General features: G+C 44.8%; 5 protein-coding genes, 1 long non-coding RNA gene and 1 other non-coding gene across 9 annotated transcripts; 4 read left to right on the forward strand and 3 right to left on the reverse strand.

Annotated features, from left to right (window-relative positions):
• Positions 306-1,987, reverse strand: LOC110436759. Its single transcript, XM_021464222.1, has one exon. The coding sequence runs from the start codon at positions 1,741-1,743 to the stop codon at positions 739-741; it is 1,005 nt and encodes a 334-aa protein (XP_021319897.1). The 5' UTR covers positions 1,744-1,987; the 3' UTR covers positions 306-738.
• On the forward strand, positions 7,402-11,285 carry LOC8064349 (probable polygalacturonase). The gene is made up of 5 exons (XM_002443673.2): positions 7,402-7,985; positions 9,530-9,650; positions 9,859-10,033; positions 10,138-10,208; positions 10,398-11,285. Exons 1-5 carry the CDS (start codon positions 7,494-7,496, stop codon positions 11,030-11,032), a joined length of 1,494 nt encoding a protein of 497 aa, XP_002443718.2. The 5' UTR covers positions 7,402-7,493; the 3' UTR covers positions 11,033-11,285.
• TRNAF-GAA lies at positions 11,408-11,480 on the forward strand. Its single transcript has one exon. It is a non-coding gene; the product is annotated as a tRNA-Phe (tRNA).
• On the reverse strand, positions 13,130-17,183 carry LOC8068518 (pentatricopeptide repeat-containing protein At2g33760). Of its 2 annotated transcripts, none has more exons than XM_002444830.2 (3): positions 15,258-17,183; positions 14,703-14,806; positions 13,130-14,587 (listed from the first exon to the last, which is right to left on the reverse strand). In XM_002444830.2, exon 1 carries the CDS (start codon positions 17,016-17,018, stop codon positions 15,267-15,269), a length of 1,752 nt encoding a protein of 583 aa, XP_002444875.1. In that variant the 5' UTR covers positions 17,019-17,183; the 3' UTR covers positions 13,130-14,587; positions 14,703-14,806; positions 15,258-15,266. The 2 variants fall into 2 exon arrangements, with proteins under 2 accessions (XP_002444875.1, XP_021320159.1); XM_021464484.1 differs by having other exon boundaries at positions 15,241-17,183.
• Positions 18,639-22,362, reverse strand: LOC8068519 (ribosome maturation protein SBDS). Its single transcript, XM_002444831.2, has 5 exons — positions 21,897-22,362; positions 21,604-21,804; positions 19,871-20,038; positions 19,072-19,510; positions 18,639-18,982 (listed from the first exon to the last, which is right to left on the reverse strand). Exons 1-4 carry the CDS (start codon positions 22,158-22,160, stop codon positions 19,076-19,078), a joined length of 1,068 nt encoding a protein of 355 aa, XP_002444876.1. The 5' UTR covers positions 22,161-22,362; the 3' UTR covers positions 18,639-18,982; positions 19,072-19,075.
• LOC8068520 (GDP-mannose transporter GONST1) lies at positions 25,259-30,739 on the forward strand. Of its 2 annotated transcripts, XM_002443674.2 has the most exons (10): positions 25,259-25,487; positions 26,972-27,136; positions 27,396-27,621; positions 27,710-27,849; positions 28,451-28,580; positions 28,802-28,900; positions 29,096-29,250; positions 29,701-29,817; positions 30,004-30,101; positions 30,198-30,739. In XM_002443674.2, the coding sequence occupies exons 1-10, from the start codon at positions 25,477-25,479 to the stop codon at positions 30,254-30,256; spliced, it is 1,200 nt and encodes a 399-aa protein (XP_002443719.2). In that variant the 5' UTR covers positions 25,259-25,476; the 3' UTR covers positions 30,257-30,739. The 2 variants fall into 2 exon arrangements, with proteins under 2 accessions (XP_002443719.2, XP_021319938.1); XM_021464263.1 differs by lacking the exons at positions 25,259-25,487; positions 26,972-27,136; positions 27,710-27,849 and having other exon boundaries at positions 27,483-27,621.
• Positions 42,053-44,090, forward strand: LOC110437079. The gene is made up of 2 exons (XR_002455162.1): positions 42,053-42,309; positions 43,930-44,090. It is a non-coding gene; the product is annotated as an uncharacterized LOC110437079 (long non-coding RNA).

Genomic DNA, 56,221 nt, shown 5'->3' on the forward strand with positions numbered 1-56,221 from the left:
AAAAGGTTTTTAGATTCATTAGAGAAATACTCTTATAATATATATAGTTGACATAATGAATCCAAAACTTGTATTGTTAACCTACATAATTTTTTTAAAATTGATAGTCAAAAATAGAAATTTTTAACTTGGGATAATAACCTACCCGCATTTCGTAATAATATTTCATAATGTGAGACCCAAACAGAGTTTATGAACCAGAATGACACACTTTGTGAGTTCGGAACCAGGATGACACCTCCGCAAGTTTCGAGAACCGAGCATAAACTTTACTCTATAGTGAACCATCATCCATTTGCTGATAGTAAAGTTTGTAATTTCAGCATATCCATTCATCTTTGTAACCGGTCTAAATAAGGAAAGGAACCACATGTCCCTGAGAGAGAAATTAACCTACCCTCATTTCATAATAATAGTTCATAGTATGTTCATTCTTCCCACAATTTAAAAAGGAGGAGAAGCAAATCCTACATCAACTCCACCGTTACAAGTACAGATTCCAATTATTCTTGTCCCCAACCCAAATTCCCAATTCTCTCTAGAAAGGTACTAGTGCTAAAGTATGTTCATCACATGTTGCTGCTGTCCGTATGTAAAATTACAGATTGCCTGACTGCCGATGGTAGGAAGGATTTGTAACAAATCCAGCAGCAAAGCAGAGGATGGAATGGATTTGCTCTTGCAGGCAGTGAGAAAGAAAGAAAGAAGCAGAGGAGGAGGAAGAAGCCGTCATGAGATTCAGACCTGGAACTGCTCCATCTGCACGTCGGAGGCCTTGAGCGGGACGTAGTCGCCGAGGTAGACCTCGAGGTGATCGGAGATGTTGGCCTTGTCGAGGCTCTCATGGTGGTAGCTCTTGCAGACGAGGTAGACGACGGTCTGGGAGACGAGCGCGAACATGACGACGCAGCAGAGCGCGGCGAGCATGAGGAGGCCAAGTAAAATCCTCGAGGCCGCTCCGGATCCCTTGACAACCCAAGCACGGAACCCGAGCTCGACGACGGCGAAGACGAGGTTGAGCGTGAAGAAGATGACTCCCGCGGTGACGACCTTCCCTTTAATGAGGTCCTTGCTCTTGCGCATGGCAGCGAATCCCTTGAAGTCCTCGAGCACGGAGACGACGCTGGCGAGGTGCCACACGACGCTGAGGTAGACGAGACCCGCGAGGTAGGCGAAGGCGACGAGGAACGCGACGAGGCCCGCGAGGCCTGACCCGTTGTCAGCGGCGACGAGGAGCGCGACGAAGACGAGGACGGCGACGGCGTGGTAGGCGAAGAGGAGCGCGAAGGCGGCGAGGAAGGTGGCGGCGAGCCTCCGCCAGACGCGTGGCACGACGGAGAGCACCCTGGGGAAGGCGAGCGCGTCGCGCTTGGCGGAGTAGACGGAGGCGACGGAGAAGACGGAGGCGGCGACGGAGAGGAGCGAGAGGAGGAGGAGCGCGAGGAGGTAGGCGGACTTGAAGAGGAGGAGGGCGAGCCAGTCGGAGGCGAGGCGGGACAGCAGCGCGCGCTGCGTGTCGGTGCCCGGGGAGGAGGCGTCGAGCGCGGTGTCGTCGGAGTCGATGTGGGTGAAGAGCGCGTGCGAGATGGCGATGTGGAGGAGGAAGAGCGCGGAGAGGGGCAGGACGAAGGCCCCCGCGATGCGCGCGAAGAGCGGGCGGTGCTGGCCGCCGAGGATCTCCGCGGAGAAGCGGTAGATGCCTATGACGCCCAGGAACTGCAGCTCCTCCGGCTCGCAATCCATGGCTGGGATGGGATTTGGTGGTGGGTGGATGGATGGATTGGATCCTCCTCCCGGCGGGTGGGGTGGGATTGGGTGATTGGAGACGATTGGATGGAGATGGGGAGGCGGTGGCGTAGGAGGTAGGCGGATTGGGGAATTTCTCGATCGGCTCTGGCTGGAGGAAGAAGGCTCGAGGAGGAAGAAGAGGCTGGAGCAAGACGACCAAGCAAGGAGAAGGAGAAGGAGAAGGAGACGTGGGGAGACTTGTTGCTTAGAATAATGGCGTGTGTTTGTGTGTGTGGTTGAACGGGTCAATTCCGTGTGGTGACGTCAGCGTTGACGCGGACACAACGCCGGCCGGCCGTCCGTCCTGACTTTTGTGACTTGTTTCCTTGCTTGCTTCCTTCTGTCCTGTCTTTGCGAGTTGCCGTCTCTAGATTTCATGTTTACCTGACCTTGTTTAGTTCTAAAATTTTTCTAGAAATAACATTATAATACTTTTGTTTGTATATAATAAATATTATCAAATCATAGACTAAATAGGCTCAAAAGATTCGTCTCGTAAATTATCATAAACTGTGTAGTTAGTTATTTTTTATCTACATTTTAATGTTCCAGACATATGTCGTAAAATTTGATGTGATGGAATATATAAGAAATTTTGCAAAATTTTCTCAGAACTAAACAAAGCCCTGCTGTCCGGATCCAATTGTTTGTTTTCACGAATGGGTTAATATACCTGTATTTTACTAAGACAAAAGGATTTGTTTTAAAACATCGACTAACTAGGCTCAGTTTGGCCGCCACTAGGCTCCGCCCGTGGGTATATATAAAAATACACCTACATATGCCGAGCCCCATATATTCTTCACTGATCGTTGACCGCCAAATTGACTTGCACATTTCTATGTCATCTACTGTTTCACATATAGTACGTATGACGACTCTGTTCACAATCCTAGCTACATACTCCATTTGTTCTAGATTATAAGTTGTCTAATTTTTTTTACATCGAATTTGCTATATATTCAGATCAACTTTATATCTACATATCGACTTTTGATACTAACCTTTAGTCCCGCTCTAAACTGAGCTCGGGATTAATAGAGATTTAGTTCCGGTTAGAACCACCGATCGGGACTAGAATCTTCTGTCCAAGGGAAAGTGCAACAAACTTTTGCAGCAGAGATTCTTTAGTCTCAGTTGGTAACACTAACTGGGACTAAAGACCACCCTTCAGTCCCGGTTGGTAACACCAACTGAGACTAAAGAGTGATCTTTCAATTTAATCCCAGTTGAACTCACCAACCCAGATTAAAAGTCTCTGATCCGGGACTAAAGGTCCCCCACGAGTGATTCAAAGGGAGAGCGTCTAAAACATAACATTGTTGCATGTGGTGTGCAGTTGAGTTGGTAAGGAAGATACGCGCGAGATAAGAGGTTTTGGGTACACGCAAGAGGGAGGTCTACCTCTCTCTTCCGGCTGCATGTGCTTGTGCTCCTGCCGAAAAAAGATGGGGCTCGTCGCCCACAGGACTTTAGGCCCATAGCCCTTCAGAACACAATTGTCAAAAGCATCTCTAGGGTCCTCATGAACCGACTGCAACTGGTCATCCCGTCCCTCATCAGCTTTGATCAGTCCGGCTTTGTTCAAGGACGGTGCATTGCTGACAACTTTGTTTACACTGTGGATCTACTCAACTGTTGCCATAGAAGATGCTGCCCCACCATTGTTCTCAAACTCGACTTTCGCAAGGCTTTTGACGGTGTGGATTGGAATAGCCTAACAAGAATCATGAGACACCACGGTTTCTCTGAAAAATGGTGTGGTTGGATTACTAAATACTGGTAAAATGGCGGTTCTCCTCAATGGTGAACCTGGCAAGTGGATTAACTGCAAAAAAGGCCTACGCCAGGGAGACCCTTTCTCCCCATACCTTTTCATCATTGTTGCAGATGTTCTCCGTCGACTGATTCAGAACCACCCTCTCGCTGCTGAAATACAACACCCAATTCTCCCTAACAACCCCTGCCCCGTTCTCTAGTATGCCGACGACACTCTTATCTTCCTTCGATGCTCTCCTGCTGCAATTACTGCCACTAAACATATACTCCATCTGTTTGAAATGGCCACCAGCCTGGCCATCAACTATCACAAGACTACGTTCCTGCATGATGATGATGCTCAAGCCCTCGCCTCTTCCTTTGGTACCTCCATCTCCTCCTTCCCCCAAACTTATCTTGGTCTCCCACTAACTCCCCATAAGGTGTTTGTTGCTGACTATCTTCCCCTAATCTCGTCCACTGTGTTTGTTCACTTTCTAGTTGTGTCCCGGATGAAAAAATATAGGATTCATGAAAAGAAACAGACGTTCCAAACATGCTACGTATAGTTTGTCATAGTTTTTTAGGTGTCAAAACGATTCTCTTATTTGTAACTCACCGTTGACACATACAAGTTGAGCTGCTGAGACTACTAGAGAACATATATATATACGCAGGTAGAGACACAACTCATTGTGTTGCTAAAGTGAAGCAATCACGAGGAACTCCTGATAAAGCAATTGTCTACCAGCATGAACTGACGTACTGCAGGGAGCACACTAGTGAAAACAAATAAAACACCATCGTCGCGACATCCTCTTTGCTGATCAAATCAGTTAGGGTAGGGGTTTGGTTGGTAGAGACTTTTGCCAAGGTTTCTGATACTTTCATTTCACCAATTCGCCTTGTCATTGCTCGTCAAGAAAAACATCACATGTTATTAATGTTAAGGGCATATTTGACTACTCGCGACCATGTTTTCTGCTTCTTTTTTTTTTCTAGATAAACAACGCTGAAACGGTGTTGGTGTGTGATTCTACTTGAGCTTGTAAATGTTTCAATAAGGATCTAGACTCAAATGTTTCTCCATTATTCTGGATCCCTAACAAATGCACCTAAAAGATCCAGTAATGGGCCCCTGATATCCATCTAGCTTATTTGTCTATATACTAGATTTCAATCTCTAGCAAATAAATGGAGGTTGAAAGACCTAAAGAGGCAAGTTCACTATGATGATGATATCTCTCACTCAATTTCTCCCTTGATTACAGGTAGCGCCTTTGATTATGGTGATTTTTTATGGCAAACTAATTATTGTATGTTTAAACTATAGTAGAAGTTTCATACTCATTGGATCATGGGCAACTTAGTTGTAAATAAAGCATCGATTTAACAAGCATAAACCTAAATAAATCTATAACTAAGTTATACATGATCCAATAAGTATGAAATTTAATACAGTTCAAGCATACAATAATTAGCTTACTATAAAAATTTCACCATAATTGGACCATAGAAGCTAGACTTATAAAATATTCTAATTAATTATAGAAAATCATATATCTAAAATTAGAGCAAAAGCTTTATAATAAAGCATATAATTTTATATGTTCATTGTGTAGATATATTTATGTAGAGTTCAAAAAAAATTAGATATTCTATTTTATAATGTTTTTCTATAATTTATTATAATTTTTCAAAGATTGAACCCGAAATAAATTAAAAAAACAAAACCGCTTTACTATAGCAAAACCTAAGCGGGGTTATTTAGCCGGTTTTGTAAAGCTCAAGAAGCAAAATATCTAATTTTATAGTTTTAGATGAAAGTAGTTCATTCTACGTGGTTGAGAGGTTATATAAACTTTTAAATAAATTAATTAATTAATGAAGTACGATTTTAATTTGGAAGAAGACACAAGAGCGCACGTGCCTCCCCAAAATTGTCTTGTTGCTTAAGCCTTAAGCTGGTGGACAGGACAGCGGCCAGCGGGGCTACGATAGAATCAATGAATCCTACGCGACGGTGTCACTGCAGGAGAGCCGGCGGTACCTCTGCATCGGACCGTCCTCAAAACGGCTCTTGTTTAGGCTTTGTTTACTTGTATCTAAAATTTAAAAACTTTTTAAGATTTTTTTGTCATATCAAATTTTACAACACATACAGAGTATTAAATATAAGTAAAAAATAACTAATTATATAGTTTATGAGATAGATCTTTTAATTCTAGCTAGTATATAAGTAGACAATAATTACCAAAGATAAACAAAAGTACTATAATGTCTAAATTTTTTTGGATTCCTTAGATTTCCACGCGTATATACCATGGGCTTGTTCACTTGATCCGTCTATATCTACGAATTGAAACGTTCTTCTGTTTCCTATATACAACTGTAATAAAAATATTATAATAACAAGATTATATATGTTGAAAATATATAATCCATATATGTACAATTTTCCAAGTTTTTTCTAGTATAGCTACACTAAAGGATTAACACATGCATGTACGGTTACTACTCGTGGAATCAGTCTACAGCTGCCATTAATTCCTCAATCCATGATTGGAGTTTTCTGGGCCCAAAACCTAGCTTTGGGCCTTCGTCCTCTGTATAGTAGTAATATACGGTATAGCCCAGTAAAATCAATCTCTCTTTCTCTCGCTCGCTCTCACACAATGACGTAGTTGTATTTCTCTATCTATATCGCTTTCACTGATGCATACACGCGTGGTTCACGTCCTACCATAATGCCACCAGCAATCGGTTTGCCGGTCCACATCTTGTAGTCGCATTCCTCTTTGATTTAATAATATATAAATGTATATACAATGATTTTGAAAATGGGTGATTGTCCTTAAATATAAACTTGTGTAACCGGATCACCATCTGCAGTTAAAATCATTGTATATATATACATTTAGGAATCAGGTAATGGTAGGTAGAATCTATACACGTGTAACCGTGCATCTGCAGTTAAATACTTCCTGAAAGCTTCAATTTCTATAGCTTAAATCAAAAATTTTAAACTTTGACCGAATTTCTATAAAAAAAAACGCTAAGATTTATAGTACCATTAAATTTATTATAAAATAAATTTTCATAAGATACTTATTTTATATCATAGATAATAATACTCTATAAAGTTAATTAAACTTAAAAAGTTTGACTAATACAGATTATCAGAATCGAAGCTTTCAAGGAGAAAGTAAGTACAACTTGTCACTAACCATGAGTCTAGTAGTATTCTAAGGCTTGCCGAGTTCAGGACCATGACAAACGTCACTCCCTGTTTCTTATATCTCATTTTTTTGGAGAAATGTACTAGATGGCATGTGTCGTTTTGCCTTCACCGTACAGTACGAAAACTGGATTTAGCCACTCATACAACTTTAGCCTGTTTTATTTTCACATATCCTCTCACGACTTATTTCTTTATAATAATCTACTAAAGGGGCTCGTACAAATTACTCCCTCCATCCCAAATTGCAAGTCATTCCAAGAATCTTGGAGAGTCAAAGCATTTTCACGTTTGACCAAAATTATAGAGAAAAATACTAAGATTTGTAACGTAAAGTGAATATACTATGAAAATATAATTAAGAAAGAATTTAATGATACTTAGTTAGTATCATAATAATTATTATTTTATAATATAAATTTGGTCAAACTTAAAAGAGTTTGACTCTCCAAGATTCTTGAAATGACTTACAATTTGGGATAGAGGGACATAATTAGGACATCTGAAATAAAAAGGCCTGACGAGGGCCAGGCCCAAAAAGAGCTCATTTCATCTCGGGCCTGACCAGCCATTCGTTGGAATATTTTTGAGAGTACGGTACGCGACCACCTGGCCGGGCCGGCCCGGCCATTTGTTTCGGACACGTCTCTTTTTCTCTCCTTGTTTCGGCGTCCAAAAAGCAAGCAAAGGCGATGCGCGTCGCCCCGCCATGGCCGCCGCGCACGCCACCAAGGCCGCCCACGCCGCCGACGACCACGACGCCTCGCCTCTCCCGCTCCCATGGCCACGCCCGGCGCCGCTCCTCGTCATCCTATCCCTGCTCGCCGGGGCCTCCTACCTAGCCCTCACGCGCGTCCCCGCCTTCGCGTCTTCGGGCCGCCTAGTACCCGCCGCGCTCCTCCCGATCGCGCCTCCTCGCCCCCACGACTCGCGATCCAGGGACAGCTGCGCGGGGTTCTACGCGGGCGCGGGGCCATCACGCGCGGTCACGGCGTCCGTGGAGGAGTTCGGGGCCGTGGGCGACGGCGCCACGCCCAACACCGCCGCGTTCCGGCGCGCCGTCGCGGAGCTGGAGGCCAGAGCCGGTGCGGGAGGGGCTAGGCTCGAGGTTCCACCCGGGCGATGGCTCACGGGCAGCTTCAACCTCACCAGCCGCTTCACCCTCTTCCTGCACCGCGGCGCCGTCATCCTCGGCTCCCAGGTCACGGATTCGTTCGTTCGTTCGTTGCTTCCGCGATTCTTCTTCTTCTTCTGTTCGATTCACTTCAATTCGTGTTCTTCCTTATACGATAACAGTGCGACGTGCTGCGTCGGCTGCACGACTGGTTTGAAATTTTGCTTTGCATTTCTGCTCGAGCACGCACACAAATGCGTGATTCTGCTCAGTTGCCATGCATGGACAGCAAATTTCGTTACATTGGACGGTTCAGAATTAAGCTTTCGTTTTCATTTCTGTGTGCTCCAAAACCTGAACATGAGATAGTTCTAAGTTCTATCATAACCTCGTAATTAGGAGTATAGTACATTGGGATTTCGCTCCTATTCTGCGCGTCGTCAAACTAGGAAGATTCGGCGCTTGTGCTGTCACATGCCATGGTCCGTGGCGGCAATAAACAAGAGATACAGCCAGTGGAGGTGATGTATTGGAGTCACATGCTTGGACGGCCTGGTTCTCTCTCACAGTGGTTCCTTGTGAACTCTGCCACCGCATTTGATGTTTATTCTAAGCCACTGTGTCTGTGTGCCTTTGCTTTGTCCCCACTGCTGCTTCGACCTGGACTGGTGTTGGGCTGTTGGCCCCCAGTTGATGCCTCCTTTGCACTTTAGTACATTGCTTCCACCCCCGTCTTATCTGTTTGTGCTAAAGCCAGATAGAGGGTCAGAAAAATCTCTGATTTGGAGCTTTGTGCAGGAACCAATAATCCCCTGTTTTTGGTCCATCCGGTAGAGATAGACATGTCATGCCAGTGTGACAACATGTACGGACTAGGAAGGATAATATGTGTCGACTATTCAGGATTGGGCAGATTAATTTGCTAGACTAGAAATTGAGGGACTGTGGTAGTACTGTGTATTCATGATTCATGTGAGGTGGTTCAGTAGGAATTGGTTGCAAAGGAACTAGCATAATTGATGTCGTAGCTGTTCACTTCTCCTGCTACAGGTACTTTCCAACAAAACAAAGAAATACTACTACTAGATGGGAATGAAACCACAATCAAAAGGTTTAATTTGGGGCTACACCTTTCACATGTCCATAGTGCAATCACCTTTTTTATATTATTAGAGAAATCATGTCGATTTTCCAACTATAAAGTGGAGGTATAATTGAGAGGAAGTTGCTGGGAACTGGTGAGCTGAACACACTGATAATTGTAAGCCAGCTTGCATCTTTTACAACTAATGCTAGTTCCAAAATATTGTGCACGCCAATCTATATGCCCATTTTGTTATTTCATTTGTGTCAACCAAGGCAAGCAACATTCATAGAAAGACACAGCTGCATGATCTGTACAGTACTGTAGACTCAACAGGTCACTATAATGCCAACATATGATGGCTTTATAATACCGACATGATAGCATGGGGAAACAGTCTTCAAGGGGACCATGCACTGGATTCCAGATTGAATATTTTTGTATTCACATTTAAGTAGGCGAATGTCCAGCACTTCATATAGTTGTGTATGCTCATTACAAAACTGTGCCTAGAGTATTGATTAGCAGGTTGGACTATGATATGCAGGATCCAGAAGAGTGGCCTCTCATTGCCCCTTTGCCATCTTATGGGCGTGGAAGGGAACGGTTAGGACCACGCCATATCAGCCTCATTCATGGAGAGGGCTTAAATGATGTTGTGATTACTGGTATGGCGAATGGTTAGCTATGTCTACTCTCATGATTGATTAATAAATCAGAATTTGCCTCATTAAGTTAATAAATCAATATTTGAGTAAAACAAAATTTACTCTTTTTTTAGTAATAATGACATAGGCTTGAACTTAGGTTGTGGGCTATATCTCAACAAGAATCACTATTCATGTATGACATGAAAATGCCTTTCACAAATATCAGGTAGCAATGGGACCATAGATGGCCAAGGAAATATGTGGTGGGAGCTATGGTGGAACCGAACTTTGAATCACACAAGAGGCCATCTCATTGAGCTTGTGAACTCGACCAACATCCTTATATCCAGTATCACACTGCGCAACTCGCCTTTCTGGACAGTACACCCGGTCTACTGCAGGTCAGTTTACCAAGCTGATTCCGCTGCATTTCCTAGTAGGAACATTTTCATTCTGTAATGCAGTACTGGGAAAGTGAACCTTTGCTACTTTTTTTTTTTGCCAGCAACGTGGTGATGAAGGATTTGACCATACTGGCTCCCCTGAATGCTCCAAACACAGATGGCATTGATCCAGGTCTGTGCTGTTATTTTCATTAGCGTCCTACTGTTTTTGTCTTTTTAAGGTCAAATACAGTTTTATCATCATGGTTTTCTATATATTTGGGATTTTTAACAGCTATATATATTTAAAATTCACCAGTAGTGAATCTGTTTTTCAAAGGATGGACTCTTTGCTGACAGCTCTGTTGCTTAACAATGGCAGACTCGAGCTCAGAAGTTTGCATTGAAGACTGCTACATCGAAAGCGGAGATGATCTTGTTGCTGTCAAGAGTGGTTGGGATCAGTACGGGATCTCTCTTGGCAAACCAAGTACAAACATCGTCATTCAGAGGGTTTCAGGCACAACTCCGACATGCTCAGGTGTAGGTTTTGGTAGCGAGATGTCAGGTGGCATATCTAATGTGCTTGTCCGTGACCTGCACGTATGGAATTCTGCGCAAGCTGTGAGGCTCAAGACTGATGTAGGGCGAGGTGGGTACATAACCAACATCACCATATCCAATGTGACGATGGAGAAGGTCAAAGTACCAATAAGATTCAGTCGAGGTGCAGATGACCATTCTGATGACAACTATGACCGAACCGCACTGCCAAGGATAAGCAATGTACTTATCAGTGACGTTGTCGGTGTAGACCTGCAGCGAGCACCAATGCTGGAGGCAGTGCCTGGTGCAGTTTATGAAGAGATCTGCTTCAGAAACTTTAGCTTAAGAGGCATACGGCGGCAGGACAGGTGGCATTGCGAGTCCGTGTATGGAGAGGCGCATGAAGTTTTCCCTGCACCTTGTGAAGAGTTCAGGAAAAACGGATCTTCGTCATGGTGTGGATTTATTTGAGCAATTGTACAGATTACAGTAGTCAGAAGTTTTGCGAGTGGATGATACAGGAATACTTGAAATAGAGGGTGTTCATATTGTTGTTCCATGAAGCATGTGACATAGGTTTTTGAGATTATACAGACAAACTCGGGATTATAACTTTAGTCTTCTGTTTTTGGAGTGGGGTTAGAAACACCATGTATGTGCACAGCAAAAGTATTAATAAATCAATTAATACATTAAAGAAATTTCATGTATCCCTTTTACTACATGTCATTTAGATATTCAGTACTTATATGTACACCAGGGGTGTAATGTACAGAGTATTAGAAACTGCACTGACTTAAAAGGTAGACGACACTTTTGTATATCATGTTTAACTTTACCACTGAAGCGGGGATAGCTCAGTTGGGAGAGCGTCAGACTGAAGATCTGAAGGTCGCGTGTTCGATCCACGCTCACCGCATTTTTTCATCAGTTTTTTTTTGGATCCTGAGAGTTGGTTCCTGCTGATATGTTCTCCAGTTATTGCTGACTAAGCTGATCATGCATTTTTTCATCAGTTTTTTTGGATGCTGAGAGTTGGTTCCTGCTGATATGTTCTCCAGTTATTGCTGACTAAGCTGATCATAATTTTTCAAACGTTTACTCCTATGCTGAATTGCTGGTTACATCTTTCCAAAGTTTGCTCACCACAAATTTATTTAATTTTTTTGTTTCTCGGAATTTTTTTTTATTCTTGGAGTTGGTTCCCGCTGATTTGTTCTCCAGTTTTTGCTTACTAAGCTGATCAACATTTACTCCTATGTTGAATTGCTGATTACATCTTTCCAAAGTTTGCTCAGTGAACTCCTGTTTTCTTTCAAAAAAGTTTGCTCAGTGGAATGATCACCGTAGGATCTTGGGGGCATTTCTTAGGAAAGAAATCCAGGAATCTGGCTCTGGCCATGCTCAAGTGGAGTCAGATGGAACCAAAAACAACAATCATCTTTGCTGGGCTTGTTGCACGCGGAAATGTACATTCACGCTTCGATCTAGCTACCGTGATTTTACAAGCTACATAAAATACCTCGACTCAATGAGCCTTTCATCACAAACTACAATGCATCTACACGAATTTCCAAGAGAGGTAACCCTGGGAGTGTTTGAGTTGATGATCACCCATTTCTCATGCTTGCCACAAGCTACAAAGCTTATATATATGGAGCAGGCAGAAGTCATAATACTTGTTTGTAGTCTATTTGTTATGCTTAGCTGCTTAGTTAGGGATTAAGATTTGCCAAAAGTTCAGGGTGTTACAATAGCAAAGCTAGAAAAGTTTATATGGAAACTTCACATGTGTCTATTTGGTTCCATTCCATGCAACATGTCCAAGGCAGAGCAAAGCCAAATTCCCGTCAAGACTAGCTTCTTGTCTTTTGTACAGTATATATATACTCCCTCCATACTGGAAAAAAATGACGTTTAGGACATCATCAGGGCCGGTCCTGAGAAATTCTGGACCTGGAGCCCAACCAAAACTTAGGGCCCTCTAGAAACATTATAAAAAATATCAATATGTTATATGTATATATTTTTTTTGATACTCAACATGTATCAAAGCAAAATTCATACAAAATAATTTTACAAATTAAATTTACCTTAAAAAATTTATCCATATTCCCTCTTTGTTCTATACATTTGTCCAAAGATTCGATGGGATAGATGAAAAATTTTGGGCCTTATTCTCAACTTACGTGTTGCAGTTGCCTTCTTGATCTTTGGATTTTGGGCTAAACTAAATATACTAAATATACTAGTACTCCTAATACTAATACAGCATACTCGTGGTCGTGGGAAGGGGCCCCAGCAGCTTCGAGGGCCTAGAACGGCCGCCCCGTTTGCCCCCCGTCAGGGCCGGCACTGGACATCATTTAGCATACCAAGAAGAGGGTAGAATTTTCCATATCTACCCCTATTAAATACGAGGCGGGTGCATTTGATATGAGAACATTCATCAGCTCTACTGGCTAGTGTAGCGAGGTTGAGTGTTGAGGTGCCGCGTTCAAAGTGAACATAACCATGCAGCCATGCTAACTGGATAGGGTATGGATATTGCACATTTAGATTTTGGTATGGGTAGCGTATAACCGGTTCTATTCTGGAGAAATACTATTTTCAGCTGAAACATTCAAGCTATCGGGCTTGTCTGCTGCACAACTGCAACGACAGACTGAATCTGTTCTACAGCTTGCTCCAACAAATTTACCACTGCAAAAGTGCAAACAAGTTATTCGACTGGAAAGGACACTTCTATACAATGGACATGATGCCAAATCTCCATATAAGATGGACATCAAGAGATATGATGTGCCATCAGAAAAATCAACATCCACATGACCTTTTGAATCATCTGTCTCCTTGTCAGTTCCTGATCGGATGGACAAAAAAATTGCATTCAGAAAAGAGCTTCATTACAGACTTCACATAATGCATGAGGCACAATTCCCTTCTTCTGTAGATTGGATCGGCACTGAATCCATTTCTGGCATAACAACCACATGAAGAACTGGATTTGTGGTGGGGCTGCACTCTTCCAGATGAAGTTTGATTTTTCATCAGAAGCATGTCCTTGTGCCTTCAGCAGCTTGTATATGCTAGCAGTGTCCAGTTTTCCATCTGTTGCGATGACGGGGGAGAGCCGGCGATCAGGTTGGTCCGTGTAAGTGACCTGTGCTAGCAAGTCTTGTAGGGACTGTAGCTGTTCAGATGCCGCATTTGCCAGTCACGGCACCAGTGTCCTTGGAAGTCCTGCATCTCTGATCTCCTGCACCGAAGCCTCGTTATGCGTGCTGTGAGTGAACAAGACTGGGAAGCGGTCTGCCAACACATCATCTCAAGCAAGACATCCATTCAGAAGGATGTATTTCTACCATCCCTAATGGTTACAGTTGTGATGGCTTGATACAACGGCAGAATGGAGCGCAATGTGCCCATGCTGATGATTCTGCGAAGTGAAGTTTATGCACGAGCTTGAGTAGCAGGCAAATATTCTGTGTTCCAATATCCTTGATTCCCAGGCCGCCGAGCTCCTTTGAGTTGCAGACCTTTTGCCAGGCAACAAGGCATCTAGCTGATGAAACATTACCATTTTCAGATCCTGACCACATAAAACCTCGCCGTCTTTTGTCCTGTTGGTGGCAGCGGCAAGGAGATCATGGAATACACCAGCTGGCTGTCCATGACTGCATTCACCAAGACCACATGGCCCATTGTATTCAGTAGATGAGTTTGCCAGTCTGCCAGATATCTGTCAGACTTCTGAATATATGGTGTGTATGCTGAAATTGGCAACTTGTGTATTGAAAGTGGCAACCCCAGGTAGGTTTGTGGAAAACCTTCTCTCCTACATCCCAGGGCTTCTACACAAGCTTGAGTTGTTGCTTCAGCTATTATTTAGACAAAGTTATAAGATCAATTGTTGCTTTGTACGGAAGCAAACCTTCCAAATGTTCACACTGAAATATTTGACATTCTTCTAGCAGTAGCCACTGGTGACGGATCTTCAATAGGGCCGCAGAAAATAATCAATTTCTGGATCAGCATTTGTCAGCATAAAGTCACTATGCAGCCCATCACTTTTGAGGATGACACAGTACAAACAGCTGTAAAGAATATTTTTCTGTAAAAGGACAAAGTATAGTCTTACCAGCATTTCAGCAACTTCAACACTAGCAGAAATAAGAAATGGAACTCCATCGGTAGAAACTTTTTATCAGCCTGCATATTGGTAATCACTTTGACCACTGCAGACTGCAAAACAACCAAGAAACTTTTATCAGCCTGCATATTGGTAATCACTTAGACTGCAAAAAACCAAGAACTTCACATCATCTGCAAAACAATATGCTAAGACTGAATACAAAGATTAGTCGGTTCGGGGTTACATGGGGAGGGGACTTCATAAAAACGGAAACAAACATATGTAGCCAGAGATTGGTACTGTAATTTAACTTTACTACTTTCCTCCGCATATAAAGTATTACCACCAACATGACTACTATCAAGGATTATTATCGATACATGTATTACTGTAGGCCATACCCTGTGGGGGAAAAAATGACTAACTAAAAACTTTCAAACACTTTGAAATCCACATGCCTTATATAGCTTATAAAGGTTCTTGACAATTGTCAGCTGTAACGCATCATCCATATACATTGAAAACTCAATACTATAATCATAACTGCAAATTTTAGCTTACGAGCGCTCGTCACCAATATTCCTGACAGGAACACTTTCCAGCTTTGAAATGGTGAAACCGGTGCATATCTCTGACAATTATCTCTCGATTCTCCACGGCTGACATATATTTGATAGCTAGATGACAATCCCCACATATACGCAGGTTTTTTATTATCCTGATTGGAGCGGTGCACCCAGAGGTCATCATGAGTCCAAAGGCTACGGCCAGTTTTTCGCCATGGTATCTTAATGCAAACTCCCTTTCCTCTTCTTCCAACTCATGCAGCACCGAGTCAGTTTCAGGCATGTAACCAGCATCAGTAATCCTATGGATCAGTTTCTCCAGATACTGGTAAATCTCTGGAGTTTTGGGGTGAGACTTCTCCCCCATGCGAAACACATGAGCAACACCACCGATCTCAATCAAGCTATATCCTATTGGCTTCTTCAATCTTCTCTTGATCATTGTATTCCTCACCTTCTCGACATGGTTCATTTTACCAGATAAAGCGTATATATTAGAAAGCAGCACACGGTGTGATGGATTCTCAGGCTCGAGGGCAATCAGTCGCTCAGCAACCTCCACTCCAAGACTGAAATTCTTGTGCATCTTGCATGCACCAAGCATAGCTGTCCAAACTTCAGGCCCAGGCTCTCCGGGTATAGAGTCGTGTATAAACTGCATCGCGTCATCAAGAAGTCCCGCCCTTCCATACATATCAACCATAGAGCAATAGTGCTCAGCACGAGGGACCAATCCATAGACACTCTTCATCGAAGCAAAAGCATCCCGACCATCACTGACCAATCCAGCATGCGCGCACGCAGATAGAACCGCAACAAAAGTGACATCATTGGGTGGTGGCCCTTGCTGTCTCATCAAATCGAATAGCTTGACTGCCTCACCGCCATGTCCGTGCATGCCATATCCTGCGATCATGGAGGTCCACGTAACCACATTGCGTTCCTGGAGCATGTCGAACCACTCACGAGCCTTGTTCACAAGCCCACACCTGGCGTACATGTTCACAAGCGCAGCACCAAGAACCACATTCATCTCCATCCTTTCAGAGACAATGAGCCTCTCCACTTCATGTCCCAAGTCCAGAGCACCAGCCTGCGCACAGGCAGAGAGCGTGGCCACAAACGTCGCGGAATCGGGAGCCTCCCCAGCCACCCGCATCTCTCTATACACCTCAATCGCCCGACCAGCGAGCCCATTCTGCTCGTACCCTGAAATCATCGCGTTCCAAGCGACGACGCTCCTGTCACGAATCGCGTCGAACAGCTTGCGCGCGACATCCAGCTTGCCGCACTTGGAGTACAGCACGACGAGCGCCGTCTGCACGAACCGGTCGGAGCCGAAGCCGAGGAGGACGGCGTGGGCGTGGACGCCCATCCCGGCGCGGAGCGCGGACAGGTCCGCGCAGGCCTTGGCGACGGAGGTGAAGGCGAAGCTGGAGAAAGGGAGGGCGGCGGCGAGAAGGCGGCGGTAGAAGGCGAGGGCGGCGGCGGGGAGGCCCCGGCGCGCGGCGGCGCGCGTGAGCGAGCAGAAGAGGAAGGAGTCCGGTGATGGGTGGGAGGCGGCGAGGAGGCCGGCGTAGGAGGCGGCGCCCGCCGCAACCGCGAGCGTGGCTAGCTTGGTGGTGAGAGGTAAGGAATGGGCGTGGCCGGAGACGACGAGGCGCGCGTGGGCTTGCTTCAGAGGGCCCAGGCGCGCGCCGGCGAGGAGGAGGGAGTTGTATTCCGGCGAGCGGCGGTGGTGGTGGTGGGGATCCATGCTGCAAACGGAGGCGGAAGGCTCGAATCCGATGGATACATTGGCCTTTTTCTCTTGGCGGGATTTAGCTTTAGCTCTGACGAATTATTTATTTATTTATTTTTGTTTGAAAATTGATGAGAACAGTATGCGGACTTGAGCTCTGAAACTCGAGTTTGCTTCTCCAGTCAAGTGCTTTGAAACTTGAGAGACTTTATAAAAAATTGCACATAAGATTTACAAGCAGGCTTTCGAGTTTAATTAAGGTCTTGTTTAGTTCCAAAATTTTTTGCAAAATCGACACTGTAGAATTTTTGTTTGTATTTGACAAATATTGTCAACTAACTAGGCTCAAAAGATTCGTCTTGTCAATTCCGACCAAACTGTGCAATTAATTTTAATTTGCGTCTATATTTAATACTCCATGCATGCGTCTAAAGATTCGATGTGATTGAGGATCTGAAAAATTTTGCAAAAACTTTTGGAAACTAAACAAGGCCTAAGTTCTGGTCTGAATATTAGATATACATACTTCACAAAATGTTCATGTTATTAAAGCAGGCATCGCCAGCCAGTCTGGACCTTGCTTGCCCTTCTCTATAGCAAGGGTGGCATCACATTAGCTGACACTGCAGTTTGCATTTCTTGGCTCCGAATTACGCGTTTGCGTTAGCGTAACAATTGTGAGTAGTCAGTTCGCTTCTCAAAAGTCATGACTAAAAGTATTATTCGCTAATTTGTTGTAAAAGAAAAACACTGTTGAACGACTGACATATTCGACGAACAAGCTTTAGTGAACAGACTCCGTTGTGTTGTGTCATCACATTAGCAAGTGTTTCAACGGCCGGCTAATCTGCTCACAAGAGGCTTAGTATGACTGTATGAGCATGAGACTAGAAATAAATAAATGTAGTACATCTGCTCCCCTTGTTATTTGCTTACTTCCTCTATCCACAAATAAATATGCATCTCATTTTTTAATGAGTCAATTTTTTTAAAATTTAACTAAAAATATATCAAATAATAATAACATTGTATATGCAAATAAGTATATTATGAAGGTATATTTTATGCTCAACCTAATAATATATATTATATATGATAAAATATTAGTATATTTTTTTATATAATATTTGATCTAACTTAAAAATATTTAACTCCTCAGAAAACGAGACGTTCATTTATTTATGGACGGAGTAAGTATCATTTTTCTAACTTTTAATGCTTTTATTCATGGACATAGTTTGATTTACCGTTATTGTCGTCACTGAATTCATATTGAATTGAATAGAATAAAATAAATATATGAATTGAACACTGTGCATGGCTACGTTTTTTTTTAGCAAACAGGCATCCATATAGCCCATAGGGGTGTATGGAACCCTTTTTTTTTTTTGCCAGTTACCGAACGCATTGCATTTAGCTGTGTCACCAGCAGCTAGAGAACTACATCACACGTCCAACCAATGTAAAAATTTCCTTTCGCAACCCCAAACGGCAAACCATGCCACAGGTTTTCTTCTAGTCTAGGTATAAAAGAGCGACCTGGCCGCCACATGTTAGATTCGCCCATCTCAAATGAACTGAACGTGTAGCAACAAGCCAACAACAAAAGGTAGGCAATGCTATAACAAAGCCAAAAACAAACAGAAAGGATGCGGATAGGTCGTATTAGCTTGATCCATCATAACAAGCAAAGTTTCTGGCGGCATAGGATGTAGTTAAAGAACAACCAACGCCCAACGAGCACCCAAGTGCCACTACCAAGTTCACCGGCTACTATACAAAGCCATCCAAGTTGGTTGCAGTTCAACAATGTGGCTAAACCATCTCATTCTAGCAATTCCTTGCATCTCACAAAACTAGGTTCACTGCTTCACTATACAGCATCAGAAAACGATCATGTGTCCTCACTACTCGCTTCCTCAGAAACAAAAACCGACTGGCAACACCTTCATGCCCTGTGCACCCATTTGTTAATCATCCTGGATAAGATGGGTAATAAGGAAAGCATTAGACAGACAGCATTATTGCCCAAACACAAGATCACATGTCAGAGGAACTTCTAACCAACCTCATCAAAAATCGTAGTCTTTAAGGTCCTTCTTGGAGTCAGCCAATTCCATCTCCACCATGCACTCCTCTTGGCTGAGAGGCGGGAGCCCATTCTTGTGGCGTGTGTAGTTGTGCTTGTGCCATCCACTCTTGCAGTGCTCTCTGTATAGCTTGTCCTCCACGAGTACATCACACTCCTTGCACCTTCTCTGCTGCTTGCCTTGTACGTTGCCCTGGCTTTCAGTAGAAATGCTCTGTTTCTGCATTGTCTCACTTATCTGAGCAACAGCATCAGGTTCCTTCACAAGAGCTGCTTGTGGCACTTCGACTCTGTCATGCTGCTCCACAGATGGGCCACTTTCTGCATGCGCTGAGACAGACAGCACTTCAACCCTCCCTTGCACATCCTTCAACCGCTCCTCACACGAGTGCAAAAGAGATGGCTCGATCTCACATACCTGTAAAACATTATCCACAGTTACATGTACTACAACAACGATAATAAGGTTCAGCCCTGAGAAGAATTTTGGTTTCAGCAAATGATTAAATCAGCACCACCAAAAAATAGAAACACTAAAATAGGTTAAGTAGACTTCAATGCTAAGTGCATCATGCAAGGAACAGTGTATTACGATCAGGCTCCTGCTTCTAATATCCACCTATTCTTCCTACAATCAGGTAGCAGACACATCCCACACAAACTGGAGCCCATGAAATTTTTTACACACTTGACTAGGCATCAAATTACATATCAAATTACCAATTCACAATCATGCGATGTAGGAATAACCACAGAAAACAAGAACCAGTACACTTACAATAGAAGGCTGAGTGCTCAATTCATCCTTTGAAATGACGGTAGCATTCCATTCGCCAATCCTCTCCATAAGGCCTGGAAAATTGGGTTTTGGTGCAGTGAACCGCACCCTCAGTGGTGCACGCTTTATGGGGAAGTGCTCTGTCAGCTTCTTGATAACTTTTAGAGCCTACAAGACCAAAGTAGCTTTAACTTACACAGCGTGCCACAAAGTAGATACCCAAAGCAGAGGACTTAAATCAATCCACAGTCAGTGTGCCACATCAGCGTACAGAGTGAGTTAGGATTACAATCGAACTAAGGCGAAAGTAGGCCAAAAGGAGGCTTCCAAGTTGTACTACTTCAAAGCTGAGTCAAAGAAAATCAGTGAGAAAAAAATAACTCAGTTGTTATCAAATGACTACTTCCGCCTTAGTTTGATTGCATATTCAACTGACATAGTAATGTCAACACATGATCTATCTGTTCCTAATCTTCGGGGTAATACTAGTCTAATAATCGCATTTGATTTGAGAAAAAATAACTAAGGTCCATCAGATTTGAGAAGATGTTTACAATCCGTAGAACAGCTTTCGGAAAACATGGCATAGGTGAAAGATACATTGTACCAGAAATAAATAGCCATGGCCTTTTGGATCCACCAATGACATCTCTAAAACTCTATATGCTCTATGAGGTTCTTGGTAACTTTTAGAAAAGAAACTTTTTTAACTAGCCAAAGTAGCATTACAAGTTTACAACAATCATCATGTTCCATATGCAGGTAATGATGACAAGTTTTTAACTACTATGCTATATAAACATACAGCCAATAATCATTCATTGAAATATACAAAATCAAAATCAAGATGTATTAGCTTGTTAGGTACAGAATTAATGACCATGTAAACCATAGCTATGATATCCTCTATGCTGTGCATGATGATGAATTCAGTGTTGTAAACCTAAAACAAAAACTCAATCGGCCACCCATCCTATTAGCAATATTGCAGCATTCCAAATTCCATAAAAAAATTTGCATCCAGCCAATTGTTAGGCCTAAACACTGAAGTGAAAATTCTATACAGAATTGTGCTACACAAACTGCTACTACTAACAGACAGTATCACCAGAAAACATTACCACCAGAAATCAGGAGTTCAGGACATATATCAAGGTAAAGGTTATAAGTTGCAACTCCACTGAGAAAAATGTGAAACGAATTCACAGCATCATTTCCTTGTTTTAATCTTAGTAATTTAGTGTAAAAAACAGAAAACTGGCTAGTTAGTGCAAAAAAAAAAGATAGATAAGAGTAACGCCTACGTATGTATGATGATGAATTCAGTGTTCTATAGTACTAAACAGCCAAACTCAATCAGTAGCCGGACCTATTAGCAATATCGCAGTGTCACCAATACTTAAAAAAAAGGAAGACACCTACCTTTTAAGGCCTAGCCAATTGTCAGGCCTAAACACTAAACAAGAAATTTTCTATAAAATTGTGCTACACAAACCGCTAAAAATAATAATCAGTAGCCCAGCCTATTAGCAATTTCAGAGCATTACCTATTCTATAGAAAATAGTAAGTCACCTATCTTTTTTACATCCAACGAATATGCTACACCCCACAGATGATGGGAACAGATTCTAGCACAAAGGAGAATAAACAAACAGCCAGCAGAATGTTCTACTCCAGTAGTGGTCATTATCTCTGAAGAAGGTAGGCATCAGGTGTCCTCTTAGGTACGTACCTGTTCCTTGGAGGTGAGGTTTGGGTCGACGGCGAAGTGTATCTCGTGCATGAGGCGCTCGATCATGGTGATGGTGTAGGGGCGGCGGGTCTCCGGGTTGATGGTCTTCTCCATGACGATGGTGGCGATGTCGCGGAACTGGCTGGAGAGCTGCGCCTCCCTCTCCTTGCCGGAGACCTGGAGCTCCCCTTTCTCCAGAATCTGCAGAAGCATCAACGAGGAGCGTCTAGTCTAGCGCGGGGGGATCGCGGATTGAATGGGGATTGGGAAAAGGGGATGGATAGGTACCCTACCTCGATGCAGATTTGGGTGAGGTCATCGGTGCCGAAGGCCTTGGTGAGGTCCTTGGACTTGGCGAGGACGCCCTTGGAGACGTTGGAGTAGACGGTGTGGGACTGGAGCACCTCGTCGATGTCCTTCTCGACGCGGGAGCGCCAGGAGAGCACCTTGTTGGGGAAGCAGGCGATCTCGAACCGCTGGCCGTGCTTCCGCAGCCGCACCACCGCCACGTTGGTGAGGCGCTTCTGCCCCACCGGCTGCACCAGCGTCCGCGACATCTCTTCCGGCGGCCGCGATGCCCCCTGCCTGACACGAACCAAGCGACCCTAACCCTAGGCAGGCAGCTGGGCTTGGGAGTTGGAAGTTCCTAGCGCGGCGGAGACGGGAGCGTGGGGGAGGAAGAAGGAGGAGGAGGAGGATTGGGGACTCGCCCGGTCCCGACGGAATGGGATTAGGGGGCTAGGGCCGGCGGCGGGGCGTCTAGACGGTTCGATTGGAACAGGCTGGGACGTACTGCCCTCTGTTGCTGATCGGCCCATGTACGCGATGTGGCCCAAGTAGCATTGAGAAGCACTCCTATAAACGGTAAATAAATTTGGTAAATTCTCTGGTCAGCACAGACTATTTCACTAGTTAAAATTTTAAATTGACAGCCTAAATTTTATAATCTTATTAAAGGTCGGATTCCATGATATTATCACACACGAATTTATCACATCGTGTTTCATTTTTTTTTTTGAGGAAAGCCACCTGGCTCATACCAGCCGCTCCTTTTACCCTAGGTTCGCTTTCGAGTTGAAGGAAGTAAATCTATTTTTATACTACTTCTGTCAAAAAAAATACAACAATAATATCTGTGTCTATTAAAATAGTTTAAGTTAGACAAAGTTTATAATAAATATGTCTTAGATCGGTTTAGGGCTTGTTTAGATTTGAAATTTTTAGCCCAAAGAGGAAAATTTTTGTGGAATTGGAGCCTGAGAACTAAATAGGGCTAAAATTTTGGGCTGCAGGGCCTGCTACTGTGCACGCACTCCCATGGAAGTCCACCAATGACGAGTGCAACTGCAACCCAAGTTGTATCAGAAAAAAATTTGTCAAACTAAACACCTAATTTTTTTCGCGTGCGTCAGACTTCTGAGCTAAAGTTCTGACCACAAAAAAAATTTACCACTTTGGCCAAAAAATTTCAAATAAGAACATAGCCTCTATGAAATATTTTATAACGAATTTTTAATATTTATTTTGTAGCATAAATGTTAGTATTTTCGTATAAAGTCAGCCAAACTTAAAAGTGTTTAATTCCTACAAAAAGAAACAATTCAAAGATAGAAGATAGAAAAAAAATACATAGTCAAATTGCGTCTCGCAAAGAGTGTCATGTTAGGTTGTTGTTTCGTGGCCAAACTAATGGATTTCCTTTAAAGCCCAATGGACAAGTATGTCTGCCAATCCGACTCTTTTCTCATAATTCCATCAATGCCACGTGGGCAAAATACTTTTTATAAATCTACAACTAAGAGAACTACAAGATACTCCCTCCGTTCCAAATTACAAGTCATTCAAAGAATCTTAGAGAGTTAAAGCATTTTTAAGTTTGACCAAAAATATAGAGAGAAATATAAAGATTGAATCTAATGATATTTGGTTGGTACCAAAAATATTATTATTTTGCTATATAAATTTGATCAAACTTGAAAAACTTTAACTCTCCAAGATTCTTAGAATGACTTATAATTTGGGACAGAGGAAGTATAAGCTAGAGTGGAGCCTTGATAGGTGAACCTAAGTGTTGGAGTCTTTCTCTCGGTCCTTGATCTTAATAGTAGCATTTCTAGACATATGGAACAAATTATATACATGTACTTAAAAGATACTCCCTCCGTTCCAAATTATAAGTCATTCCAAAAATCTTGGAGAGTCAAAGTATTTTCAAGTTTGACAAAAAATATAGAGAGAAATATAAAAATTTATGTCATAAAATGGGTACACTATGAAAATATAACTAACAAAAAATCTAATGATACTTGGTTGGTACCAAAAATGTTATTATTTTGCTATATAAATTTGGTCAAACTTAAAAAACTTTGACTCTCTATTCTTGGAATGACTTATAATTTGAGACGGATGGAGTATATTCTTATGATGAATCAAATCATGTTTATATTAAATGTAACAAATACTAAACTATTTTTGATAAAAAAGATTGTTGTAGAGTAAAAGGTGGTTTAACATAGCACTGTACTAGTTAGAAATACACTTCTTCCAAAATGAGCATTTCTTCTGTTACGGATATTTTCCGGGGTGATCTCATCTCCTCGGATTCCCTTTACGGGAGATCTATCCTAACTACGACTTCCCCCACGACGGCCTACGGGATATCACCCACGACTACGCACGTATCCGTGGAGACCGGTTCCACCTCCGTGATATCACCCACGACTCATCGTGGGCACGAGTTTACTTGGGGCGAGAGTTTCCTCTCCCCCCCCGACTGTATAAATACCCGTGATCAATGAATAAACAAACACCCCCGAGTTCATTCTATTCCTCTCTGTTCTCGTACTCTCGCATTCTACTCGTAACATCTTCTTGGAAGTACTCTGTACTGCATTATGTACACACCTCCAAATTCCACAGCGTACCTGGTGTCCGAAAACAAAAACCACATTAGGGCCTTGTTTAGTTCCAAAATATTTTGCAAAATAGATACTGTAGCTTTTTCGTTTGTATTTGACAAATATTGTCCAATCATGGACTAACTAGGCTCAAAAGATTCGTCTTGTCAATTCCGACCAAACTGTGCAATTAGTTTTTATTTTTGTCTATATTTAGTACTTCATGCATGTGTCTAAAGATTCGATGTGACGGGGTGCAAAATTTTTTTGAAGTAAACAAGGCCTAGATTGGACGAAAACGAAGCACGGACGCAACGAGGCAACAGTACCATCCGTACAAAATGTATGGAAGAACGGTTCAAATTCAAAGAGCAAAGGGAAGGAAGCATGGTCAAACTAAGGTCACGCAAAGGCTGCTCGGCAATGGCCATGTTGGATTACTCCTACTATTTGTTGGTTGTGGTCAAACCGATGGATTTTTTCGTACGAAGCCCAGCAGCTGAAGCAGGGCTACGCCGATCCGACCCTTCTCCGCCTCAATGCCACGTGGGCCAGCACACTTGTTGGCCCCACGACTCAGCGGCTGGACTGCTCTCCACCCCCGAGTTGACCCCGACAACAGGCCTGGGCGCGGGCGGGACCAGTAGTCAGCCAGCGAGTTGAGCGCTGAGCTGGAGACGGAGCCCCCGCCAGGTGGAGCCAGCGTCGCAGTCGCAGAGCCGTCCTCTCGAAGAGTACAACCAAATAGGTGAAGGGAGGCGAAGGGAACAGGTGAAGCGGGTCCGTTAGTTCCGAGTCGTCGCCCCCGCGTGCTGCTGCTGCCCGTTCCGACTTCCGGGCGCCTCCGCGGCTCCGTTCCCGGCCCGCCGCGACATTTCGTCGACCACCTCCCCGGCGGCGCCGTCCTGAGCCGTCGCCACGCGCCACGGGGGCGCCTCCCGCTTGCGCTCCCCACGCCGGCTCGGCCACCGCCGCCATGAGCTCCAGGTCAGCACCCGATCGACCTCCCTCCTTCCCTCCCTTCCCTCCCCTCACCACCCACGCGGCCCCGGCCCTTCCTTCCGCGCCAGCTTGCTAGGCCAGCTAGCCTCCAGCTCAACCACTCGCTGGCGCCCGGCCGTGCCTCGTCTCGTCTGGTAGCCGTAGCCCCCCGTGCCCGCGGTCGGCCGGCTGCTGGTTCCGTTACAGCTGGGGGAGCCTGCTGCAGCCAGCAGAAAGCCTGCAGGGCGCAGGCTGTATGTGTTTGGCCTCTCGATCGCCTCGGCTTGCTTCCGCTTGGGAATCGGACCGCTCGTGTCCTGTGTTTAACGGTTGATAGCTGCGGGTCAAATTTAGTTCCGTCTTCCGTGTGTGTGAACCCCTCAGGTCAGGTGGTGCAAATGGATTCTACCTCCCCCCACAGAAAACGACAATTGATTGCAGCTGAGCTGAGCAGTGGCCTCTCACAAGTTGCACGTTCTGTTGCTTGCTCTTGCACGTTTCAGTTTTTTTGTTTCATGGCACCGTACAGTCCCGTACCCCTCGTACTCTGATAGTAGTAACTGAAAACAAATGGAGCTAATGGCTTCGATTTTTGGTACACTTGGAGTAACTGTAGTCAAATTGGACTGTGGGACATATGGAATCAGCTTACTACTGACTAACTGTTTGCTAACTGCTCTGAACTCAAGGTTACTGCTACAGTAATTGTCTGCATCTTTATGCTGCTACCGAATGTTTTGCTTGAGGTTACTACTAACTGTTTTGGTAATGGATTACCACTAATTGTTGACAACTTGAGGTTGATGACTGCAGTTAAGAATGTTTTAGCCATGTTTGCTTAGTGAGAGTGACATCGGAGTCATCATCCAATCCAAAAATCTGGTAAATTAGTGGATTGGAAGTCAGTGACTAGCAAAATGGAAATGGATCATGCTCATGCCTCCTTTTAGTTTCAGCTATAAACAGCTTGAACCGCCCATGTACATGGAAATCGTGTGCACACCTATTCCTTTTGTATAAATAACCCAGTTTTAGAAATAGCTTGGTGATTCAGAGTTGAAGCAATGTTAGACAATTTCTGGGATCATAGTCAGCTGTTTCATTATTTTGCTTGATCCTTATGTTCAAATTTTGGTTTGACTTGATCCTTATGTTCAAAATTTAGTTTCAATATCATAACCAATGTTTTCCTAAACGCTAAACAGTAAACAGTCGGTCACCTGCCGTTTAGCCATTATTCGGGCTAAACAGTCCATTAAACGGGCTAAACGGTCAATTAAACGGACTAAACAGATGATTAAACGGAAACGGTGTACCATTGTGTAGCGTTTACACGGCGTTTAAACGGTCTAAAAGGCCGTTTAGGCGAACAGTGATCATAACTAATATAGTTCAATGTTAACAAAACACTGTGTGATGATACAGGCTTCCTGCAAACAATTCCGATTACTATTTGTTGCAACTTACAACCATTCTTTTTTGTCCTGTAGAGTCCTTCAGTTAGACGTTCCTGCAGATTCTGAAGCCTCTCCTAGGAGAAATGTACCAGGGAGTGTAAGTAGCCCACTCATGAATGGTGAAAAGGGTCTCTTACGGAATCAGAATGCAGGGTTCACTGCACTTGCAAGTCCTGTGAGGAGAGAAATTGGAAACAGGCATGTATGCGACCCTTGATTCGTGTGATTTGTTCTTTTTTTTTCTCCTTTTTCTTTCTCATATAATTTCACTGTTTACTTCACCATAGATAATTGGCTAAAACTTAGACGAAAATGTCTCCACCGATAGTTATAACTGAAAAAAAACATTCACAAACATGATCTCATCTATCTGATGAAATGTCTCCACAGCAACTGCTCTGCAAGTTAACACAATCTGCTATGTTTCTGGATACTAATGAAGTATCATGTTCTCCAGATCGTTGACAAGGTCCTTCTGTGTTGATGACAATGACTTGGAAGATGGTAAGGCCTCAAAAGAAAGGGAGAGCTCTGCACAGTCACTCAAGCTCCCAAAGATTCAGAATCAGGCTTTCCTATCTGGTCTGGCTTACTGCATATCATCATGCAGCATGATCTTAGTGAACAAATTTGTTCTATCTGGCTATGGTTTCAATGCTCCAGTATTTTTGATGCTATACCAGGTATACTACTAGTGCTTACTTTCCAATTATCATGCAACACAGTTGTGTTCCTGCCTTAAAGCATCTTTTCCATGTTCTGTTACTGCAGAACATTGTATCAGTGACCATAGTTTCTACACTATCCCTGTCCGGTGCTGTTCCAACTGAACCATTGACATGGAATCTAATCAAAGTTTGGTTGCCTGTGAATATCATCTTTGTTGGAATGCTGATCACAAGCATGTTTAGGTATGTAGCAGATCTTCAGCGTCAGTTTGGTCTGAGTACTGTTTGCTGTGCTATTTTTAGATCTTTACACCTGATTTATTATTTGTTAATGGAGTACGAAATTGTTTCTTGGCTTTAAGCAGTCATTTTATTTTTCTATGCACCTGAGTTTACCCTCTTCAGGGTAATGACTATGTATGCATCTAGTGTTTTTTCACCTTCCAGTCTAGAAATACATATCACACAAGTAGTAATGGCGGTTTTTAGAATCACTATTGAAGTTCGATATATTCTGGGTTAAAATGCTTAGGCTATTTCTCTTTTACAAAAATACCAAGGAATTTCAATTGGCTGACGGTTGATTTTGAATTTTGAAAAATGTGTTGCCTGTCTCATGAACCTACTCTATTCAGGGTCATTTATTGCCTTGTACAATGATGAACCTGAACCTTTTTGGTAGTTTTGTTGAACATTTTGTATTGATGTTTTCCATATTAGCTGTGAACGATTCTCAGTTTCTCACTCAACCTTGTACTTGTAGCAAGGAAGTTCAGACTGAAATTGGAAGCCTTTTATTAACTTATTATTTACTCCATTTCTTAACATTTTCTTTACTTTTCAGTTTGAAGTACATTAATGTTGCAATGCTGACTATACTGAAGAATGTCGCCAATGTCCTGACTGCTTCTGGGGAAACTTATTTTTTCAAGAAGCAGCATGGTACTCAAGTCTGGATTGCTCTTTTGTTGATGGTATGTCATATTCATATCGTCATATGTTAGAAAAGCATGAGGAACGAGGAGTTGATTTCCATCACAAGTGTTTTCCACCAGATAACTTTTAGTACACATGCTACTAGTTGATTGTCTGATTCACCTGCTCACTGCCAAATATCTAGTCATCTGTGAAATTTTGACTTACAATAAGTATGTGTTGACCCTTCAACACCTGAGCCATTGATATGTTTGTGCAGATAATCTCTGCAGTTGCGGGAGGAATAACAGATCTTTCATTCCATGCTGTTGGATATATCTGGCAGACCTTGAACTGTTTTCTGACGGCGTCATATTCGGTATTGCTTTCCAAGTACAAACGACAAGCTGATTAATAGTTTAGTACATGCAGTAAAATATTGAAATTTCAGTCCAACCAAATGTTTTTAGTTATTATGTCCAGCCCCTTAGATTGACACTTCAGTTTACAGGACTAGTGCATTTAGTTGCAAAGGTATTAAACCTTTATTTCAACTAATTATCTTTCCTTTCAGCTTACATTGCGGCATGTAATGGACAGTGCTAAGCAAGCCACCAAGTCTGGGAATTTGAATGAGCTTTCAATGGTGTTGCTGAATAATGTTCTTTCACTGCCATTGGGAATTATCCTTGTTCTTGGTTTGAATGAAGTGGAGTACCTTTTGGAGACGTAAGCTATTGATTCAACCTTCACTATTTTTTTTCTATCATAAACCTATGAGACTACATGCAAACTGCTGAGATCTCCATTTATTTATCAATAATCATTTTTCAATGACTTATCATTTAGTCTTCTCTGCCCTTCCTGCTTTTGTAATCCACTTTTAGGCATGTAAACATGACATGAGTCTGGTGGGACATGTATTGTTACAATTTCTGAAAACTTGATAGTAAAGCATATCCAGAGATAAGGAACAGAAACTGTACATAAACTTTTCATTCCCTTCTTAAATGAAAGGCAGAGCTCCTGCTCCATTCAAAAGATAAGAAATGGAAACTTTAACCACTAATTGATGTATCTTCTATGGTTGAACCTTTACTCCATTAGTTAGTCTCCTTCTGAATATTTACACGTTCACTCCTCCATTTTGTGGTTATGTATTTGCACCTGAATCTGCAGACCTCTCTTAAAGATGCCTGAGTTTTGGCTGGTCATCACTGCCAGTGGAGTTTTGGGGCTTGGAATCAGCTTTACTTCCATGTGGTTTCTTCATCAGACAAGTGCAACAACATATAGGTACCTAATGCATTTGATATTTGAAATATACATGTGAACACAGATAAGTTTCCATATAAAACTTTTCCAGCTCAAACTGCGAATCCATAAAGGGCCACCATTGGACTCGTCTAAAACATTGCTGCTTGTCCTCTCTATCATCATCTGTTTTCTACTTTTCTGATGCCAATATTGCTTTTAATACAGCCTTGTGGGCTCGTTAAACAAGATCCCTCTTTCCATTGCTGGAATCGTTCTCTTCAACGTTCGTACAAGCATACAGAATTCTTTGAGCATTCTGTTTGGTATGTTACATTTACAACGAGGCTAAATATATTGTTACCATTTCTCTTTTATACCATATATGACTAACGATCTCGAACACTTCACCATGCATGCAGGTCTATTAGCAGGAGTGTTTTTTGCCAGGGCCAAATTGCGAGATAACTCGCCGACCTAGTGATCATCAGGCAGGCTTTATAGTTTGTAGCAGGCAAGGCTGATAGACATCGGTGATGATCATCAGCTCAGAAACACTCCATAGAGCTAGAATTACCTCTGTGGGAAATTTGTGCAGATGCAGTGGTTGTTTCCCACCTGACTAGGCAAAGACCAAAGAGACAACACAAGCACGCAGATTGGCCTGGGACTCTACGGTTCTCCTTTTTTTCCCAACAAGTTGAGCTGGACCCCAGTCGTTGGTCTGCTGGTGGTATACGTCTTCGTTCTTGCTGTAAGATAGTACAAAACATGGATGCAACTGAATTTGAGGCACTTTGGGATGGAAAGGATGGTTAAGTCGATGTATTGTAGTTTGTAAAGTCACGGTGGCTGGATTGAAGGGGGATGTAAATTTCTGCGTGCAGCAAATTGATTGTTGTGGTTTGGTTCCATATGATTCCACCTGAGCAAGGCCAGATTTCTGGTTTTATTTTACAAGAAATGCTCTATTTCCAAGTTTTTTTGGAAGGAGGGGACCTTTTACGGTTTTTATATATACCAAAAGAAAAGTACTCTAAAAAATGCAATTCTTGCTTTTTGATAAGTCAAACAGTTTGTATTTTGACCAAAATTATATGAAAAAGTATTTTTTTTGAAAGATCCGGAAATCCAGCTTTGGATTATCATAATAAAGAGTCAGCACAACAGTAGATTACATGCGCGAGGGGCGCGACCAGCCATGGCCTAGGCCATGGAGGTTTCAATTGGTACCTAATAATGGACTATTACATAAAAGGAACAGTAGCAACTGACAAAGGTTTAAGGGCATGCCCGCCTGAAATCGACCAGAGGTAACAATCCTCTTTTATCTTGAAGAAAATGCCCCGCTCATTCCTCCTGCTATTTCTGAAAATAATTGCATTTCTTTCATTCCATAAGGTCCAAAGAGTTAGAATTGCCAAGGAGTGACCCATTTTGTTACCATTCTCTACTAGCTGCGAGAAGCAACCTTATTAACATTGACAATACCAAATTAGTATCATTAGATTAGTTATAGCATTGTCTTATGAGCCATATTGTTTTAGCAAAGAAACAATATTTTTTTTTCACAATAAATCAGCGAATAGTACTTTCAAACATGGCTTTTCAGCAAAGCAAAATTTATTTGGAAACATAAATGCTAATAATGTTTACTATAAATTTGGTTAAACTTGAGTAAACTTGACCAGCATGATTATTATAATTGTATTTTCTTTTTGTAGATGGAGGAAATACATTATGTGCCCAAAGTCCAAAAGAATCAGAAATAATACAAATGCGATTCCTTACAATGCAAGGCCTTGTTTAGTTCCAAAATTTTTTGCAAAATAAGAATAGTAGCACTTTCGTTTGTATTTGACAAATATTGTCCAATCATAAACTAACTAGGCTCAAAAGATTCGTCTCGTCAATTCCGACCAAACTGTGCAATTAGTTTTTATTTTCGTCTATATTTAATACTCCATGCATGCGTCTAAAGATTTGATGTGACGGAGAATCTGAAAAATTTTGTAAAACTTTTTAGAACTAAACAAGGCCCAAGAGAAGAGATCTACCCGATTCCAAAAGGTCCAAAACAAGAGGGAAAAATTATTGTCAGAGTAGTCATCCAACATTATTATTATGACTACTTCAGCATTACTTCAGCAATACTTTTGTCAGAGTAGAAATAACACCAAGCAGCCGGATCCTCCTTTGTGTTCTGTGTTTTTTTCCACAGGTATATTGTTCATCCCCTTTCGTGAATGCAAATCGTTTTTTTAATAATATATAATCCGACTCGTCCTCTGCATTCTGCTCCGATTCAGATGCGCCAAGGATCCGGCTGCTTGGTGTTGGTGCTTGCTATAAATCCAACTCTTCCATGATTGATTCGCGAACAAAACACAGAACGCAAAGGATGTGGTGGGTTGGATTTCTTGGAAGACCATATTGCTATGCTAGGTGATCATTAGGTCTCCCGGCGCCGCAGCCATCATGCTTCATAAACGCCGGAGAGAGGACGACCAAAACCAACACGCCGTCGTCGGCGGCGGCGGCCGGGGCAAGAGGTCACGGTGGAATCGGCAACACCTGTATCTGGTCCTGGATGACTGGGACAAGGGATTCAGCGTCCACAAGATCGACGCTGACAGCTTCGTTTCCTGCTCCGGCTCCGACTCTGACGATGACGACGACGACCACCAGGGCGTGATTGCTCGGCACCTCCCAGAGCCTCCGGCCCTGCGGTTAGAGTCACACGATGGCCATGACGAGGCAGACACCGACATGGCGTTCTCGGCCATGGGCACAAAGATCTTCGTCTTGATGAACGGGCGCTGCGGGCTCATCTACGACGCCGACACGGCCGTGCTCGCCGTCGGCGCCGGCGCGCACGCCGCCCCTGCCCAGATGCCCTGCGGCTTCGGCATCTCCGTTCACGTCGGCGATGTTCTCTTCCTGCTAACATACCGCTTCTTCGACGACCACGGGCAACACTCGTTCGAGGCGATGTCGTGGGCGCCCACCGCCGCCGCCGCCCTGGACCTGGACACTACCAAGGGCGGCTGGTCCTGGAACACTCTGCCGGCGCCGCCGCCGACGTTCACCACCAGGCAGTGCGTGGTTTCCCACGCCGTGCACCCGGACGGCCACACCATCTTCATGACCACGGCTAACAGGGACACTCCAAGCGCTCCACTGGCTACTTACTCATTCAACACCAACGAGGCTACATGGAGGTGGCATGGAGAATGTGCATTGCCATTCTTGGAACAAGGTCACTTCGACGCCGAGCTCAACGCGTGGATTGGCCTTCGTCAAGATGGCTACATATGCTCCTGCCAAGCTGTCTCTGCTGATTTTTTCAGCATGCCGCCTCTCAGAAAACACTTTGCATACATAGATCCAAACATGTATTTGGATTGCCAGACCACCAAGGAGAAGCTGTTTCGCAAAGATCCCAAGAGGTACATGAGAGCCTCTCTCACATCTATGGGCTCAGGTAGATTCTGCCTTGTCGAATGTGTGGCGTCCAAGAGAGGGCGAAAGCTCCCGCTTTTCGGAAACTATGATGGTTGTGTGCTCCATAGGACCATATTTGGTCTTAAGTACAATGACAAGGGAGAGCTCCAAACCACTGATGATCGGTCCACACGCTCCTTCATAGTGTCTAGGCATATAAGCCACTTCGCCCCTTTTGCATTCTGGATGTAGAAGCTGTCTATCTGGTTTATTTACAATTAATATACTATGTAAACCGTGACGAATTTGCAACACAAATTTATTAAGACGGCATACTAATCCATGATTAGCATATGTTTACAGTTGGCTACTCATGGACTAATTAAGTAACTAGGATGATTAGATTGGTGCAGTGGTCCATGTGCTAAGAGTACATGCCTTTAAGGGCAAAAAAACTATCTTCATCTAGTCCCATTTAATCACTTTTTACCCAAACACTATTGACTAAATGGGATAAAAAAAAGGCTTTAGCCAACTAGTCAATCAAATTGCTAAATGTGACTAAACTTCGACTTTAGTCAGGATCCCTCATATTTTAGTGATTTAGTCACTTTGGAGCCGATCGAACACCATGACTAGGGGGTTGTTTGGCACGGCTCCTCACGAAAGGCTCCTCTAGAAAAGTCAGAGCCGTTTTGGAGAAGTCATAGTAGACCTTGTTTAGTTCACCTAAAAAACCAAAAACTTTTTAAGATTCACTGTCACATCAAATCTTATGACACATGCATAAAGTATTAAATATAGACGAAAACAAAAACTAATTACAGAACCAGGTGTGCCAACTGCTTCTCTTTCCTTCCAAAGATTACCATGCATACGTGTGCACACCCATGTTCTTTAATGGATCTGCAGCTGCAGTCTGTTTGCTTTGATCTGAATGTTATGTGCAGTGAAAGTTTCTCAATCAAGAAAAAATTGCTTATGTGCTGATTTCAGAACTTGGCATTAGGAGCATGCTGATGTTGAAATTGGAGTTAACTTAACATGTGGCAGCAGCAACAAAATAGGATCTTTTTTCCACACATTCAGTTGTTGATGCTAAGGTCCCCCTTTTGGAATGCTGCATTTTTCATGTATCCTGTGCGCTGTGAAATTCCTACATTTCAAAGAGGCCCTAATGCAAGCAAGCTAGGGCCTGAATCAGTGAAAGTTTCTCAATCAAGAAAAAATTGCTTATGTGCTGATTTCAGAATTTGGCATTAGGAGCATGCTGATGTTGAAATTGGAGTTAAATTAACATGTGGCAGCAGCAACAAAATAGGATCTTTTTTCCACACATTCAGTTAGTTGTTGATGCTAAGGTCCCCCTTTTGGAATGCTGCATTTTTCCTGTATCCTGTGCGCTGTGAAATTCTTACATTTCAAAGAGGCCCTAATGCAAGCAAGCTAGGTCCTGAATCTGTGGATGGGGAGTGATTTCAAGTGATGATATTCGACCTTCTCTGAATTGTATGCCATTGACCAGTCGATGCAGCTGCAAGTATCTAATTAGAGCTAACCCCTCCCCTCCTAAAGCCTATTTATTCTCTATTTATTTTAGCTTTTCAGCCATTCGATGGGGCGAAAAAGAATGTTGGACATTGACATGATGGTGCTTCCTTTACTACTATATCGAAACGAATTTGGTTTCAGTCGCATCTTTCTACCACAACAAAATAACCTCCTGTTTTAAGGAATACCAATCTAAAAATTCTAGAGTGGTAGAACACTTTTCTGTTTCACATGGTAAGACCATAAGAGAAGCTGCTCTCTGCATGATGCATGTTTGCTTTCGTTGGTCTTTTTCTGAACTGAGGTTGCCTATCTTTAAATAATCATTTACTGTGTTTTATACAAGATCTTTGCAGGTAAACAAACAGATGTTGTCAGTTCTTTATGTTAAAAGGAACCTTTTGGGTTTATTTATTCATCTATTGGGCTCTTAATTTTTCCAGGCTCTTGAATTATTGTGGCAGAGTGCTGGCATATCCGGGGTATTTGTAGGGGATGACATGCTAAGTGAATATCACAAATGGATGATCACGAGTTCATGGGAACCATGTCATCAAGTAAAAAGAGAACAATACTAAACTGACTATATTGTATTCTTCTTGGTTTGCTGGATGGTAGCATGTATTTTTGTATTATTTGTAGATGTTGTAATATTTGCTAGCCGCACTGCCTCAAATAGAAAAAAGTTTTTTAGTGGAGATCAAGTCATTTCATCATAATTTATTGACAACTAGCATAGGGCAATATTCACATATCTCTTTATGCTTCACTTTATAATGCCCAAACCGTCTATAATGTTTTTGACATGCTTGATAATTGATATTGACAACTAGCTGGTTGGAAACCTTTCATCCAAGGAAATAAAATTTTCTTTTAAGTGGTTTTACAATTAAGGACATTTATGTCTTTCTAACTGATGGTGGCTGTTTTTACATGTATCTCACACTGACGGGTTTGTGGGAAACTATAGAACCTTAGTAGCATTAGCATGCTATAATTGGCAAACAACCTGCTGACTACCCAGTTGCATTGAGATGTTTAATTCTGGGAGGTTTCATGATTTTTACTATTCTATACAACTGAGTTTTCATTTTGTCAAGGCTATAATTATCATTTAGGTTATGGTACAAAAATATAGCTGATGAATACTAAACTTTTGGTTCGGTAAATTGGTTGTATATAGAATTCTACGCTACCTTAATTCACAAATAGAAGGAATTCAACATTTATTGCATGTTATAGAATTTATATATGTTTTTACCCGTAGCAACGCACGAGCACTCAACTAGTGAGAAAACAAACGGACGCCAATCTGGGCAGATGGCGCCTGCTGCCAGCTGCGCGGACCCTTGTGTCTTGGGTGCCCCGGTTGTGGTCACTCACTAGTGGGCCTATGTTCTAGAGTCTTCGGCGCCGCTCCTATAAAGTAGGGACCAGCCCACCCACAAGAGTCACACACTAACACACACCAGCTGTCGCTTTAGGCCTTGTTTAGTTACTTCCCAATGCTCAAAATTTTTCAAGATTTTCTATCACATCGAATCTTTAAACACATGCATAGAACATCAAATATAGACAAAAACAAAACTAGTTACACAGTTTGCTTGTAATTTGCGAGATGAATCTTTTAAATCTAGTTAGTCTATAATTGGATAATATTTGTCACATACAAACGAAAGTGCTACAATACCTATTTTCCAAAAAAAATTGAAACTAAACAAGGCCTTAGCTTTCGTTTTCTAAGCCCACGCAGGAGAGAGATCTAGACGAAAACAAAAACTAATTATAAAATTTACTTGCAATTTACGAGATGAATTTTTTTACTCTACTTAGTTCATGCTTAGACAATATTTGTCAAATACAAATGAAAGTGCTACAGTATCCGAAATCCAAAAATTTTGACAAGTAGACCAGGCCTAAGCGCGCGAGAGAGGAGGAAATGGCGGCCTCCGGGCCCTCCAGCTGCCCGGCGTACCCGAAGGTGTGTCCGTCTTCGTCGAGCGCGCCAAGCAGCACCAGCCACCGCTCCAGGAGGTCGTGGCGAGCACCGTCACGGTGGGCGAGGCCAGGCCTTCCTGGCGCTCCTGTCGCTCCAGGTCCAGGCAGGCGTCGCACTTGGCGGTGAGGTCCGCAACAGAGGCGCGCTCGAGAGCGTGGGGATCGAGCATCTCACGTTGTCGCGCTCTTCAAGGATTACGTCATCAAAGAGCTCCACCGTGAGCCGACCAGGGCGGCACACATCCGCCTCGTCCAGGCGTGTCCGAGGCTTCTGCGGGCGGACCCGGTGGTGGCAGGCGACTCCTTCAGCACGCAGGCGAGGGCCTTGGTGGAGATGATGGAGGCATTCGTGGCCCAAGCGAACGCTCACCCGCTCTACGGCCCCTACGCCACTTGAGGGTTGTCGTCGACGCCCTCGCCGCTGTTCAGAGAGCTTCCTCCACACCAGCTGCACCATCCGCCAGCAGGCCCTAGTGGTGGCGGCAGACGCCGGCACTGCGGAAAAGATCGGGATCGAGCACACCGCAGAAGACACTCCGGCGGCGGCGGCCAACAGGAGGCCGCAGCCGAGGCGAAGGACGCAGAGCACTGAAGCCTCTGCCACCGCATTCCAAAGGGGAGTTCCCAGTCGTATACTCAAGTACAACCCACACAGGAGGAGGGATAATCTTCATCTTCTGTTAGTAGTAGTCATCGTCGTTTTTCTTACATCTGTTCATAATCTACACAATGCCGGTTTGTCATCATATGAGCAGTAACATTCCTGCAACTAGTAGTCCTTGTTCTCGAATTTGAAGCCAAGTTGGTGCGATTTGTGCCTGCTGTCCGCATTTGTTTGTTTTTGTTGGGTACGTCTAGTTGTTTGGTGTGCTGCCATCATATTTTCTATGACTGTTATCATTGTTTTTTATGCGTCTGCCTTTTTATGACGTTCATTGCAGCATGCTTCTCTATCATGTACTCTCCAAATAGGGTGTTTGTGAATTTAACCTTGATGGTTTATGTTTCACTAAAATGCAATGAGCACAGACGATCTAGCCGCGGCGAGATCAAAGAATTTTATGTTTTATGATATTTTTAATTAAAGATATGGCCATAAGTTGTAAATTTTTATGCCTAACTGTGTAATAGCTAAAGTAGCTTGTGTGTACCAGTTTAATGATCATACATTGTTGGTCTACAATTCTACACATTGTTGATTTATAATTCTATACATTGTTAGAGCAGTTTCTACGTTGTTTTTATGTGGTAACAAAATTAACTTTTATTCACCAAAATACTAATTTCTATGTAATGCGATAAAAACATTTATGCGCATATTGACTACTGATTCTATGGTGTGGGTATGGGTAGTAATGGTGTTGGTTGTAATCGGCTCCCAAACCAGGAAGCATGATGTTTCAGAGAATCATGATTGTGTCGGGTGGAATATCCATCTCGTGGAGAGGTTTTTACGCAGCAATAAAAGTTATCTTTATTTATTCAACTACTAATTTATATGCAATGTAACACTAAAAATCTTTATGTGCATCTTGACTATTGATTCTATGCACCTAATCGGTCATCACGTGCCAACATTCAAATTTCAAATTTTTAAGAAGACAAGGTCGTCTCCATCTGATGTTTTTACACGGTAAGAAAATTAATTTGTATTCAACATCGACGCTAAAAACTTTCCTATGCATTTTGACCAGTGATTCTATGCATCCAATCAGTCATTACGTGTCATGATTTAAATTTTAAATTTTGAAAAACACGAGGTTGTCTCCATGTTTCTTGCTCCCACGATTTATTCGTAGACGGATGCATAAAATTATGTCTCATAATGCATAAAATTATGAATATTATTTTAAAAAAATATATTCACAACGGATCTCAAATTGTGCACAAAAATGTCAAGAGTTCATTGGTGAAAACCTTTTTTAAACCGGATATTTTACTGAGAAATTGTCATGAAAAAAGGAAGAGATTAGAGTAGAGACATGTATACAGACATGTGTCAGCCTATGTCAGCTGCTATCAGGTGTAATGTCCAGATTATGAAGAGGTTTTTATACGGTAACAAATTGATTTTAATTCACCAGGGGTCCTCACCTGCGCGTGTCATAAGCAATGGTTATCTCCATTCGTGAACCGAGGACAGGAGCAGCTTGCAACAATAGATAAAAAGAGAGGGTTTCAGTTGAAAAAGTACTAGAGAGAAAAAAAAATAAAAAACAACTAGATTGATTAAGCAATAGTTCAGGTTCCTAATGCAAAGTGCTTGTTAGCTTCTCTGCTTCCGGTAAAACTCATCAAAACTGCAGAGACTTCAAATTTGCGTAATAAATCCTAGAAAATCAAAAAAACGATGAAACAAATTTTCTTAAAACTAAATCAAATATAACTACTCAGTAGAAATTGTAAATCACATGTTGTTTTCAGTAGTCTTTTTGTTGTGCAAAAGTAGAGTCAAGAAAAAAAAGAAGAAAAAACTTGCAAAAGAAAGGATTTGGACTGCGCTTGCTAAGCTTAGCACCTGACGACCAAACCAACACAGCTGTGAATGCGTCATTGTTTAATAGGTATGCGAACTCTATTTAATAAGGGCAAACAGATAAAACTACCTCCTAATTAATCACTCATTGGTTACTGCAATTGTCCTAAACGTTAAGAATTCGAGTATATAAGTTAGTTCTACCTTTCCATTTTTTTGCGAGGTTGTAGTCCTGCAACTACATGAAATTAACAAGGAGATGAGAATTTGGCAATCATGCATACAAATAATTTCATATGCCATACTCTGAGCAACAAAGGGATGTGCCAAATGTTCGTGACATCATGGAGATTAATGACATTTGGTATCTGCCAAATAAAATCAAAGTCAGCATTGCTGTTGCATGATGCACACTTAATATTCTTTTAAAAAAAACTCTTGAGCAGGCAACATTTTTACCGGAACATGACAAAATTGTGCGAGCTTCACTCTCACATTTTCTTCAAGTGGCTGCCAAAAAAGCACAGAGCAAACCATTTATACAGCCACCATCAGCATTGAAAGGTTAAGAGGAGGCACGGAATGAAAATACAGATACAAGTTATGTAGTATACCCGTGTACTACCACATGCCAAAATATCAGACATGAGTCCAAGTGCCCAGCCAAGGGCGAAGGCATAGTATCTGTAGCTCAAATTTGAAAAAATAGTAGTTTTAGCTTAAAATTTACCATATATGCACCATCCCTGATACAAACATATGCACCCACAAAGCAAATACACCACCCTTCAATTTGCTCTGGCTTCGCCACTATGCCCAGCATATAGGTGAGAAATACAAAGATTTGTGCCAAAGAATGACATGTGTACAAGATACTCCCAAGGATGAAAAATGATAAACGAAAACATTTGGATGACTGCAGGTGGAAAATGACACATGCAAACTATGGCCGCGGCCTGGTTAGTTGGGGCTACTCACTAATCTTAAGCATGCGCCAGCATGAACTGGTGTGCCTTTACACAACTTTTTAACAGGTTTAGAGTCAATGAATTTCTAAACACGATCCTGCAAATAGCTTCTTAACCGGACAGGGCGAAGTGTGCAACATTTTAGTTGCAGCGCATAGTTTCTATAATCAAATAAGTACAATAATTCTGTCATGACACAGACGAACATCTATCATGGTTTGTTAAATATTCGAACTCTAATATACTTGGGTTAAGATGACAACAAGGTGAAAGGAATAACATTAAGTAAAAGGGAGAACAACAAATTTAGATAAAATTGGCTTTATTGAGTACTGAATCTTTCTATGAATTTAACACATTTAAACTGTCGGGCACCTAAGAATCTTTTGTTATGATTCGCTGCACTAATGATAAAATCCACTTTTATCAAAATTAGGAACACCACAAGGACCTGTGTTGCGTTGTTGTACCGATGTACAGTCATACATATGTCAAAACTGAACATTCAGAATGAGAATGAGAATGAGAAGGAGATATACATCAAAAAAAAAACTGCAAACACATGATGTATCTAAATCCATTCATGGATCAAAGATCTGCATCCTCATGGGAAAGAGTATGGAAAGGAAGAGAGAGACACCTCAGCCAGGTGCAGGACAGAGGGGACTTGATTACAGAGGGCACCCCTGCTGCAGCCTGCAGGTCAGGGTCGATTGTAGATTGGAGGACTGCTAGCATGGAGGCAATGTGAGGAATGGCGAGCAGGAAGGCAGCGACAGCAACAAAAAAAAAAACATTTTGAATTTGGCTAATGCAATGGACTTTTTTTTTTCCCTACTAATAAAATTACCTGTTCTTGCGTCGTCTGGTGCAGGGAGCGGTTTAGCGGCGACGCGCTGAATCCACCTCGCCTCCTCCCTTGTCCCGCGGTTTTTCCGCAGGTACCCAAGATCCCTTCTCGTGATCGCATTGCAAAAATCTTTTTTTTTTGTTAATCCGATTCCTCCTCGATCTGTCTTTTAATTTAATTCCGATTCTAATAACACTCAGATCAGATGCGGCGCCCATGAGGACCCGAGATCGAGTTTGCGGCTGCTTTTCTTTGCTATAAATCCAAGGCCTTTCATCATCATCAGATTGATTCGCGAACAACAGAACACAAAGGATCGTCGGAGCAGGATGATGTCTCATAAGCAGCGCCGGGGACGTGGACAGGACGACGACCGGGAGACGAACAAACGCAAGAAGAGGTCGCGGTGGAGCAAGCAGCACCTGTATCCCCGTCATTCTACTTGGCCGCCTCGGGCACAAAGATGTTCATCGTCATGAACAACCGCTGCAGTCTCGTCTATGACACTGACACCGCCGTGCTGGGTGTCGGCACTCACGCCCCTCCTCGGATGGTCTTTGGCTTCGGCATCTGCATGCCCGTCGGCGAGGTGCTCTACCTGTTATCCTACCGCCTCTCGGAGAATGACGGGCCGCAGTCGTTCGAGGCGATGTCGTCTCTGCCGTCTCCACCGCCGACGTTCACCGGCCGTCAGATCGTCGTCTCCCACGCGCTGCACCCGGACGGGTGCACCATCTTCATGACCACGGCCTACAGGGACACTCCTGGTGCTCCGGTGGGGGAAATGTCTTGCCGTTTGTGTATGCGTGCGGCAGGTTTATCTGCAGCGTCCATCTAGCCGAGGGTCCCACATCGTTTTATTTTTTTTTTATAGTCCGATGGTTTGTTGTTTCTGTGTTGTTGGGGGATCAGGCGGCGGGGTATTATCGGAATGAGAAAAGAACTGGTCTTCATCCCATCATCCATCCAGTCCACGACTTCCACCTCATCTTCCTTGTTGGCCTTCTGCTCGGTCTCCGGCTGGGAGCGGCTCTGGCAGGGGCAGGGGCGCGGCCATGTCCGCGAACGACAGGAGCAGTTGCCCGCCGCGGCGCTGCGCGCAGAACAAGGTGGACGACGCCACGGGGACGACCCTGACGCACTTTCCCCTCTCCTCCAACTATTGTTTGGCGATTGACTTAGGGTTGATGGAGCCGACGAACCAAGGTTCTGTAGGCGGAGCAGCTCCTCATGATCTCTCCTCAGAGGTAATATTGAACCATATGTATTTTCTTCGCTTATCTTGATGTGTCCTCCGAGCTCTTGCTGGGGTTGATTTCGTTTGGAGCTGTTGGGCTAGTGATTGGGCTTATGGGGGTGGCGGTGTGGGGAGATGGCGGTCGCCGCGGGCGCGGTAGCGGCCGCCGGAGCTCCGTCCACACCCTACCGCACCACGGCGAGGTGGTGGTCGGGGTGGATGGCGGTGGCGATGACTGCCGATGTTCTACTTGATCTGAAACATCGGTATCTCCTCTCTCTGGCCAATCCCTCTCTCCCAGCCCAGATCTGGTTGCTTTAGAAGGGGGGGTTCAGGGGAGGTAGGCCGGCCCAGCGGTGTGGATGGTCGTGGGGCGGCTTTAGGGTTCTAGAGGCGGTGGTGGCGGTTGGGCCAGGTCGGGGCGGGGGCGACCATGGCCGGATAATGCTGCAGAGGAAGGAGCGGTAGGGGAAGGCTAAGGCATTCACAACACCCTATGAAGAATACAAGTGAAGCAATAAGAACCTCAGAAGCAAATGTTTTTTGAAGTGTTTATGTCTATGTCCAGATCTGCTTGGGTCTTTCAAGTTTAATTGTATACTAGATATGTGTATTACAATTATAGAATTCATGTTTTATGTTCTTATTTTTTCAGTCTATAACAATTCCCTGAATTTCAATCAGCGCAAAATGCTTTATCTTATATGCTTGTAGGCATCAAGCAGGTAGTGTCAAATGCCATGGTTTGTGTGGAGTGATGCCTAAATTTTCTCTCTTCTTTGCATGTCGAGTGCAGTAACTTCTCAATTTATATTAGACATCCCAAATCATTGTTTCAAGTACTGGGATGTTCAATCTGCAATGTAGCTTCTTGATTTGATTGAGTAGATCTGTGGTCTCTAGTCAGACTTATTTGTTTAGCTTAGCTCTAAAATTTTATACTATTCCAAGTTGTGTTCACGAGAACTCTAAAATGGTTTCTGTTTGCAAGTCTGAACTAGAAATGTTTAAGGTTGCCGTGGATATCTAGTATTGTGGTTAATTTTTTTAATATTTGTTTAGCTTGTTTAAGCTCAGCAGTTTTATACTTTTTTTCATGTTGTGTTCATGAGAATTCCAAAGTGTTCTCTTTTTGCAAGTCTGAAGTATGAACGTATTATAAGACCTTTTATTTTGCGACCAACGTATTATAAGACTTGGGATGTTGCCATCGGCTGTATTTGTTGCAGGTGAACACATTTTAGAACTAGAGTATTTTCTATGATTACTCTTCATCCAGCACTAGTTTTAACCATCATGAATAGTCTGCAACAATATGTTGTGTGCAGAATTCACTATTTGCTTTGGTATTTCAGCTATGTTATTACGAGGAAAAGTACTTTCTAGTGATGGTTTGATCAATAAATTCTTGTGCACACTGATTTTGAAAGGCAGTGTTACATATGGCAATGTCAACTGTTTATTGCTTCATATCAGAAGCTAGTGTTTCATGTGCTAACTTAATTAAATAGTTACATTAGAGTGATCTTTTGCCTATTCATTCATGTAAGTTCTTTTGTAATCTCATTCCTTACGAGATTCACCACTTGGTACAGATCTAATCATCCTTGACAAGTTTTTCCATTTTTAGGGTCCCACCGAAGTACTGTCCACTGCTCACATCTTCTCTAGTGAAGTCCATCTGCACAGTTGATGGGATGTTTGAGTGGTTGAATACTGTTCAAGTAAAAAAGTTGAAGTGTAATGAAAGCTTCTAGGTACAACTAAAACAGCTATTTTACTCTCTTGTCATTCGACCTCTAAGGCCTTGTTTAGTTCCGAAAAATTTTGGATTTCGCTACTGTAGCACTTTCGTTTTTATTTGACAAATATTGTCCAATCATAAACTAACTAGGATCAAAAGATTTATCTCGCGATTTACAGATAAACTGTGTAATTAGTTTTTATTTTCGTCTATATTTAATGCTTCATGCATGTTTCACAAGATTCGATGTAACAGGGAATCTTGAAAACTTTTTGGATTTCAGGGTGAACTAAACAAGGCCTAAACATATAGAGGTTGTTTATACCTTCTGTTCACTTGCTTGCACATGCCACCTTAGACTCTCTTTGGGCCTTGTTTAGGCCTTGTTTAGATTGGAGATGAAAATTTTTTTGGGTGTCACATCGGATATGTCGGAAGGATGTCGGGAGAGATTTTTAGAAACTAATAAAAAAAATAAATTACATAGCTCGTCAGGAAACTGCAAGACAAATCTATTAAGCATAATTAATCTATCATTAGCACATATAGGTTACTGTAGCACTTAAGGCTAATCATGGAGTAACTAGGCTTAAAAGATTCGTCTCGCGATTTTCAACCAAACTGTGTAATTAGTTTATTTTTTTATCTACATTTAATGTTTCATGCATGTGTCCAAAGATTCGATGGGATGGATGAAAATTTTTTGGGTGGGTAACTAAACAGGGCCTTAGTTCCTAAAAAATTTTGTAAAATTTTTCAGATTTCCCGTCACATCGAATCTTTAGACGTATGTATGAAGTATTAAATATAGATGAAAATTAAAACTAATTACACAGTTTGGTCAGAATTGACGAGACGAATCTTTTGAGCCTAGTTAGTCCATAATTGGATAATATTTGTCAAATACAAACGAAAGTGCTACTATTTCTATTTTGCAAAATTTTTTGGAAGTAAACAAGGCCTTGGTTCCGTCTGTTAAACTTTAGTCCCTATCACATCAAATATTTGGACACATATATGAATATTAAATATAGACTATTTACAAAACTAAAAACATAGCCAGAGAATAATTAGCTAGAGAATAATTTGCGCGATAATTTTTTAAGCTTAATTAGTTTATGATTGGACACTAATTGCTATAGTTACAAATGTCCTACAGTACCTATTAAATTTTAGTCCCTCCAACCAAACACCCCCTTAGCTAGTTTGTTAAGTTGAAGTATTAATATTTAATACCCATCATCAGAATATGCATAGTGCAGTGGGACTACTAGAATGTATGTTTTTTCTTGTAAGTTGTAGTGTGTTGCATATTTATGCACATTTCATTTCTTTAGTACCGGAGAATATGTTCCTATGTGCTACATCACACCAAGCTTGGAACTATGTTTCTTTATTCTAAATTTGAAATGTGCTAGTGTTTCATGTGTTAGATTAATTTGATTAAATTGTAGATAAGCTACATAATTCGTTTAAATAGTTATATTGAAGTGATCTTTTGATTTTTCATTCGTGTAACCTTACGAGATTTACCAATGGTATTGACAACTTTTTCAACCGTTTCTAGGCGAAAGTATTGTCCACTGCTGCACTTGAAGTACATCTTCTCTGTTCAAGGATGTTAGAGTATATGAGTATTAGGCCCATGAGGCCCATGTATCCCTAACTATATGGCCACCCTGATTAGGGTTAGCCCAATAATGAAATCAGAAAGTCTAACATGGTATCAGCTTAGGGTTTTCTTCCTCCCCTGCTCCCTGCCCACCCCAGCCGCCGCCACCTCTGGCTGGCGCGCCGCCGGCGGCCATGGCCGGCCGGCCTGATCCCCCTCCTCCTCCTTTCTACTTCAACCACTTCCCTCCTCTCCTCCCCTCTTCCTGGGCGCAAATCGCGCAGCAGACGCCGCCCAGAGCCGCCGCCCCTGCCTCTACTTCTTCTGGCGCAGCTGCTGGCCTGGCCGCCGGCGCTTCTGGCGCAGCTGCTGGCCTGGCCGCCGGCGCGGCTGCGGCTCTGGCCGCGCGCGCGGAGCCGGCGGACGCCGCCCAAGATGGCGCTCGCGCGGATGCGGACGGCGCCCGCGCGGATGCGGACAGAGCCGCAACCGACGTCCGCCTGCAGGCGACCGCGCCCGGAGCTGGCCTTCAGGCCGCTCTGGCTGGCGACCAGGACGCGCCCGACGCGGCCACCGCGGCTGCCTACGCCCGGGGTGCCGCTGCTGCCATCGCAGCTGGCCTGGGCATGCCTCCGGATGTCTCCTCTCTGCCGCTGCTCACGGCCTCGGGGCCTCTGCCCAGGGGACCGGCCCCTGGTCTGGCAGCAGGGACGCGCGCGGGAGCTCCGTCCGCGGCCCCCTTCCCTGCCCCGCCTCCGCCGCCCGTGATGCACCGTCCGGACTCCTCCCTGCTCGCCGCCCTCGTCACTGCTCGTGTTGCGGCTGCGGAGGGCCGGGCCCGCGTGCGTGAGGCCGCTCTTGCTTGGGAGCGTGAGCGAGACGCGGCCGACGCCTTGGCCCACCAGATCGCCGACGCCGAGCAGTTCCTCGGCCTTCCAGCCTCACCTGACGTCGGGACCTCGTCCTCGGGATCGGCTTCGGTCGTCTGGCACGATCCAGCCGACCCCCACGTGGTGCAGCTCCACTACCAGGCAGGGGGCGTCCAGAACATCCGCCTCCTCGTCCCGGTCGTCCTCGAGCCCGAGTCGCCCTCCTACGCTCGCTGGAGGGACTTGGTCCTCCTCACCCTCCGCCGCTACGCCCTCGACGACCACGTCCTCCTCGACGCCTCGGGGGCGGTCCCGACCCCCTCGTGGCTTCGCCTCGACAGCGTCGTCCTCTCCTGGATTCTGGGGACGATCTCCCTGGATCTCCACGACCTCGTCCGCAACACCCCGAGCGCTCACGGGGCCTGGCTGGCACTCGAGGGCCAGTTCCTGGGCAACGCCGAAGCCCGGGCTCTGCGGCTCGACGCGAGCTTCCGCACCTTCGTCCAGGGCGACCTCTCCGTCAGCGAGTACTGCCGCCAGATGAAGGGTATGGCGGACTCCCTCGGCGACCTCGGCTGGCCCGTGGAGGACCGCATCTTGGTCCTCAACGTTCTCCGCGGGCTCAGTGACCGATACTCCTACCTCCGGACGTGGATCACCAGGCAGCGGCCCTTCCCCACCTTCCTGCAGGTCCGTGACGACCTTGTCATGGAGGAGCTTACTCAGGGCCTACAGCCTGGGTCCACCTCCGCTTCGGGGTCCTCGTCCTCCTCCTCGACTGCTCTCGCTGCCACTCCACCTCGTCCCGCCACCCCACCACAGTCGTCACTTCTGGGTCCTCTTCCCCCCGGGCCGAGCGGGGGTGGGGGGGGCCGTGGGGGCCGCCGTCGTCGTGGTGGGGGACGTGGAGCAGGTCGTGGGGGCAACACGACGACGCTGCCACCTCCACGAGGTGCACCCTGGCCATCCTACAACCACCCATGGTCAGGGCGCATCTCCATGTGGCCGTTCCAGGCTTCCGGTGGCGAGCCTCGCCCGCCGGCGGCCATGCTTGCGGGTGCTCCCCCGGGGTTCCCCTCAGTGACCCCGTGGGCGGCCCCGTTTCCGGCGTCCTCGTGGGCTACTCCACCGACGCCCTTGCCCGGGTCGGCCGGCTGGGACCAGGCGGCCTTGGCGCACTCCTTCAGCACCATGGCCCTGACACCCCCAGTCGGGCCGGAGTGGGTCGCCGACTCTGGGGCTACTTACCACACCACTCCTAAGCCCGGTATACTTTCTTCTGTTCGCCCTCCTTCTCCATCTCTCCCTTCGTCCATTATGGTCGCTAATGGGTCTTGTCTTCCTGTCACCTCTGTGGGTGCTGCCGGCCCCCATGGTTCCTTTCGTCTTCCTGATGTTCTTGTTGCTCCTTCTATGGTTCACAATCTTCTTTCTATTCGTCGTTTTACAGCTGACAATTCTTGTTCTGTGGAGTTTGACTCTTCTGGTCTTACTGTGAAGGATTTGGCTTCCCGGCGTCCTCTGCTCCGATGTGACAGCACGGGGCCCCTTTACACTCTTCGCTTTCCAGCATCTGCCTCGCCTCCTTCGCCAGTTTTGTCAGCTGCCTTCGCCACCACCACCTCCACTACTTGGCACCGGCGTCTCGGCCATCCTGGACGTGATGTTTTAATGCAGCTTAGTCGTAGTTCCGATATTCGATGTACTCGGGCTCACGATGAGCATTTGTGTCATGCGTGCCAACTGGGCCGACATGTTCGTCTTCCTTTTTCTAGTTCTTCTTCTCATGCGGCCCGCATTTTTGACCTTGTACATTGTGACTTATGGACCTCTCCTGTCATCAGTATTTCTGGATACAAGTACTATCTTGTGGTGGTGGATGATTATTCTCATTATTCCTGGACTTTTCCTTTACGTGCAAAGTCTGATGCTTTCCCCGCGCTTGTCCACTTTTTCGCTTGGGTGTCCACTCAGTTCGGCCTCACTATCAAGGCTGTCCAGTGTGACAATGGTCGGGAGTTCGACAACTCCGCCTCCCGTGCCTTCTTTCTCTCTCACGGTGTCCAGTTGCGCATGTCTTGCCCGTATACATCCTCTCAAAACGGCAAGGCTGAGCGCATGATTCGCACCACCAACGACACCGTGCGCACTCTCCTGCTCCAGGCCTCTCTTCCTGCTCACTTCTGGGCCGAGAGCTTGCACACCTCCACTTACCTCCTTAACCGCCTTCCTTCCGCTGCTTGTCCAGCTCCCACACCTCACCACGCTCTCTTTGGTACCCCTCCTCGCTATGATCACCTTCGAGTCTTTGGGTGTGCGTGTTATCCCAACACCACCGCCACCGCTCCTCATAAGCTGGCACCCCGTTCGACTCTCTGTGTCTTCCTTGGGTACTCCCTGGATCACAAGGGGTACCGATGCTACGACCTTACCTCTCGTCGAGTCCTCATATCTCGCCATGTGGTGTTCGACGAGTCGATCTTCCCCTTTTCCACCACTGCCACTCCTGCTTCCACCTCGGAGCATGACCTCTCCTCTGTGTTTCCTACTGACCCGGTGGTCCAGCCACCGTTTCCGGTGTTTCCTGCAGGTACTGCTACGTCGCCTGTCGCCCGTGACACCTCGGGGCCTCTACCCTGCCCGGGTCCCGAGGTGTCACCTTCCGGCCCGGCCCCTGCGCCTGACGCGGGTCCCGGGTCGGCACCTTCGACACCGGCCCCACCGGTACGCTTCGCCCAGCCGGTGCGTGTCTACCAGCGACGTGCTCCCGGCGTGGGGTCGGCACCTTCGACACCGGCCCCACCGGCACGTTACGCCCAGCCGATGCGCGTCTACCAGCGACGTGCCCGGCTGGCGCCGCTGCCTCCGGCGGCGCCGGTGGCCCCCTCTTCGCCGGGGTCACCTGCGCCACCGGTGACGTCTTCCCCGCCGGCGACACCGACCCCGCCGCCACGACACCCAGCTACTCGGGCCGTGACGCCGGTGTACCACCCACCGCTCCTTCACCGACACCCGCGTCATGTTCACCCGATGGTGACGCGACATGCGGCTGGGACCCTGCAGCCCCGGGCTCTTGCGGCGATGCCCGGGGACTCGCAGGTCTCACCGGTACCCTCTTCCGTCCGCGAGGCCTTGCTGGACCCTCACTGGCGCCGCGCGATGGAAGAGGAGTACGCGGCCCTCCTCGCCAACCAGACATGGGATCTGGTGCCACGACCGCCGGGCTCCAACATCGTCACCGGCAAGTGGATCTGGACCCACAAGCGCCGGGCTGACGGCACACTTGAGCGGTACAAGGCTCGCTGGGTTCTCCGGGGCTTCACTCAGCTACCCGGTGTCGACTACGACGAGACCTTCAGCCCGGTGGTGAAGCCGGCCACCGTCCGCACGGTGCTCTCACTGGCTCTCACGCGCGGGTGGCCCGTGCATCAGCTGGACGTCAAGAATGCCTTCCTGCATGGCGTTCTTACTGAGACAGTCTACTGCAGTCAGCCGGCGGGATTTGTTGACTCTTCTTGTCCTGACATGGTGTGTCGGCTCAACAAGTCTCTCTACGGCCTCAAGCAGGCCCCCCCGGGCGTGGAACCATCGGTTTGCTGGTTTTCTGCTGACTTTGGGGTTTGTGGAGGCCAAGTCAGATACCTCTCTGTTCATCTATCACCATGGGGCAGAGACTGCATATCTGCTGCTCTATGTTGATGACATTGTCCTCACAACCTCCACTGAGTCACTCCTTCGGCGGATCATTGCATCACTTCAGCAGGAGTTTGCCATGAAGGATCTGGGTGCTCTACATCACTTTCTCGGGGTCACTGTTGAGCCTCACCCTGCTGGATTACTCCTTCACCAGCGGCAGTACACTCTTGATATCCTGGAGAGAGCTGGGATGACTGACTGCAAGCCCTGCTCCACTCCGGTTGACACACAGGGCAAGATATCGGAGGCTGAGGGTATACCAGTGACAGATCCCACCGCTTATCGGAGTCTTGCCGGGGCACTTCAGTACCTCACCTTCACTCGGCCGGATATCACCTATGCAGTACAGCAGATCTGCCTCCATATGCATGATCCTCGGGAGCCACACCTCGCCGCTCTCAAGCGGATCCTACGGTACCTCCGCGGCACAGTCGACTTCGGTCTTCTCCTTCACCGACGGTCGTCCTCCACCGAGCTCGTCGTCTACACCGACGCCGACTGGGCCGGGTGCCCGGACACCCGCCGCTCCACCTCCGGCTACGCCGTCTTCTTAGGCGGCAACCTGGTGTCTTGGTCGTCCAAGCGACAGCCGGTCGTCTCCCGCTCCAGTGCCGAGGCGGAGTACCGTGCTGTCGCCAACGGCGTGGCTGAGGCTTCCTGGCTCCGTCAGCTCCTCGCCGAGCTCCACAGCCCTCTCTCCCGGAGCGCACTGGTCTACTGCGACAACGTCAGTGCGGTGTACCTCTCCACCAACCCGGTCCAGCACCAGAGGACCAAGCATGTGGAGATCGATCTACACTTCGTCCGGGACCGGGTCGCTGTCGGCGATGTTCGGGTCCTCCACGTCCCGACCACCTCCCAGTTCGCCGACATCTTCACCAAGGGTCTCCCGTCCTCGACATTCACCGAGTTCCGTACCAGCCTCAACATCACCAGTGGCTAGTTGTGTCTGTGGGGGGCTCGTGTGTTGTACCTCTTTTCTTTCGTGTCCAGTCTGCGAACTCCGCTGCGACGGCAGTTCAGACTGCGGGGGGATGTTAGAGTATATGAGTATTAGGCCCATGAGGCTAGGCCCATGAGGCCCATGTATCCCTAACTATATGGCCACCCTGATTAGGGTTAGCCCAATAATGAAATCAGAAAGTCTAACAAAGGACATCTGCACAGTTGATGAGATGTTTGAGTGGTTCAATAACGAAAGCTTCTCAGGTACAACTCCAATAGCTTCTCAGGCGGAAATCAATGTTCACTTGCATCTCTCTATTTTTACTCTCTTGTCATTCAACCATCACTATTCACTTTCTTCTGCTTCATTCCTGGCAGCTTTATACCACTTTGGCTCGTATATGACCTTTCTCTGAAGTCGCTTGGTTTTTATGATCTTTTCTTTTCAAACCAAGTAGTAGAAAATGTTTTTCTTCAGAATGGGTTGCGGTAATCCATCTTGTGTTCTTCTTTGTTCTAGTACGTGCCATGTATCTTGTTTTTTGAATCTACGACAATTGTTGTGATACATTATTATGGGTGAACAAACACAGCATGGCCTGTGACTTGAGTGGTTCTTCCCCTTCTAAAAATAGAAAGCATAGTGCCACAAAACTGAAATCATTTCGCCAGACCAGTGCATCCAGTAGAACAAGTGCTATGTTCCTAGGTAGACTAGATGGTTTTCTAAAATGTTTTTTTCCTAAAGTTTTCTAACCAGTATGTTGCTAGGTAACTTACCCCTAAGTACTGCTACCAGTACAATTGCTAAGCCCTCAGCTGCACAGTACCAAATCAGGAGGACACTAATTTTAATCATGTTTGTTATTCCAGTTCTGAACAACTGCACCGAAGAGTTGCTTTATGAGGCCTCACAGTTGCATACGTGCTCCAGGGGAAAGTATCATAGCAACAGGTAATTAAATTGGAGACCGCTGAATATCCTCGCTAGCTGTGGTGCTCACAAGTTATCACGATCTAACCCGTGCATCCACTTACTTCAATTGCAGTTGTGAAGTTTGTGGAGCATCTGGAGAACAAGAAGTCCTGCAGATTGAACATACCATTTTATGGGCATGCGCTCCAGTTGCCAAATGGTTTTGGAGCCTAATTTTTTGAAGGTTAGGATTGTAGCAATCCTAAGCAACAATGAGGCTGTGTAATTAGGATTTGAGCTTCACCCTGTACGATGAACTTTTGTTTGGTGTTTAGGGTTTACGGTTTAGGCTGCTTGGTAATACACCTCATATTCTAAGCCATGTATCCAAGTTGTGGAATGTGGGACTCGAACATGTAAATGTGATACATTCGCTAGCTGTTGTCATGTTAATACTAAAAGTGTAATTGTAATATCAAAAGGCACTCCTAGCCAGGTGATTTAGTAGATAGTTCTACCATTATGTTACAGTAATTCTTCCAGCCACTTGCTTATACAATACTGCAGTTGGAAAATAATGTTAAGAAGTCAGCTTAGTAGCAAGCATCGACGAAGGCCTTGTTTACTTCCTCCCAAAAACCTAAAATTTCTTAAGATTTTTCGTCACATCGAATCTTTAGATGTATGCATGGAGTATTAAATATAGATGAAAATAAAGACTAATTACACAGTTTGGTCGAAATTGACAAGACGAATCTTTTAAGTCTAGTTAGTCCATGGTTGAACAATAATTACCACAAACAAACGAAAAAGCTACAGTATAACGAAATGTTTTGGTTGAGGAAGTAAACACGGCCGAAGTATTCTCTGCAGAGCTTCTATTAAAAACATATCATGGCACCCTAAGATTTATGTCATTCAGTTGTCATTTGCTTGGTTCCATGGAACATTCTGGGCTAGGCTTAGCAGTTAGCATCTTGTACTCCTCATATTAGGCCTTGTTTACTTCTCAAAAAATTTTGCAAAATTTTTCAGATTCCTCGTCACATCGAATCTTTAGACGTATGCATGAAGTATTAAATATAGACAAAAATAAAAACTAATTACACAGTTTGGTCGGAATTGACGAGACGAATCTTTTGAGCCTAGTTAGTCTATGATTGGACAATATTTGTCAAATACAAACGAAATTGGCACTATTCACGTTTTGCAAAATATTTTGGAACTAAACAAGGCCTTAACTTTGATTTGTGTGGGTGTGTGCGATCTGTGCTATGCTGATATAACTGTTCTTGCTCCTTTGATGAAAATGGAACTTTATTTTTAGTCATCCTTTTTGTGGTCTGGACGAGTTGTTCTTTCATGGAATTCATACTGGCTAATTTCTTAGGTTCTTATTTCAGTTTGGCATGCCTTTCAGTTTCATAGCCAGATAGATGTGATCATGCATCCTCGACTTTTGAGATTGAATATGTGCAAGTTGCTATGTGTATTTAGGCCTTGTTTAGATGCGAAAAGATTTTAGTTTTCGCTACTGTAGCACTTTTGTTTGTTTGTGGCAAATATTGTCCAATTATAGACTAACTAGGATCAAAAGATTCGTCTCGCGATTTACAGGTAAACTGTGCAATTAATTTTTATTTTCGTCTATATTTAATGCTTTATGCACGTGTCGAAAGATTCGATGTGACGAGGAATCTTGAAAACTTTTTGGTTTTTTGGGTAAACTAAACAAGGCCTACATAGCAATTTAAACTTTACAGTGGATATAAGACAAGTTTGCATCTGTAGCTTCCTCTCCTCTTTTCTCCGTACTCGTGTTGTTTTGATTTTGAAAGGAGGAATCGGTGGCGACAGAGACTTCAGCACTTCAACTTTTCCCCTTACCGTGCTGTATGCCGCACTGGATGGACATTTCCCATGCTGCCCTCGTATGCTACTAAATCGCATCGTTTTCCAAAGCTGATTGCCAAAGGAGTACGAATCTTGACGCAGGGACACTTCGACGGCCTGGATATCCCTGCCGCACGCAGATACAAACGGGAAATCCACTCCTGGTGCTCCGGTGGGCACCTACTCGTTCAACACAAGGGAGGCAACATGGAGGTGGCATGGGCAATGTGCCCTGCCATTCCATGGGCAAGCTCACTTCGACGCCGAGCTCGGCGCGTGGGTTGGCCTTGACTTGGTGGATGGCCATGTACGCTCCTGCCAAGTTATCTCCCCCGACTTTGTCAGCACATACGCTCCTAAAACAGACATGTGGGACCTTGGCATAGACCCAAACATATATCTGGCCGGATCACCAGACCACCAAGGAGAAGCTGTTTGACGGGTGCATAATAGAAGCCTCCCTCACGTATATGGGCACAGGCAGATTCTGCCTCGTCCAATGCGTGCCATCCAAAGTGACCAATGGGCTAATTTTCCGAGACAAGGACGGCTGTGTCACTACTGCATACGGAGGCTTTGCCGAGAGCCACAGACTCTCGGCAAAGGCAATCCTGCTCTCGGCAAAGCCTTTGCCGAGAGGGACTCTCGGCAAAGCCCTATCGGCACATCTCTTATCGGCAAAATGGTCTTTGCCGAGAGTCATTCATCGGGCTCTCGGCAAAGAGTTTGCCGAGAGGCAAACCGAGCTCTCGGCAAAGAAAAGTAGCCGTTACGGCTGTTGGCGGTTGACGGCAACTTTGCCGAGAGCTACCTGACCAAGCTCTCGGCAAAGAAATTTAATTTTTTTTCCTGGGAAAGGTCTTTGCCGAGAGCTGGCAGGAGTGCTCTCGGCAAAGTATTTAATTTTTTTTTTGAAACCTCTTTGCCGAGAGCCTCCAGAGGGCTCTCGGCAAAGCTGGTTATTTTGGCCATGCAGGTGGGCTTCTTTGCCGAGAGCCCTGGAGCCGGCTCTCGGCAAATCGACCATTTTTCAGCTTTGCCGAGAGTCCCTCTCGGCAAATCGACCACTTTTTCAGCTTTGCCGAGAGATGCTCTCGGCAAATGGACCAAAATATTTTTTTTTTCTATTTTTTCATCCAATTTCTACTGAGAAGATCATATGACACATATATTTCCAGAAAATAATATATTTCACATCCAGGAGCCTATAGCTCACATAATCGACATCGATGACAATATATACCACATAAATGATTATTTCCATCACTTTGTCCATCGTAACAAGTTCAAATACTCCAAACTAAAGTCACATACATCCAAACTAACTCCAACATGTTCAATAACCACATTCCACAAAGTTCACATGTTTAAACAAAATAAATCCATCACCACATAGTCCACATACTCCAAACTAACTGCATCTCAAGCTAAGTCGACCTGACTCACTGTGAAGGCCCCCAATTGATACGAGGGACACCTTGGCCGCGTACCGCAGGAGAGCCATCATCTGGAGGTGTCGGCGAGATGAGATGGCAGGTGTTGGAGAAATGCCAGGTGCCGCGTTTGAACCCGCTGACGGAGGCTGCACAAAGGACAACATAGTTTATTAGACAAGATGACGGCAATAACTAGTTTAGGACTTACTTGTGTCATTGAGTTTCCTCACAGGAGTATTAATAGGAGTAGTAAATACATGAGAGGGTGGCCGTGGAGCCAGTAACGTAGCTGGAAGGGCTACACCCGTTTGGGCCCCAACCGACTGTAGGAACGCTATCATATCTGCCATCTGTTGCTGATGGGCAAGCTGGTCGGCCTCTCGCTGGCGCTCTTGAGCCTCCAACCGCTCAGCCATCCTTTGCTGCTCGGCCCTTGATGCTTCGAGCTCAGCCTACAACATTGGAAATCAAATGTTAGAGTAATGCAAAGGTAACAAAAGCAACGCGAAGTAGAACTATTGAAAAATGATGAACAACCTGGAGTGCGTCGACCCAGTGCTGTGCCGGCTCCGGCCGTGGGCGTACGGGTGGGCGGATGCTCACGCTCGTGGTCGATGCTCGGATCTGGGAGAGGGTGGGAGTAGTCGACCTGTCGATGACGCTGTTGCCAATCCAGTAGCGCCCATGCTTCTTGCCGCCTCCTATCCTCATGACAAGGTCTCCATCAATGTCATCGGTGGATGGATCGTAGTCCGGGCCATGGACCTGCCTTGCCGCCTGCGCGTAGGCGGTGACCTTGTCGTAGACGCCC

Source organism: Sorghum bicolor, chromosome 7 (genome assembly GCF_000003195.3).
Source record: "Sorghum bicolor cultivar BTx623 chromosome 7, Sorghum_bicolor_NCBIv3, whole genome shotgun sequence".
In the NCBI taxonomy this organism is placed as follows: Eukaryota; Viridiplantae; Streptophyta; class Magnoliopsida; order Poales; family Poaceae; genus Sorghum; species Sorghum bicolor.

What these genes read in the sequence shown, in the direction of transcription:
- LOC110436759 (XM_021464222.1), bottom strand. Translation starts at nt 1,743, where the DNA reads ATGGATTGCGAGCCGGAGGAGCTGCAGTTCCTGGGCGTCATAGGCATC.
- LOC8064349 (XM_002443673.2), top strand. Translation starts at nt 7,494, where the DNA reads ATGGCCGCCGCGCACGCCACCAAGGCCGCCCACGCCGCCGACGACCAC. An exon ending in GTACACCCGGTCTACTGCAG is followed by an intron (nt 10,034 to 10,137) that starts GTCAGTTTACCA and finishes TTTTTTTGCCAG; the next exon opens with CAACGTGGTGATGAAGGATT. An exon ending in CACAGATGGCATTGATCCAG is followed by an intron (nt 10,209 to 10,397) that starts GTCTGTGCTGTT and finishes TAACAATGGCAG; the next exon opens with ACTCGAGCTCAGAAGTTTGC.
- LOC8068518 (XM_002444830.2), bottom strand. Translation starts at nt 17,018, where the DNA reads ATGGATCCCCACCACCACCACCGCCGCTCGCCGGAATACAACTCCCTC.
- LOC8068519 (XM_002444831.2), bottom strand. Translation starts at nt 22,160, where the DNA reads ATGTCGCGGACGCTGGTGCAGCCGGTGGGGCAGAAGCGCCTCACCAAC. An exon ending in TCACCCAAATCTGCATCGAG is followed by an intron (nt 21,805 to 21,896) that starts GTAGGGTACCTA and finishes ATGCTTCTGCAG; the next exon opens with ATTCTGGAGAAAGGGGAGCT. An exon ending in ACCTCACCTCCAAGGAACAG is followed by an intron (nt 20,039 to 21,603) that starts GTACGTACCTAA and finishes TTGGTCTTGTAG; the next exon opens with GCTCTAAAAGTTATCAAGAA.
- LOC8068520 (XM_002443674.2), top strand. An exon ending in GGATTGCTCTTTTGTTGATG is followed by an intron (nt 28,581 to 28,801) that starts GTATGTCATATT and finishes ATGTTTGTGCAG; the next exon opens with ATAATCTCTGCAGTTGCGGG. An exon ending in ACAAGTGCAACAACATATAG is followed by an intron (nt 29,818 to 30,003) that starts GTACCTAATGCA and finishes CTTTTAATACAG; the next exon opens with CCTTGTGGGCTCGTTAAACA.